We start from the raw sequence: 55,678 nt of genomic DNA, 5'->3' as shown, positions 1-55,678 counted from the left end.
GTGTGCAGTTTTTCACATCATTTTAAAGTACGTAATTTAACGTGGAAAAATACAAAATTAGAGTGAAATCGGTCAAATAGTTCCTGAGAAATAAATTTGAAAGAAGGCGTATATGAAAGAAATTTATTTCTCAGAAGCTATTCTACCATTTTTTTCTCAAATTTTGTATTTTGACATGTAATATTACGTACTTTAAAATGGTGTAAGAAATTTTAAGCATAACAATTAAAAATTTTTTTGACTATTATTAATTAAAATAGTAAAAAACAATAAGCATTAACTAAAAGTTATTTTTTGTTTGAGTTATCTTTGAATAAATAAATTTTATAGTTATGTGTACAAGCTTTTCAATTCGCTTAAAAGGTTCTCGGAATATGATAAAGAGCGCAAAAAGTGAAATTAACAAAAAAGGGTCCAAACTTTGGATCGCTCTTTTGACCATACTATGAAGCCATGTTTCACAGATTGCTGTTACCCCCTATATTTTAGGGTCAAAAATCATAATCCGTTGAAAGAAAGGTCTGTTTATTAAAAGAATGTACGCTTTACTGATTAAAAGAATGTACGCTTTACTGCCTCATTTTGTAACTTAAGATATAGCCTGCATTAATTAAGTCGCGTGTTTGAAGTCACCCTCTAGAACAGGGGTTTCCAACTGGCGGCCCGGGGTCCGCATCCGGCCCGCGAAACTTTTTTTTGTGGCCCGCGAACTGAAATATATTAGTTGTCATTTTTTTGCGGAAAATTTTCGTAAAAAATCTATATGGATTTAAAATAATTTCCTCGTTAATAGAAACCAAATTTCTTCGTTTCTGTGAAATTTAACATACCAACGGAGCAAAAAATTTATTTCTCTGGTTTTGCATCCAAGAAAATATTTATTCAAATACAAAAATAATCGTGTATGTTTCTTTTTTTCTTTATTTCATTTTTTTTTGTATTTTGTGAATATAATTCAGCATGTGTGTATCAGAAATTTTCAGATTTAACTTTTTGAAACCACTCATTTTGGACGAAAATATTCACACACGCACACATTTGTAACTTTTAAATTTAAAATGTAAATATATATTCTCTGGTAGTTGCAGCAGACAAACCTCAATTTTCTCATTAAACATTTTGTGTGGTTCTAAGTAAGTTTTAATACCAACCTTTTTTATATCTTATATCTTAACAATTAGATATCTGTTGCACATTAATTGTTTAATACATAGATGTATACAGTTGTTTAATACAGTTATTGTAGCCCGAATTTTTAATATTTATTTAATATTTTTAAAAATATTATTAATAACAATTAAGTATTTTTAAAAATCTAGTTCTTAATTTTATTTGTAATTCAGCACTTTTGCTTTGTACAACTTGGTAAAAATCTGACAGTAATATTTAATGGTCCTTCAAACATAAAAGAGTCCTACATTAAATTTTGATAAAGTGGCGGCCCGCCATTTGATTTGTGTTTTTAATTGTGGCCCCCGGCCTCATGTAAGTTGGAAACTCCTGCTCTAGAATCACTGAGAATAATACTTAGAACGTTAGAAGATGTTTTTTTTTTCGGTGCACTGTACAGTCTTTTTCTCCTAATGTATTTTGGCATCTCAATTTTTTTCACCTTTAATGACAGTTAAAAAGAAAGTCTCTTTTTTTTTCACTAAACTGATACAGCTACATGACATTATATCATCAAAAGTTCGTTACGAACAACAGAACATCAAGCAAACTTTGTTAGAACAATTTTGTATATTGCAACAAATTTAGGAAGTATCTAAACCAGAAAGAACTCCAACTATTATTAGCTACGTCCAACTAATTTATTTCGAAAGTGTATAAAATTTTCGATATAGCGCTAAACATTAAAAAAAATTGTTTCAGATGTTTTATGTAAATAAACTCTATGTCGGTTGAGGATATCCTCCGACATTGTTGCTCATCTTCATTGTTTTTCTCAATATCATCGGTAGCAGGCATTAAATCAGATTTCGGAGGAATTGGAAAGTTTTGGGATGTGTCTTGCTGTTTGATATACGCGTCATCAATTTCAGAGATGCAATTTTATTCCGAAGGGCCAATGTTCCCGTTAGATATTGCGAAGCAATTAAGAACAAGAAAGTTTATATAACCTATAAAAGTTTATATATATATATATATATATATATATACTATATATATATATATATATATATATATATATATATATATATATATATATATATATATATATATATATATATATATATATATATATATATATATATATATATATATATATATATATATATACTATATATATATATATATATATATATATATATATATATATATATATATATATATATATATATATATATATATATATACTATATATATATATATATATATATATATATATATATATATATATATATATATATATATATATATATATATATATATATATATATATATATATATATATATATATATATATATATATATATATATATATATATAATGCATTTGAGTCAATACTGTCCATTGCTGTGGAATCAAGAGAAAGAAATGGTTACCTAACCAATTGATTGAGTAACGCGCTTTAAATGATGAGATAATATTTTAGTTGCAAATTTTAAAATTAAAGCTCCATACTTTCTTACCCTTCTCACAGACATCAGAGCAATAAGATAGAAAAGAGAGAATTTCAGAAAAGTTACAAAAAGCTATTAAACAGGTCTTTTTTTTATTTTTTGAAAAGTGATGAAATTTTATTATATAAATCTCTTTCAAGATCAATTTTAATATATGCTTGTGAAGCCTGGACCATACATTGTAGGCTTTGTTGGGTACCTATGAGAGAAATGTCTTGAGAAGTATTATTGGAGGAATTTAAAAAAAAATAATTATGTGTGGCAAAGAGAAGAACAAATGTCGAGCTGTATCACTCATATAACGCATTTGGTAATACATTCTATAACAAAAAAATCGACGCACTAAGATGCGCAAAATCGAAGATCGATCAGGCTGGAATGATGCCGACTGGGGATGTATAGTCTTTAGCGACGAGTCCCGCTTCCAACTATGTTCAGACGATCATCGAAGACGTGTTTGGAGACGCACAGGGCAGAAGGGGGATCCTGTCTTCACTATTGCGCGCCACACCGGCCCTCAACAGGGCATTATGGTCTGGGGTGGCATTTCCTTTGACAGCCGGACCTCTTTGGTCGTCATTAGAGGTGCACTTTCTGCACAATGCCAGACCACATACGGCACGTGTTGCTATGAACTGTCTGCGAGCTTGTCAAACTCTTCCTTGGCCTGCCAGATCACCAGATATCTCTTCCATCGAGCATGTCTGGGATATGATGGGAAGGCGATTGCATCTGGCACGGAATGTTGATGACCTCGTTCGACAATTGAATTTGGCAGGAAATACCGCAAGAGACCACCCGGGAGCTTTATCGGTCTATGCCACGCCTTGTGGCAGCTTCTATCCAGGCTAGAGGCGGGTCAACACCTTATTGAACTTGTTACTGTAACTCTGCAATAAATTATTCAATTGTTCTGAAATTTTAATTATTTACTATTCTGTACATTGTCTTTCTATCCACCAATTTTCTTTTTAATCGGACAACTCCTTCTTGGTGCGTCGACTTTTTTGTTATAGAATGTATTAACTTCATTAGAAGACAAGGAATAAAATGGGCAGGTCACGCTATCAGAATGGACGAAGACCGTACCACAAAAAGAATTTTCAATGCCAGTCCATTTGGCACACGAAAAAGAGGCAGGCCGAATTTGAGATGGATAGATGGCCCAGAAAAAGACATTATGGTCTCAAAAACTACAAACTGGTAAACGCTAGCAGGAAAAAGGTTAGCCTGGAAAAACTTCTTGAGAAGGCCAAGGCCCACCCTATGCTGTCAAGCCACTGATGATGATGAAGAAGAAGAAAAATTGAAGAGAACTCAGGTAAAGATTCTGCGAGCTTTGTAGAGAAAAAAAAAATTTTTTATCTATCAGAAAAATGTCTAAGGCGGGATTTTCCTTAAAAGGGTAACGTAAAATCCGGGGCAATTTAACATTAAATGTATGAACAATTTTCAAAAACTAGCAGAGTATGACGTAGGAAGCAGAATGACGTACGAAACGGAGAACGTAAAACCCGGGTTCCACTTTATCTTTATTTGAAATAGTGTTTGGCCAGTATATTTTGAAAATAATTCTTAATTGTTTGTTCTGACATGTTTCCAATTTGTCTGTTCCAGTTTTGCTAAGTTTTCAACATTCAGCACCATAAAAAATTAATTAGCAAACAACAGCTTAAAAAAACATTTATTTTCATGTTACATTTTTAATACTAAATATTAATTTTGAACCGTGATGGCTCAGGGGACAGAGCGTTCGTCTTCCATTGAGGTGAACCAGGTTCGAATCCTAGGTATTGCTGGTCAATACAAGCACCGATCACACTGTTGACGTGAAATATCCTCAGGGGCAGACGGATCATGGGTTAGAGTCCTGTTGCCGTCTGGCTAATCGTGGGAGGTTCTCGTGGTGTTCCTTTCCATGTGATGGAAATGCGGGTTAGTTCCATCAAAAAGTCCTCCACGGAGGCATATTTCTCCCAATACTTGATCCAGGAGTCCCCTCGTCTTCTGGATTGGGTTAAAAATTGCAAGGCTACGGAGTTGGACATTAGTAGTCGTAAAACCGAAATTGCGTATGAATACTTGGATTAAACATACTGTGATGAGCGTCAACCAATTCTGACCAATCACGAGTTTAAACAAGAAGGGCATTTACGAGATCGATCAATAAGTTTGAATCAATCATAAAAGCAGAAATAAATTCTCAAATAGACATAAATTCGGATTGCTTGACAGAAAAATATGAGCAGATGCAAGAAGTTCAAACTTCTCATTAAAAAAACAACGCAAGTAGCTATGTGCACACTGCAAGATTATGTTACGGCATTAGAAGCGTCGAAAGATTATTGCGATTAGTATTCATCTTTAGAAATTAAAGACGTAAATTTCATATCGACGGAAAGTAAAACTGCAAAATATTTCAAGAAATCCTCTCTGCAATACTTAAAATAAAGCACTGTCCTCGAATAAGTTGCCCGAATATATTAAATTTGATGGAGGCCCGGGAAATTGGTTAGCTTTTTGGACACTATTTAGTAAAATAATCTATGCGCAAGTCAAAATTTTTGATGGTTTTCCATTGATGGACCAACATCTTGATGGTAACCATCAATAATTTCCATCATGAACCCTTATATTTTTTGATGGTAACCATCATCCGAATGTAGGATTTTGATCTGATTTATGATGGTTTAATCTAAGAATAGCAACTTATTTTGATGGTTTGCTCATGTCAAACACCAGAAATTTCCTTCACAGTCTCTTAGAAATTAAGTGTCGGAATGATCATGAGCTACCATCGTCTCAAGGAATAATTCGGACTGATTTATGATGGGTCAAGATAAAAAAAAATAAACAAATTGTTTTGATAGTATATTTGTTGCTGAACCAACAATAATTATTGTTAAACTATCATGAAAATACATTGTTGAACCATCTGAATGGACCATCACGAATTTTCATCATAGTATCTTAGAAATCAAATGTTTGAACGATCATGAGCAACCATCATTCCTATGTAGGAATTCAGATAGATTTATGATGGTCTAACATAAAACCAACTTGTTTGTCCTTACAGTATAGATTTCCAATTATCATAGCTAGTTTGAAGAACATGATTATTTAAAGTAAAACATCGATTATGAAACAATGTAGTTGCTGTTATTTCGTAACAGGAAGCTATTTTTTGACTCTTTGTTCTTTAACTTGCAGCTTTCTATTACGAGAGATTTTGCAAGTTTGTCTTCCATGTTTTTTTAGTGAATCATTATCATTTTAAACTAGTTACAAAATCTATATATATATTTCTCTCACGCAGCGACAAAAAAAAAAGCCTCATTACAACTCCCCGAATGGCAACGCTAGAAAATCGACCAATGATTGCAGCTAAAAATGTCATCTAGCTGAGGTGGCTCAACATATAGCGCTTTTAAAAGCGGAAACTGAAATAACCAGAGAGAGCATTCTCACCAAATGTGATCTCTTCCAAAATTCACCCTATCAGCTGCGGCAATCTCATACTATTAAGCTTGGCAGAAGTGAGTAGTCTTTGTCGATAGATTTCTATTTTAGTATTTTGTCGAATACGCATTTTTTCACGAATTTATATATTACGAATTTATTTGACGATTTTTGATTTATATCACGAATTTATTTGTTTTATTATTGTTATTAGTTATTCATTGAAAAATGAGTCTCAGTCGTGCTGTTACGCTTTAAGATTTTATACTATAGCACATTTCTAATAGGTTTAACGAATTACATGTCATTTATTTGAATTCAAATTTATTTTAATAACTTAGTATTTACTAAAAAGATGTAATTTTTTAAAAAGAAAAAGTTGTTATATGGATTTGAATGAGAGTTTTGAATTCTTAAAATTTTGTGCATTTGCAATGTAACCAAGTTAGTAGCGAGCGAAGCGATCTTGGTTTGCGAGGCAAACCATATAAGATTGCGTAGCAATTTTCGGGGGTGGCGAGCGCTAGCGAGCAGGGGGCGCAGCCCACTAGTAAGTGTCAAATACTTAACTTTAATTAAAATTATATAATGCGTGGGGAATTCAAAGTCCCATAGGGTTTTATGTTCATACAATCAACAAGTTGTATAGGCTATTTATGTGTTTTTGAATTTTAGTTATGTGTTTCTTTTTTCACTTCATGTAATTTTGCAGCTCTTATGAGGATATTTATGCATGATTTGCTTTTTCTGCAAAAAGTATAGTTTATATCTAAGATCACTTTTTTATTTGTTTTTACAGGAATTTTCAGGAGTGATTAAGCTCGAGAACTGAGCTTGACAGTTGCAGAAATAAAATTTATGTGGTCTGAAATTCCTTCAGATTCTGACAAACCAGAATGCTCAATATACAATTGCGAATACAAAATCTTTAAAACTGCATATGATAATAAATTTCTTTAATTATTCTCGTTATAAATGTGGCTTTATTAGGACATCTATGCATGATTTGTTTAATTTACCAAAAGTATAGTAGTATATTTCTTCTTATCTAACCTCATTATTTTATTTGTTTTTCACAGGTATGTTTAGTAGAAGAATAAGTTCGAGAACTGAGCGTGACAGTTGAAAATATTAAAGATATATGCGCTGAAATTCCATTAGATCCTGACAAATCTAAATGCAAAGTATACGAATGCGAGTACAAAATTTTTGAAACTGCGAATGATAATAAAGTTTTTTTTAATTAATTTCGTTATAAATGTTACTTTTACTTTAATTCTTATTGATATTTGAATTGTTAAAAAAATTGAGAAGTGCATGAATACCACATGTCTATCTCTAAAATAAGCTACCTTACAAGGAGAAAAAAATGCGATTTTCAAGTTAGAGTTTCAGGACCGATGAATTTTTCGAATCCTTTAAAAAGAAATTTGCGAAAGTTAGGAATGCATGCAGGAAAGTCCGAAGTGGTTCCAGCAACACTTGCAATTCGTAATAATGGAAAATATTCCACAATTCATAATTTTTTAATACCCATAAATACACTCAGGTCGGCCGGGATAGCCTGGTCGGTAGTGCGCTGGGCCCATGTTCATGCACGTTAAATCTGTTGAGTCGCAAAAGTCCTCCATGTTCCCATAACAAATCAATACCTCTGGGGGCAAGAAGGATTGGAGATCGATCGTTCTTAGATTAAGGTCAAAATTACGATTTGTGGATAGATGAATGGATGTAAGAATGGGTCCACCCTATAAATGGGTGCGACGTAAGGTGTGGCAGAAGTCATATTCTTGGCCATAGATGGCGCCACTGAAAAACAAGAAACGCTCACTCTGCTTTGTTTCACCAGGCTTGCCCGTGTGGCAATTGACATTCGAACCAACCACACTCGGGTAATAATAGGTAGCTCTGTCACTATATCTTTATTACGGGAGAATCCTTTCTATCCCAAAGTCACAGGAGCTCAAAGTTTTCCCCCTTCCCTTTACAATCACAGGTTTGGAGTTGACGCTAATCCATCGCACATGACATTATCTTTGTTTCCATAGGGGTTGATAGTCATGATGCTTTTATCTCTGATTGGCGCCATTTCGATTCGTTAATATTTATTATTTGCGAAATGTTATGATTTTACAACAAAAAAAAGAATAAAATTCTGAATTTTTTAAGACAGCCTTCTTTTTTCAGCGATTATTTTTAAAATTTATTGCAATTCGTTTAAAAATTTATTTATTGTTTTCGTTAACATTAAATATTTACAGAATGTTATGATTTTACAAAATAAGAAGTACAAAATTCAGAATTTTTAAAGACTGCTTTCTTTTCCACGTGGTTATTTTTAAAAATTTATTTATTGTAATTCGTTCAAAAATTTATTTATTGTTTTCATTAACAATTACAATTAGGCCTCAGAAGACCTTTATGTCTTTAAATGTCTCTGAAATGGAGTTTTTTTTTTTCTTTTTCTTTTCTCTCATTCATAGCATTGTGTTTTGAATACAATTTATATATATATAAAAGAAACTGACATTTCCTAAAAAATAAACATGAGATATCTACGGTACTCAGTAAATAATACGTAAGTCATTAATTCGGAAATTAAAATTTTCAACTACATATGTGTAGTTAATATATATATATATATATATATATATATATATATATATATATATATATATATATATATATATATATAAGTTCAAAATGAAGAATAAAACAAAGAACAATTAAAGACATATGAAAAAAAGGGGGGGGGGAATAATACTTTCTTCGTGTTTTCTTGTATTTACTTATTTACATATATATATATATATATATATATATATATATATATATATATATATATACATATATATATATATATATATATATATATATATATATATATATATATATATATATATATATATATATATATATATATATATATATATATAATACTCATAACAAACGATGCTCGAAATTCGTACTGAAATCGACTCATACGATTCTTGATTTCCAAAACTTGCACTCAAATCAATTCACAAATGAATAATTGTTGATGATACAGTGTGATTTTAATAGATGAAATAAAAAAAAAGAAGACAACTGTAACAAAGCCAGTGAATTTGTTTATAGATTTAAAGAATTTACAACGTTTAATGATTTTCATGTATTAACAAGCTGGTTAAGCGTATGCTTAGCTGGAACATCAACCGCTCAGTAAAACTGGTTTTGCTGACTGTTCAATCTGGATTGCGGATTCTGCAAAGGAATGCGTATTATTATATATTTTTCAATAATCTGGTATAAATAGCATGAATTTGATTAAATGAATGCGCTTAAAGTTAAGTAATGTAAAATTCCAACAAATAAGACTTTCAATTAGAAAAAAAAATTATATGAATGTTAAGAAAATGTTTACTTCACTTGCAAAAAAGTCAAAATTTTAAATTTTTATTGTTAAAATTTTCGATTATTTGACTGCTTTCAAATTCAGAAAACTTCCAAAGAACTTCAAACTGTTAAATGCTTGTCCAGTTTTTCCCTAATTACATCTAATTCATAACCGTCTCTCCCAAGTTTATCCTTAAATTCTAACACCCACATTTGCATGTCAAATTATTAATTCATAACCACCTGAATTCTAAAAATAAAAATGTTTGCTTATTTAGAGAAAGTTTTTAGTGCCGTTTTCTTTTGTAACTCACCCCTATGATTTAATTGCATTAAGAGATCATAACCTGCCATTTTTTTCATAGCAAGATTCTTTCCTTTTTGAGTGTTTACTTGTTTGCTTTGTCAGTTGTAAAAATTTTTTTTCAGAAAAGTAGTACGGTAGGGGAGAGTGGGGTCAATTGTAACATTTTTCTACTTAACTATTTTTAACTAAAAAAAAATCTAATATATTATTAGTATTAATTGACAGACGAGTAAAGTAGATTATCCTCTACTAGAAAAAAAAAACCTTATTTTAAATTTTATTATATTAGTTATTAACAATTTTTGACAGTCATGCACTTGTTACAATTGTCCCCACTTACACCAATTGTAACAGTTCATAAATTCAACTAAAACATAGTTAATTATACATATTATCATAGTTGTGATATATTTTTTCATTGATCAAAATAGTAGTGATATTTTAGGAGTAAAAATACTAACGAGCAGAGACCTAAAGGATTAAACTTTTAACTCTAAGGGGTTAAAAATTTTAATTTATGCTGTGAAAGGTGACAAATGAAATAATACACATGCAACATAATATAAAGGATATAGGAAAATATTGGTGGTTCTTAAGGAGTTAAGTAATGGTTTGTAAACATAAGATTATTTATTTTCAGCTGTTACAATCGTTCCTTTACTTATTGTTACAATCGTCCCCAAGACGCCATTTCAGCTTCATTAGTTAAAAACAATGCTAGTTAATTAACAAAACCAATCTTTTTTTTCGAAATGTTAATTAAGGTGTCCACTTACATATTCGGTTAATAATTTTTATTTGTTTAAAGAAAAAAAAAGTACTTGTACGTAGCGTGGAAATACCTTTTGTGATGTAACTCCTTCAAAAGTACATAAAAATGGTTGCCAGCAGGGGTGTACATGTAGATTTATTAAATACCCCTTGTGTGCCACTGAGGAACCAAATCTAGAACCCGACACTCGAAATTTTTGCTCTGTTACAATCGTACCCTGTTACAATTGACCCCACTCTCCCCTACAGTACGAGAGACAAAATAAGTCATTATCATCATTTTTGACTAAACAGTCCAGAGTGAGCCAGAGTCTTCCTCTGCATTCTGCTCCACTGCATTCCATTATTGACACTCGAGCGCCTGCTTCTTTCCTGGATAGCAAGGAAGTTATTGATTTCCATCTGATTGATCTCCATCCATCTGAATCTGGATCTTTTTCCTCTACTTATTAGCAGTTTACAAAAAAATGTTTTCTTACTCTGTAGAATCCCCCATCCTAAATATATGAACTGCTCAGCTTTTATGAGCTTTACAATATATGGCTCTCTACAGATTTTATATGACTTAAAGTTATGCCTCCTTCTCCAAACATTGTTGATTTCTATCCCACCAAGAAAGGCACTCAAAAGGGGCTTTTTTATTTTCTGCAGCTGTGGCCTGGTTCTAGGTTTCTGGGGCATGATAATATATAACACAGCAAAGAATTGTCGAGCGTGTTGAACTATAACATCGTTGAACTATAACCTTATTGTAATTTCACTTAAATTTTGGGCAATCGCTCAACTTAACCGTAAACATAGTTAACTTTTTTATATTATCATAGCTCCAGCATTTTACAAGGTAAAAATATTTGCTTCTACTGCTACTTGATTTTTATTGCAACGCTAAACTAAATGGATATTGCAAGTAAATTAAAGAATAACAATAATAATTAATAAAAATTATTTTCCTTGAAACAATTTAAATACATTGTAGTGCGTAAATTTTCCCGGTAAGAATAAATTTTTATGAAAGAGCAATGAATTTTCTTCCATTTTTTTTTTAGGAATTTCCCAACAGAGATTCAAATTTAAAGAAAGAATAATTATTATATCATTAAAATTTTCTAATAATTACCTCGTAGGAACTGCAAAAGCAGATTTTTCGATATCATAAATTTAATAAAGCCTGAGACTTTCGATGATCACGATATAGACCAATAGGCAAAACAATTTAAAAAAATAAATTTACACATTCTTTAAATTAAACTTATTGAACTAATTATTTTCCTTAATTTCGCCTTAAAGTTAGGGACTCGGACATGGTGACTGATATGACATTTTTCAATATGACATTTCTGAAACCTTTTTGTGTAATTTTTTTTCCCAACAAATTTTTCACAGTATTTTTTGACAATGAAGAACAGAATGAAATTCGAATTTTTGTTATGGGGCTGAATATTCCCTCACGCTGTAAAGATTGGTTACAGCGTGAACAGCTCCTGGCTTTTTTACAAGGAAAGACTGAATTAAGTTTGAATTTATGTTTAAGGGCCTTTCTGACAACATTCCATTTCAAAAAATGAATAATTGTGCGCAATTTTTTAAATTAAAAAACAAAAATAAGATTCCTTTGATTCGAAATGGAACGATTTCTTCCGCTCGTGGGTGATGCTCTATAATATTTACTATTATCCACTTTATTAGCCTAATTCCCCGTTTCTTAAATAAATCATTTTAAACAACTCATCAATTAGCGTTTTAAATATGCCTTAAAGGGAAAAAAATGCTGAACCTAATTAAAACGAATAAGTTTAATTTCTTGGTAAGTTGTCTTGATTTGCAACTAAATTCTTATTTTTTATTTATTAAAATAAAATATTATAGTAGTATTTAATTAGAGGAAAATAAAAATTCTATTTCATACCTTTAAGGTGATTTGTCTTGATATTGCATTATCATCCTCAGAGTTCTTCATGTTTTTGAATTGCTGTTCATAGTTTGAAATTCTTCCTTCTTCCAGTCTGAAAACATAATTAAGAAAAATTATTCAAAAAATATAGCATGTTAAATTTTTAAATTCCTTGCAGACTATTTATTCTTATCCTATAACTTTATTCTATTACAAACAAAGATAACAAAGCAAATAGTTTCGATAAAGGTGTATGAACACAAGTATTGTACTTTAGAAGCATTTTGTTACGTAAATTTTATTATTTAAGAATAGTAAAACTAATAAACCCCTATTGTAATTTAATAACTTAATTATTTGCTTTTTTATTTAAACAAATATAAGCCTATACAAAAAAGTTTTTACCTTAGACTTTATTAACATTTGAAGTAATTGATTACTCTAAAACTATATTACTTTATAAGACAACAATAGAAAACAAATCTGGAAAAAAAATTCACAGTATTTTCCCTGTACATATTATATACAATATATTCAGAGGAAAAACACAATCACTCTGCTCTTGTATGAGCTATATTGGGCTAACTATACTAGTTATAATTGCTGAAAAAAGCTTTAAGAGAAAAAAGGAACAGCTGAATATACTTAAAACAAATAATGCTATAGTGCATGAACTGGTTTAATATAGTTGTAATATCATCCTTAAATATTCCTTTGAGTGGTTACCATTTTTTAAAAGACGAAAATCGGAAACAAAATTCCCTGTATTTTCCCAATTTCTAAAGAAAAACTCAAAATTCCCAGCATTTTCCCTGTTATTTTAGGTATTTCCAGGTTTTTCCCTGTATTTTTCAGGCTCTCCCTGTGGAGTGGCAATGTGTAAAAACTGTGATACATGGGTTTGATTCCGGAGTTCATAAAAAAAAAACAGCATTTATACAAATTTATGAGAAACAACAACATCCGCAGTTTTCTACTATTTACCATGAAAAGGACGGTTTTTTGAAGAAACGCACTCCTCCTTTGAGGCGCTGGCAAGAACTACAGATTCGAGATGTAACAATTTCACTTATGTACTAACTAAATGTGTAGGGTAAATACTCTGAACAATTTCAATTGGGATTTGGCGAGAGAAGTATCAACCCCCCCCCCCTCTCTAAAATTTGCTCATTCTTTGCTTCTTTGGTAGCAGACAATCCATGAATTCTTTAGACAGACATCTTATAGTTATCTTATAGTTGACTTGGTGACGATCGCTTTGGAAACAGATTGTGCCACTAGACCCACTTTATTCCTCATAACCAATTCAATATTGCATTGTTTACTCATTTAGTGAAGATTGATACAAAAAAATATACTATTGTACGTTCAGTTTATACTACTATTACTTATGGTACTAAGTCTAGAGCTTGCACATATACACTATCCGGCCAAAATCATCCGGACACCCTGTAGTATGGACTTAGAGCGTCCTAAGGTACATATTAATGTGATGTTGGTCCACCTTTTGCATCGATGACAGTCTGCACACATCTTGGGAAAACTTTCCACCATTTACAAATAGGTGGATATAGGATAATGACTTCCGTCACATCTGAATTGAGTGCTTGCAGTAAGGAGGGTCGATTTGGCTGGCTAGGTAATCTGCGCTCCAATTCATCCAAAAATGTGTTCTATGAGATTTAGTTAGGGCTCTGAGAAGACCAGTCTAGTTATTGAACACCCATTTCGTCAAATCACGTCTGTGTATCACGTCACGTTCGCCTCGATGTGTGAATGACGCAGTGGTCCTGCTGGAAGAGAAATGGGCCTTCCAAGAAATATTGCCATAGAGTTGGAAGAACAGAATTCTTCAGAATATCCACATGCATCTCAGAGTTCATGTTACCAACCGCAGGGACTTTCCTTTTTTTCCTTCTTTCCTCCAAGCCCTGAACATGTACCTAGGTTATGAAAAACCCTTAACCATGTAGCCCAGGACTTGGCCACTAGTCCAGCTCCACTCTAGCCTAGGAACGGGTCCATTCAGCGGTATTAATTTTGAAAATATTTTACTTAGCATGATATTTAAAAGAAAAACATATTTTTAACTGAAAGTGTGGAATAGGAGATTATTGAAATTTTAATAAATAGTCATTATCTGCTAAAAAGTTCATTACTGTTATTAATCTTTTGGTTAAAGTATTGTTTATAATAAAATTTTTCTGCCAAATTTCTAAATTTGTTGGGCTACTAGGCTGACAACTATGCCAGGAGACAGTATAGGAACAGCTAGTGAGATAATGTCCAGGCGAACCTTGTTGGCCGCAGGTGAAAAGATCAACCGCAGGGACTGACGGACCCATAGATAGACCGCAGGGACTGACGGACCTATATCAACTCTATGGACGGACCCAGGCCAAACCATGAGAAACACCATCACACCACTATGCATCTATCACTATAGCAACCGGGTGTCCGGATAATTTTGGCCAGACAGTGTATACCTGCCTGTTTTCAAGTGAACCAAAGATTCAAGTGAAGCGTAATCTATTCTTTTTACGACGAATAGCTTTTTTTTATTTCATTTTTAGAATGATTGCGCCAATAATCGCATTGAGCTGAATCTAATGTAGTAATAATCGATTTAACGATTGTGACTAAATTTATCAAGTGAACTCTCTTCATAAATCCAAAGTTTTCTGTCACCTCAGAGCAGTGAAACAGAGATTACCAATAAATAAAAAATTCCCTTCAATCAAACATACGTGCGGCAAAATTTTCAAACGTAAGGTCCTTAAAAATACATAAAAGCTTTGGTATATTTAAATTTAAGTTGAAATTAAGTTTTTTAAATTTCATACAATGGTACTTAAAAAAAACGAAATAAAGTTTTGTCCACAATTAAGTTACAGAAATGGAAGAAAAAAATAACTTTCATTAGTTTGCCTCCTGTGGTGTTCTATCAATCAAAATTTTTAATTTCCATTAGAAGCAAGTGCTTCGAGATATTTTAAAGGGTTTTAGCAATTGTCCATTTGTTTGTTTGCTTTTTTTTTAATAAAAGAAAACTTCGCGGAAAATATTATCTGATATTCTGTTAAAATATACAGCGCCTGCAGTCATGCTTTGAGCATAGAATATTTATATTCGATTCGAACCAAATTCGTAAAAGGATAAGGAGGGACTAAAAGTATTCAGGGAATACCAAATATTCCTTAATACCTTTTATTTCATTTTCATTGAAAAAAAATTACGAGTGGATATTTGCTCAATGCAGCAGTATCTTTCGAAACAAGCAAAATGTAAGGTCGTCATCTGTGCACAAAGCGAGATATAAAGCATGTGATATTTTTAAGTTTTTTTTTCCAGATAAATTTATGCAAACACAAATCTGCGAACAGCATTTTTTTAAACGGAATTTTCAGTTTTATACATTATTCGGTTTTTTTTTTATATTTGATAAATATAGCTAAATTGATTTTCAAATTCTTCTAGTGTTATCTAAATCGGTTTTCGTTAGTTTTAAGCAGAAAAAAATTTAAGTTTTCCTTAAAAAAAATCCGGAAACAAACAAATGCATAGTTTAAGTTGCTTATTCAAAACAACAAATGGCATAATTTTATTGCTTTACATTTTGAAAAAAATAGTTAGTATAAGTTCTAAAAATGATTAAGCGTATAATTTAATAAGAAGACCATTGTATTTTCTATCTTTGAAGGATATAATGCAACTGAATGACACAAAAAGCTTGTTGACAAGTTTTAAGACACTTAATCATCAAAACTTAAGGAAAGAATAAATACTAATAAAACGAAAATAAGAAATAATAATAAAACGGAAATAACGGAGCTTAAGCTTCTATTTGATGAGGAAAAAAAATCTCTGAACGCTTTTCCTTTGATATGCTTACCTGGATAAAATTTCATCCAATTCACTCTCCCAATTACTTGACTCTTCAATGGAATCATCATCTGACTCATTTCTCTCACTCGTTTGTCTTTGGGAAGCATTGAGTTTAGTTTCATTAATAGTCTCCAATTTCACCTTCAAAATATAAAAAAAATTTCATTATAACTTTCATTTTTAAAGAGAATAATTCAGAAATAGTTTTCATATAATAAGCGTATTTTAAATTATTCAAACACTAAATTCTTATAAATATTCGAATTTTCCAGCCAAGTTTCAGGCTTTTGTTACCAAATTTCACAATCTGTGGCTAAGTTCGTCAACGGATTGCGCTGATGACTAATACAAATTTTTAAGTGCTGCATATGTTACGTATTTTGCAAAGTCACCGAAATCGACGATTTGTGAAAATAATAATTCACGAAAAACTAGATACAGAAATGCATTATCTTGAAAACGATAATTTATTCTCGCACAACTTAGAAATTTACAACTAACTCGTCAACAGATGGCGATATTGTAATGAAAAAACTAAAAAAATAATGTTTCCTATGCATGTTCGACCGTTCCAACTGAAATATTTAAAAAATTGTCTGCTAATTTTGCTATATGCTGTTGCGAATAGTGTTGAAAAGATTGTTTTCAGATGAAAGGCTTTAAAATATTACAAAAGTTATTTTCAGATAGCAGTGCCATCTGCTGACGAATTTAGGAAGGAAATTTAAAATTTCGCTACTGTTTTTCTATAATTTTTCCTTTTTTGAACCGCCAATTTGTTCCTAATATTTCTTTGTGTTCTATTATATTTCGTATCTGAAAAATTTTTTCGTAACAAATAATTTAAGAGTTGAATAACCTGCGCGCATTAAGTGTCATTTAACACATACGGAAACAAGACATAAAATTTTTCAACTAATCAAACATTATCGACAAGCTGTGCCATTTGATAAATTTTATTACTTTTTCATTTACTACAACATTTGTGATTATTTTTATCCTTTTGAGACTCAATGCTCAATATGTTCTATAACATTTGGTGCATATTTTGCTCACTTAAAAAAGTAAGATTTAATATTATAGCTATTGTCTAGTTGGATTTACTTTCATTGGTTGGAGATTTTCATTGCAATGATGAAATATCAAAAAAAAAAGGGAAAGAAATTCGATTCTAGAGGATTTTTTGTTCATGAATGAAAAGTTAAAAAATACATCTAGAAAATTGTTGTACAATATGCAAAAAACTCTAAAAATTAAAAAAAAAAAAGTTTATAGACAATTAAGAAGAGTAAAAAAAAATTTAGTAAACAATTGATTTTCAAAGAAAAACAATATTTTATACTATATGCTATCGCATTTATGCGTTTAATTTCCTCTAAGCTACATGTAAAAATAGCGTTTGCTGTATAATTTTAAATTGAGGTTTCAAGAAATTAAGCATTAATAAATAAAAGAGAAAATATTTCAACTTACTTGTTTTTCTGTCCTCTCAGCAGCTTTTGCCTCACCTTTTTCAGCTGAATTCCATGCAACTTCCGCCAGTCTTTGTTTCAACACTTCTTTCTCTCCAATTACCTAAAAAGTGAAAACATTATTCATCATAATACATGTAGACCATATGTATGTATTAGACCATATAGGCTACGTAAATAACTATTTCTCTATTTAATTAAGAAATAAAAAAATAGATCCTAAAGTGGAAAAATTAAAAACCAAAGAATGTAAAACTAAACTCGCTCGTACTGTGGGAGCGAAAAGCAAGACGTAGGAAGGCGCTATTAAAACAATTAGATTAGCATGCGCACATCATTCAAGCCTCTTCGCCGAAAGTATGCTGCTTACCATATAAAAAACCATTTATTAAGAAAAGTGCATAAGAAAAATCTGAGTATAGATTAGTGATATCTTAGAAATAAATGCATCTCATAAAATTTAGTCAAAATTCAAATATTTTCAAAATTGAGCTTATTCTGACCGCAAATATTTCGTTCCATGTGCTCGTACCGTAACATTTACTCCTAGACTACATTTCGTAATGTGGACAATTTATGTATTTGTATATCTTATGAGAAACAATTTTTTTATACCTTCTGATAATCAGTTTTAAAGGCTGCAAGGTCCTTTCTAAGATTCAGAAGTTCAAAATTCAAACTAGAATTTTTAAACTGCAATTCTTTTCTTGCTTCTTCTTTCTTTTTAAATCTAACAATAAAGAAAAGGAATTTTAGTTAGCAACAAAAATAATCTCTGAAATAAGAAATGAAAGATATTCTTAAAACATTTTACGTGAATTAATGCATAGTATAACTTTTACATTACTTATTACATTTACTCATTTTATTATTTCTTTTTAGGTTATACATAATATTAACTTTGTTCATAAGGGATATGAAATACTTTCACAACAGTAATTTCTTACTTTCAAATAAAAACTATTAATTCTTCTGATCCTTTATTGAATCAATGTGAAAACGGGAAAGCTTTTGCTCGAAGTTATATATTTATCATTTAACTCTTCTATCATTTGAAATTGTTCATTGTTTAAAAATACTTCGTGTTCCTTTTAGTATCCTCCTTGAATATATATTTTCAAATCCTGATGAAAAATTTTCTACTTAGAATTCTTATAGCATGCGTAAAAATTCGTCAGCTTTTCTTTTAGATATGCAATATTATAAGTCGTTAGGAAGGTTCTCGTATTATAAGACTTCCTTTGATTAGGGGTCTACAAAAAAACAAAAAGTTCTCTAACTGCTAAATTTAATAAAGATGAAGGTTGTTTCGAATTTAGTATTGTAAACTCTCGATTATCCGTGGAATTAAGTGGCCCATGAAGCACGGATAAGCAAATTCACGAATAAACTGCAAAACGGTTAAAAAAGACACACATCATAAATCTTTTTTTTAAATAAGAATAATGTAAATAAAAATAATTATAAATGATAAATTTTAATATCTATTAATAGTTTTCTTCACATTTTCTCGTTATACAATTTTCTTATTTCTGTAAAGAAAAATCTTTCTGCTTTTTTTTGTTTCCTGGTATTGGAAAGGCAGAAGGCTAAAGTAAAGCAGGCACAAGCAGACATTTAACTCGGGAGTTTATAGAATATTGAAAAAATTACGCATAAGGCATTGTTCGAAACTAATGGGTCTTTGGGCTGTATGAGTTAAAGAACTATATGTGTCGAGTAGTGACTTTGGAATCAATCTAGTATATCCTATTTTCAGCGGTTATACTTTTTTAAACTGCATTCCCATTATCAAGTAAACAATATAAGTTTTGACTTACATTATTGCTTATTTAACTATTGTTTTTAAGAATTTTAAAAAAGTACTCACTCTGTTATTATACTTCTCAACTCAAATTCTCTTTTATGAATCCGTCTTCGAAAATCTTCAATTTGAGATTTTTGCCTTTCATAACATTTCCAAGCGCAGTCTAATTCTTTTTTTTGTTCTGAAATCTTTTTCTCCCTTTGTTCTTTCCCCTGAAAATCGTAAATGTTCTTTATCGTAATTTATCTTCAAAGAAAAAAAAATGCAAAAAGTTATCATGAAAGAAAAATTCAAATATATAGAGCACAATAAAGACAAAAATGAAAAAGAAAGAAAGAAGAGAGATTAACGAAGAAAAGTTAAAAAAAAAACTAATATGTTTTATTTTCACTGTGCAGAACCTGGTACTCATAAAACACATAAAATAAATTAAAACATGGAGAAAACGTGAAAAAGAAATATATATATATATATATATATATATATATATATATATATATATATATATATATATATATATATATATATATATATATATATATATATATAATAAAAGATAAATAAAGACCAAGCAAAACATCTGGCGGCCAAGAACTAAAATTTTAAACTAAATTGAAATTTTTTCTCCATCTTATTAGTTACTTATTAACTCAAATATAAGCACAGGAAAAAAAATTTGCATTCCTTTCCTAACCCCTTTAAAAATTATTTCATTTTACTTGTTTTTCGCTTGTTAGCTCCAATTCCAAAACATAGGTTATCCATCTTTGTTTTACTGTCAGTCCACTCAGAAATTCTGATTTTTCAGCTTCTTTAGTAAAAACCTGAGAAAAAAAAAATGGAGCAAAAATATCGTTTTGTGCTTGTATGTCATAGTTACATGTTATCCATCATATTTTCAAAGAGGAAAAAATCAAAATAAGCTTAAGTAATTATTGTAGCAAAAATTGAAAAATTTAGTTTCAAGATTCAGGTGGGTTTTCTAATAGAAATGGAGCTTTTGAAATTATAAAATGAAAGAAAAAATGCCTGTTTATTACGTTTAGATTTCTTTTTTAATTATTCATCTGTAAATAACGTACTCTTGTTTTCAAATATTTTAGAATCTGTAGAACTAGTTTTCTTAATATTTTTATTATTACAAGTGTGTAATTATTAAACTGCAATTGCCCTAAAGTATCAAAAATTTTATCAAAAAGGGTTAATTCACATACAAAAATAATGAATTAATTGTTCAAAGCAATAAAATATTAATGAAGCATTGCAATAAAAAAATATTATTTTAAAAATTTGTTTTATGAGTTAGATATATTCTTGTATTTAATATAGGCAATAAAAATTTTAATTTTTTATGCTTTTTGCTATTGTTTTTTCATTTATATTTTTAAAATTTTATTAATTTTTATGCTTAATTTTTAATGTTAATACCGTTTTTCTTATCTACAAATGCTAAATCTAATTATATAAATGATAGATAGAAAAAAATTAAATTAGCACAGCCTTCAATAGCTATAACTCAAAAACTTGTGTTGATTATTCTAACAATAAAAGCAATGTGAAAAAAAAATGAATCTGGTTAGTTATATACCTTTTGATAAATACTTTTAAATGCTGCTAACAATTCTTGAAATTTGTTTATTTTGGAAAATAGGCCATCCTTGTCTAATTGCAACATGTCTTTTTCACATTCTCTTTTTAGCCTAAAGAGAGAAAATATGTTTCATGTATTATTAAAACATAAAGGAACTGTTTAAAAAATATGTTATGTAACACATTCTACATTATAAGTAAGTCGTAACTGATAACAACATCTCCATACCTTTCACAGAATTCTTCAATTATTGATTCTTGAGCAGAATCTATTTCGATCAAGGGAATCATTTGCTTAATCATCATTCTATCATTTTTTCGAGAAATAATTATCTCCTTTAAATGTAATAATTCTGCTTCCATCAGTTCCAATTCCTATAATAAACATTATTATTTATTACGCTGAATTTTCAAACAAATGGAGAAAAATCAGATAAATATAAGAAAACCGAAAATGTATTGAAAAGATTTTAAAATATTGAGATCAGAATGAGATAAACGTCTCAATAACTTTCTATTCGAATATAATTTTTTGCTTGAGGTTCGATATACAGAATTTTATGTATTCTTATACTGTAAGAAATTTGCGGATCAAATTATTGTTAAAAGTATCCGTCAGTACTTTTTACCATAAAATCTATTCTTACCATAACTTTTCATAAAACAAAAAAAAAATCTGATATACCTTAATATTTATATATAGTAATATTTACTGTAAAATAATTGAACCTGAAAATTGGGATGTAAAATTCAACGGGATAAAAATATTTTACCGTAAAATGGATCTTATGGTTTCTGCACTAAGAGTGCCAGTACTTTTGACAGTAATTTCATCCGGAATTTTTTGCAGAAAGAAAACAGCATTTTATTTGCATATTGAGCATTTCAAACTTAATTCCTCCTTTTTACACATTTTATAGTGAACAATAACTTGGTAATGGTACTAGTCCCTTAACTTACCAAGAATATTAAAATTTCCTGTAACTTTATGCATTTTACGTAAGTTTTACATTTCTACTATTTGCAAGATGTGTAAAATAAATAGCTATCAAATTACAAAGTAAATAAATTAATTGATAACTATTAAAATATCCGTTGTTGAAGCTTGGACAATGAGAAAACTAAAGAAAAATTGCATCACAATATTTGAGAGAAGGATTTTGCGGAGTATACTTGGTGGTGTAACTGAAAACAATAACTGGAGAAGGAGATTTAACTTCGAACTGTACAAGATTTATAAGCAACCCGATATTATTAAGTACATAAAAATAAATCGAAGGAATTGGACGGGCCACGTGATTCGAATGAGCGATGACAATACAATAAAAAAGATACTGCTTTTTAGACCCACTGGAACAAGCAAGCGGGGAAAGCCGGGGTGGAGATAGGCTGACTGGGTGGAGTCTGATTTTTCTTGCAATTAATGAAAAGTATTGAAGATCAAAGATAAATCGGAATTCATTATGGAGAAATCTTCAGAGGAAGGTATTAGCCCACTTTGGACTGTCTGGAAAACTGTTATGATGATGATGATGAACTTTTAAAATAAGGAACTAATAAGTTAATTAAGGAATTGAATAATTAATAACTTTTTTTATTTACATCTAGTGCATATGAATTTAAAATAAATTTTCTACTTTTCAAAATATTATAGGTAAATTTATATTTAAAGAATTATTTTTATAATAAACTTTTTTCGAGATTTAGCGACTTCGTTAAATAGAAGTCCGACTGTCTTATATAACTGGTGTTCCATAAAGATCATCCTTAATATACATTTTTAATTGCCAATAAAAAAATTATAAACTAACAAACGTATTTGAAGTTAATAAATTAATTATTAACGTAGAAGAGAAAGTAAATAAATAAAAGGGTAAAAAATCTGATAAATCTCAGCGGAGGGAAGTAGGCAGTCAAACAGGCTTTGATGTTCTCTGCACTATCTTGTGCAAATTGTAGCACAAATTACTCATTTTCTAAATATTTTAAAAACATGCATTACAATTATTCTTTATTTTTCACTTTGGCGCGAACCTCAACATCAACCAGACTTGAAATTTACTGCTTCAAATCCTACCACCTTCGATTTTTTGTTAAGGAACAGGGTGCGTGGTGTTTTTAAAAAGTGCTTAAAGGCGCTGTTTTTATTCAGGGTTTGTAAAAAGAACTTAATTTTCTATCTCTTAAAAAAAAACGATTTTTTCCTTGCCGTGTCGATTGTCGTTCTAAATTACAAAAAATGCATGATTTCCTTAATTTTCACTGCAATGTTTATCTATAAATATTTTAAAAAAGGGAGTTCTGAATAAAAATAAACTGAACACTTTAGAGCAAAAAAAGTTCTCAACTGATTTATATAAAAGAGGCACGTTTCATCACGTATTAATGATACTTATTTAAATATTCAAGCAAGCAATAATCCTTACAAAAATTCTATTACGATGGGGATTTTTTTTTATAGAAAACTTACTCAATTTAAGGGAATTTTCTAAAACAGACAACGTATCAGACGAGTTTTAATTAAACCAGTAGATCATGAGAAACTGGCAAAATCCAGTTGTCTACTGAAAAATCCGGTAAACTTAGCAGCTATGCATTCTGTATCTCAAAGAGCTATAATTTTAATAGGAAGACCTTATAAAATAAATTGGAATAATTCCTCTAACTCGTGTAGCAAAAAAAAGCTGCTGATTAATGTAAAATTAAAAAAAATTGATCAAATATCCACTTTGATACAGGATATAAGCATTGAAGACGAACCTGCGAAAAGTTTGGTCTTTTATATGAGTCACATTTAGTTGAAAACGTGGCGCAGTGACTGCTGCTTGAAACTTGGGTTCTTGAAAATCATGCTGATCCAAAGTCAGAAATACAAAAATTTTAATCTTTTCAAAATACATAATTGAACCATATACCTATGAAATATTAGATTTAATGATGGTGTCATTATTTCTTAATTAATACCGTTTTCAAATAAAAATCATTCTCGAACTTTCGAGCAACAAATTCTCAAATTTTATAATATTTGTTTCTGGATCTATAATATTATTTGCGCAACTCCAATGAAGAAAGTTAAGTACTGAATTTTTATCATAATATTAGGCATTTATTTTGGTTAATTTGCTATTTATTCATTTTTTATCCGTAACTGTTCAAATTTACTAAGTTGGAAGTTTGTACGATTTAGAAGGGAAAATGGTACAGATTAAGAAATTGATTTCGTGAAAAGCTCTTAATGTAGCTAATTAACTGGATTTCATCATTAAATTGTTTCCAGTGTAAGTCAGAGGTTTGTGACTGATGCATACTAATAATGAAATGTGGTGAAATTTACCGGCGTAATATCTTTTATTCATGAAAGGTGAAAAAAAATTTAAAAAACGAGTTTCGTCAACACTAAGAAATCGCCCACAAATGGCATATACTAGCTCAATTAAAACATTCAAAATGATTCCAAATTTTTTCCAAGGAATTCGCGTTTTATTTCATGACTTAATTTCTTTTAAATTTCAGTTACCTTTATTAAGCTTTTTTACTTTTAAAAAAAAAATTAAAATTATAATTTTAACGACTTTTAGAACCGTAAGCTAAAAGTAAAAAATTAGTGAAAAGCTACTTAAAATACTACCACAACTAATGAAATTAATACTTCTTTATACAGGGTCGGAAGTCCTTAATTTTATGCTGATTCTCCAATAGGAGGAATTTGTACAGTACCAATGTTCGCAAATATACAATTGGTAACAGTTTTTGCAGTTCTTGCAAAGTGACAAAAGAAACATTTTTATATAAAAAAAAAACTCAGATTTTTTTTTTCATTAAGCAAAAAAAAATTTTTTTTTTAACAATTAAAGAGGAAAAATAGTCTAAATGTGGAAAATCGTTAGTTAGTAGCAAAATACGAGGATTTTCTTGTGAAAAACTGTAGAGTACGATAAAGTGATAAGGAGGAAGTAGAGGAAAAAGAGCCTTTTGTATATTTCTCCCACATTGAATGCTTTTATGCCCCCAAATCAGGGGTAATAATCTTTAATACTGGAGGTAAGATTAATGTCGTACTTGACTCGCTATGAAGACTTTGTCACCCATTTTGTTATTTACTTTATTTCATAGCATATAACATAATTTTTGAATTCGAAATATCTTCAATTCTTTTTTAGATAAATAATATTTATTCTTCCTGTTAACTTCAACTAAAATTAGGAAAATCACAAAAATTTCAGGACATTTGTTGAAATGGTTAATATTAAAGGATAGTTATGAACAATTTCTTTTTTTCTTAAGGAATTTAAGTAGAGACAGTGTCCCTTAAAAGCAAAAGTATAAATACACTTACATTTTCCATTAAGTTACTGAATTCACACTCAGCCTCAGTTCTGCCATGTGTTTGCTTATGTTGGGCCGTCATAATTAATCTGAAAATAATATTGTTTTTGATCATTGTAATAATGTGATCAATTAATGAGTATCGTGTATTATAAATTCTAAGAAATAAAAATATCTAAGTAAAAATAAAATGATTAATGGGAGAAAAGTTTTAAACTTTAGGAAATACTATACATACTAATTTTTTCAATTAAATTTAACCAAAGTATCAATTTGTCTGTGTATATGTAAGACAAATTACAAAATTTATGATTTCTCTTTAGTTACAATTCTAAACTTTTCTAATAGTAAAAAACAGCATTTTTGTACACTTATCTTCGCTACTTATAGTAACATAAAAAATTGAATCAAAGCCAAAATGTTACTTTATTCCCCGTGGAGAAAAATTCTATTATTTAGACATATGTGGCAAAAACTTATGGAATTAATTTTCAAATAAATCTTTGAACTGCATATATTTCGAACATGGTTCGCGTTTTGGTTTTAAAAAAGAGAGAGAGAAAAAAAAAAGATGTTTCAAAACTTCAAAAATTCCAAAGATTAAAGTATTTTGTTGCTTAAAAATTAGATAAAAATCTTAACTGCAAAATTTCAAAATGCAAATATTGTAGTTATGTCTTTTGCTTTTTATTGTTTCGCTAACCGTAGATTGTGCTGACCCTTATTCACACAGTAAAACCCCGTTAAGACAACCATTAACACTAACCAGTTAAATTATCGTTAGATAAGCATAATAAATGGTAAAATAGGAATAAAAACGTCCAAAAGTTGAGATTGTCATACTTGCTCCTTTTCCTGTAATTTTTAACAGCCATTTTGGTTTAAAATACAAGTCTAAGGAAGAACGCTTATGCCTATATATTTTAGACTCTTCAATCACATTCAGAAATTACATTTTATCTTCTTTTTTTTTTCCTCCTAAGAGACGTATTGATTGTTAAGATGTTTTTCCAAAATGCAAATCGCAATAAATAGATAAATAAATGTTTAATAAGCGTTCAAGAGCCGCGATGGCTCAGGGGATAGAGCGTTTGCTTTCCATCGGGTTCGACTGTTTGACCGGGTTCGAATCCCAGCGGTGGCTGGTTGATACGAATCCGCATCTGGCTTGCACCAACCACAGTGCTAACGCGATGTTCTTGAAAACGTAGATCAATATCTGTTATAATTATGATTAGCATTGTAATCGAAAATTATGAATGCTTATTATAATGTAATAGTTTCCATTAATGAACTAATTTTTGACAAAATCTGACCTACTTCTATTCATCCAAAGAAATAATTTATGTTAGAAATTTTAATATATAATTAATTATCTTCATTAACAATTATAAAACCATCAGTACGCAGTGGTAAATTAATATGTCGGGGGACGTTAGCTCAAGGTGATATAAAAGGGAGGCATCTTCTTTCTTTTTTTAGTAATAATAGATGGAGGAGTAGACGTGGTGGCTCAGAGGATAGAACGCTCGCCTTCCAATGAGGTGAACTGGTTTCAAATCTCAGAGATGACTGGTAGATACAAATTCCGCACCAGGCTCGCACCGACCACAGTGCTGACATAAAATATCAATGGCTTTGAGTCCCCTTGACTTCAGGCAATTTTTTGGGAGGTTTTCGTTGTTTTCCTCTCCATGTAGCGCAAATGCGGGTTAGATTCACCAAGAAAAGTCTTCCACAAAGGCAAATTTCTCCTAATACCTAAAACAGGGGGGTTCTCTTGCCTTTGGTGTTTAGTTCAAAATTACAAGGTTACGGAGTTGTACATTAGTAGACGAAAATCAAAAAATTGGTTCGACTGTTCAACGACGGTTATAAAATAAAATATGTGTTCAAATCATATCTCTTTACCGAATGTTGATTTGAACAATTAGTTTCTGAAAATGAGATAATAAGATAAGATGATTGCGGTCATAGTGCGATCAACAATAGGCGCAGCCTTTTGAAACGTGTGAGTGGAATCTTAAGTAAATTACTCAAGTTCAAAAAATTTTCCAACTCTCTTAAATTAGCAAATAAGCGAAAAAAATTATAAAAAGTAAGGCTATACAATAATTGACTATTTCTAAATTGCATGAATTAACTATTAAAATAAAGTATTATTAATGAAAAACTAAAAAGACACCTATTGTAGCTAACATACAAAATATTATCATATTCAACCTCATAATTTTATAATGCAAAGTAGTTATAATTTAATTACATTAATTAAAAATTAAAATGCTAAGAGCCTAAAAATGCTATACCTAATGAAAATTCGCTAAATGAAAAGTTCAATAACAATCTCAAAAATATCTTAAAATTAAAAGCAAATAAATTCGTACAAAATTTAGATTTACAAAACAAATCAGTTATCATTAAATTATATCATGTAGCTATTAGATAATTGAACTGAATAAATTTTAATATTTAATATTTAGGATGACTTCTACAGTCTCATCATTTTCGCCTTTTGTGGTATAATTTGTGTACTTAATTTACCTACTACATAACTACTTAATTAATTACTGCATAAATTTTTACACTTAAAGATTAGGATAACTTCTACAGTCTCATCATTTTCTCACTTTGTGGTTCTTTTAGCGCAGCTCGCAATTCGAAAATTCTAAATAAATTTATCAGATATCATGGATTGTAAGAAATTATATGCAAATTGCTACAAAAGGCATCTAATATTCAACACATGAGAAATTTCAATTATTTTTATATTATTATAATTTAAAGGGGTTCATGAAATCATGAAATACATTGCATTAATGAGTTATCGAAAAAATGGGCAAAAAGGCTTGCGTATTTTTAAAATTTCCTTAAACAATATAATATTTAAATTTAAGTCATAAAAAATTAGTTTAAAATATATAATTTAAACAAAAAATTAAACATTTCTTAACAAAAAAAGAGAATGTTACTTAACAAAAATTTGCTATAGAAAAATAACAAACATTTTGTGAAATTTGCTATAGAGATTTTATCGAATTAATATCATTGAAAAATTTCTACATGAAAAAATATTGTTTATTCCGAATGCTTTCCAGCCGTTGTTGGCCCCAACACAAAATTCATTCCTCAGCCTCAAACTAATTACAATTTAGTTCTCATATTTTGTCAACTTTTCTAAAAATATTTTTAAAAGAATGGTTTTTACCATTGATTCTTGAATTATCAGTTTTCATAGATTAAGTTCTAATTTTCTTATATGCTTATTTCAATGAAAAATTTAAATGTTGTGTAGCATTACAAACATAAATAAATGCACATTAAAATTTTGATGCCATTAAAAAAATTAAGAAGCATTTCGCTGCGTGTAAGGACCTTCAACCAAGCCCTCAGCAATCTTGGTCCGTTTGCTGAGATGTGCGACAGATTCATGTGCTGACGTGTGCTCAGTGACACAGCGTAAGAAGACGCCATACCAGGGAAGAAAATTTTCCTCACAAATTCTCTTTCTCCTTCATTACTAATTTAATAATTTTAAGTGTATAAAAAGTGAGTTCAGACAAACCTAGAGTAAGCCGCGAAGTTTCAAATACCGAAAAGAAGATTTTAAAATATACAAATAAAAATAAATTGTGAGAAGATAACTTAGGATTACGCAGCGGTGATGATCTCTTCTAATAATTTTCTTACATTTTAATATTTTGGAGTATTTCTTTCAGTAACTGAAACATCATGACTTACTCTATGTATGCCTGAACTTACTTTTTCTTTATTTTAAATTAGTAATGAAGGAGAAAGAGAATTTGTGATGAAACTTTTCTTCCTCGGTATGGCGTCCTCTAAAGTTTTATTTCAAAATCACAGTGTGATTAATTTATTAAAAATTAATTATTATTAATTTATTATTATTTATGATTATTAATTTATTATTATTAATTTATTATTATTTGTTATTAATTATTATTAATTTATTAAAATTCTTAGAAACTAAAGGAAAAGATTCAAACATTGTTACCTTCAATATAGATATCCTTGTCCAAAATTCAAAAATCTTTGGGCACTGTTTAATTTTCTTGCACTTTTCCTTGCAAATTTATACTCTGCTATGAAGCTAGGTCAGCTCTCCATATGTGTATCTTATCTATACTCTTAATACTGACTTCTTAGTGGGTAGATTGTACGCACCTGCTATTTACGTCAAGAGGTTATGTCCATTGACTGTACGTGGCTTAAACAAGGTAGGTGGTCAGATGAAACATCAATTTTGATAACATAAAGGAAGAAATGGTAAATATAGTGAATAGTAAGTTCTTATTCACATCCAAGTTCTTTTTGACAAGTTTAGGTTTGATAAAGACTTGAACAATGCATTTTTCATGCTCAATAGGAAAGAAGGAGTTGAATTATGACAAGATCCGGTGAAATATTGAAAATGAATCACCAGAATATTGCTTTAACTGCCGTTACAAATGAATAGTTAAATATAGACTTGTCAATTTTGAATAAGATATAATGCCCAATGAATATGCCACACAAGATTCTACTTGTAAGAATGGGTATTATTACAAGGAAGGACTACTGATAATTAAGAAGAAATATTTCAGAATTAATTTATGTGTTAAAAAAATAAAAATTTAAATCCTTAATTAGTAAATAATGAATTTAACTACACGCCTAAGAACTAGAATTTAACTACACGCCTTTCCTCTTTATTTTTTTTAATTACTTTTGATATGTAAACAATTTTATTGCAATTTGTAATAAATTGAGAAACTTTGTTTATTTTTTACTTACCAAAAATATTGAGTCAAGCATTTTTTCCATACTTATGTTTAGTGTAATTTATTGACAGTATATATATATATATATATATAGCATAATAAGCAAATACAAAAAGACAAAACGAAGAAAATTAAGAAAAACAATAAGTTTTATTTACTGCTCATAAGCTGCAAGTAAATAGAACTACTCATAAAATAAGTTCAGAATGCAGAGAGAACATGGAAAAATTACAGAAAAATGAAAAAAGGGGAAAAAATTATGATAAAATTAATTAAAAAAATAAAAAATTAAAAAAAATGATTGAAAAAAATATTATTTTTTTATTAATAAAAATAATATAATATAATAAAAATATAATAAAATATTGTAGTAAAAAATAATTTAACACTATAATAATATAATAAAAAACAATATATAGAAATAATATAATTAAAAAAAATATTTTTTTTTTTATTATGCTGAAAAAACTCCCTATGCTAAAATTTAACTGTCCTTTCAGTCTTGAAAACAGCAAAATAATAAATAATGAAGCATATAATTCACTTCTTGTTTTGAATTCACCTATGTTTTTGAAGGAATAAATAACATAATAAAGCTTTCTTTGAAAGTCATATTTATCAGTATTCAATTAAAAATTCATTCCAATTGAAATTTTTTTCAAAGTTTCCATTTTTAAGCAATAATTTTAAGTTTTACATGCATTTAATTGTATCATCTATACAATAGAAAAAAATAAATGTAAGAGAAAAAAAAGCCCTTATTATTAAATATTAGAGTTTTTTTCTTACATTATTTGAATTTTCTTTCATCTTTACTATGATTAAAAACGAGGAAAATTCGGGTTGTTATAGTTATTATGGTAACAGTTATCGGGTTGTTGATATAGTTTTATTAATAGCGTTTTTTTAATAGAATTTTTTTTATTTACTTTTTTATTACGAATTTTCACCAGAATTTTTTTTTAAATTTTATTTGCGCTAAGTAACTTTCAATTCGATATAAATAAGCTAGAAATATTTTTTTTCTAAAACTGAAAATTTTCAGTCTTTATTTTTTTGCCATGTCAAATTTATATTTTGATCATCATAATCATTTAAAGGACTGTATTTATTTGTATAGTAACGAAAATAAAAGAATTAGCTATTTGTTGTTAATGCTAAAACTTTTATAATTTATTCTCTTTTCTTAGAAATCTTTTACTGCTTATAAATCTGTTCCAGCCATTCAAGTGATTTTATTTGATTTGCTAGCAAATAACATGGAACTGAGCATTTGATAGTGAAAAAATACTAATAAAATTATACTAATACTGAAAATTTTATGTTCAGTACTAGCATTTAATAACATTTATTGCACTTTATTTGTTATATGCATGGATATTTTCAAATGCGCATGGTAAAAACTCATTACATTGTACATTATTTCTTGCATTTATTCTTTCTTTCAACCATGCTTGCCTTGATTTTATTAAATTATGTTTTTTTTTTTTCAATTAGGTTGGAAAGAGGGAAGCTACTGTGGAAATCGTTTTGCAAATTAGTCAAAAAGTCATAATTAATATATATTTTAACTCAAGTGTTCTTTTAATAATGATTCGAACGCTTACCTACATTTTTGTTTATACCTTTTTTCATTATAATTTCTTATGAACTATTTCATACAGTAATTTCATATAATGATATAATTTTTTCATTATAATTGTTTTTTATTTTTATTTTATATTATTATTTTTTTATTTTTAATTATAGTTTTTTTTTTTTTAAATTTGTCTTGGCCCGGTTATAGGTCATGTTTTTAACTACTTAGTCCTTTGTATTAGTGTATGTTGTTATTATGTTTCTTTTTAACTTTGGGACCTTTTTTATCGTTCCTTCTTGAGATTTTAAATTTTTTGTATTGTATTCTTTTGATTTTTTTAATTGCGTAAGGGATCGTATTGGATTTTAATCTATTTATTTATTTATTTTTTTATAATGGCTCAGTTTTTGCAGATGTCATTGAGGTTATTCCTTTTTTTGTGTTGTTACTTGTAATGCTGTATTTTTTTCTGTCGGGCTGTTGCCACTGACATCTGTGATTTCAAGTTTCTGTGATTTTGTATAATTTCTGATGTTTTATGTGTGTATAATATATGTTTTATGAATCTACACTCGTATGCCCTTAAATAGGGCAGGTCGAGTTATGAATAAATTATAATTGTTTTTGTACGCACTAACAGAGCTATTGTGGACAAACTTGATAACTTATTAAGTAGTCGCTTATTACAACTCAAAAAGGTGTGTCTAAAGCCAAAATGAAATTAATTACATTCTAAGTTTTATTGGAGAGTAAATATTGCCATACTTTACTCAAAATATTCGTAATTGGGCATTTCACTATGCTAAGGAAAATTCTCTCAAATAAAAATCAATGCAATTGAAAACCGTTTTTCAAATTTATTTATTCGAATGCACAGAACGAATTTTAAGTTTAAGAAATTTTAATGATCATAGTTTTTATTTGATGATAAAAATCTCGGAATGAATAAATAAAGCAATGAATAAAACTCTCAAAAGAGAAGACGGGACAGTTTGCGGGTGTCCTGTTTTAGCTTAATGTGTGACAAAAAATAAATATATAAATTAAAAGCTTTGTTTTCCTTTTTAATTCATTTGTATTGAATTATATTCTTTTAGCAAATTCTTTAATAAAGCATCTCCTTTAAGTTTTCTTAAAACCATTAAAAATTAGACTAATATAAAGGTTTCGTGATAAATTTATTACTTGATATTGAAACCATTTTTTGAATGGAACGTCATTCGAATTTTGAAAATAAATTACTTCCATTTACTTTGCAAATGCCACACACCTTTAAGACCAATTGCACATATGCCATTAGTGCACGTGGGCTCTCCAGTATTTTTTAATGATACAATTAAAATTCAGTAGTGCAAATGTCTCGTTTAAATGTTTAGAAGTCACAGGAAGACTGGAGTCACAAGCAGGCCCGTTCCTAACTGATTCGAGAGGGGGGGTGTTGAAGTTAATTTTGCCGACTGCCATGTACGTGTCATACGTATATATATATATATATATATATATATATATATATATATATATATATATATATATATATATATATATATATATATATATATATATATATATATATATATATATATATATATATATATATATATATATATATATATATATATATATTATACACACAATTTGTATATGGCTAAAGCTTGATAATCAAAGGTAAAACAAATCAAATAAAAGAGTTCAAATGCGCCACAAAACTTGAGCTTCCAAAGTTTATTTTGAAATCATTTCGACTAGTTATAAACATAATGCTATTCATCGAAATAATTTTTACATCACTTAAAAATACAACCGCCATGGGTGAAAAATGTGGTATTATTGATAACTAAATGGTACCAGCAATTATTCAAAATAATGCAAATAAAATAAACTTTTTACATTTCTATTAATTTTAATTATTAAAATGGTAACAAAATATTAAAGAAAAAAAACTATTTTTAAATAAACTGAAACTTATTCAATTAAAATAAGTTTTCAGTAATATTAAGACCTAACTTTTAGAGAATCTGAGCTTTTGATAAAAAGGCTGAAATTCGAGAGACAAAAGCGAAAAAAATCTCATCCCTGTATAAAGGTCAATCAGTTTTATCAAAAGGAAATGATTTTTAGAGAAACTTCAGAGGGAGGAATGAGGACTTCAATAATTTCGCTCAGCGGAAAATTAAATTCCTCATAAAATATTTTAACTGGTGCAAAAAAAAATTTCAGCTGAAATTAGCGGAAAAAACTGAGAAAAAGCGGAAATCTGCGGAAGAATCTCATTCCTGAACTTATCACGCTTAATATTGTCAACAATATCTTTTTCTGCTTTGAGTAAAAGCAGTGAATTTAGGCGTTCAGTGGTCATTGTTGTTCGAAGATAGTTTTTAATCAATTTCATCCTGCTGAAAATTCTTTCATTTGTCGCAACTGTCATTGGTGCAGTTAACGCTAATAGATTTAACAATAAAAACTTATGAAAGCATTTATGCTAAAATGTATGATTCTGCATTTTTAATACAAACCGTGAATAGAATTTTTACATAATTACAAAATTATTAAGTTTTTTTTTACTAATAATTAACTTAAATGAAAAACTGTTAACTTTAGTCAAAAAGATAATATAGAAACATTAAATAATTAAGTACATAAGAAATACGTCAACCCCGCTCAAAGGAATACCATCGGTTCCAGCCAAATCTATGCAATTAAGCGGGTTATTCGATCAAAAGGGGAGTTGCAATATTCAATCCAAAATTCTGAATTTTTACGAAATTTTACTTTTTAATGGTATTTAATGCATAGTATAGCATTTTGATTAAATAAGCTCAGTTTCATGATCAATAAACAATTATAATTAAAACTGTATGCGTTAGTATCATAAAATACAAATGTCATTTAAAATTACATAAAAATAAATCAATATTAGTAAAAACTATAATGTAGGTAAATACTTTTAATAATATTTTTGTGCTCTTTAACGTTGTCTACCTTAGTTCGTATAATGTAGGTACTAAAATATTAATTGATCCCTTCCGAAAAAATCTATAATTGAAGACTGTTTTTTATACCCGTTGAATTCATCAAAATTAGATATTCCTTTTTAGTTTCTACGAAAAATTTCATGACTTGCGTGTATTCCTTTCAAACACATTTAGAATTTTTTTTACTTATTTATTTTTTTTAATCTTCGAAACTTGAGAAATTTTAATTAATGCTCTATTTAAATTAATGCGCTATTTTAGTTAAGGGTTTTCTGAAATTTATTACTTCTAAGATTCATTGTTTTGCTTTTTTCCGATTAATTTAAATCATTCCTTTTCGCTCTCAACTTGCACCCAACTCGAAGTCATTAACTGGGTTAAGCAATTATTCTATTTAAGAGAAAGACTCTCTGTACACTAGTGTGTTAGGATTTTGAAACTTTTTCTTATCAAAGATAGTGCATCAACAGAGGATCACAAGACAAATCACTCTATCCCTTTTTTACATTCTAAATGATGTGAGTAATTGAAAGAGGGGTAAAAACCCCTTCGTTTACTTCAATGTATAAAAGTAGCAGCAAGATTTGATTAAATTTTCAACTTTACCTCAAACACCTACTGATGAATAAGAAATCCCGATTGAAGTGACCACCTATTGTATCTTTATCTTAACTGAAAAAGGGAAATTCCATTTTAGCTGGTGAAACATTTTTCAAAAATAAGCAATATTTTTTCATTTCAGTACCACTTCTTTATGCAATTAGGCGGGTGCGAAAAACAACAAATAACCGTTTAAACGGGGAAGTTTAACATTAGTTTCTTCTAAAATGATTTGGTTCCAATAAATTTTATTCGTATAAGCGGGTAATTCGATTATGCGATTAAGTGGGGTGGGGACGACAGTACAAAATAACTAAAAAGAATTATTTATCGAAAAAAAAACTGAATTTTCTATTTTTAAACACGTTACATTTTCACTAAAATTAGCATTAGTACATTTTCCTTCATAAAGGATTGCAGTTTGGACTTATAAAAACAAAGCCTACGAAGAAATATAGAATTTGAAATTTCAATTAAATAAGATCTATGAAAAATAATTTCAGCTGAAAAAATCTAAAGAAGGAAAAAAAAATACTATTTCAAGCACAAAATAAAACCTTAGTAAAAAGTAAAAAACGGAAAAAGAATTCCAATTTTCAGAATTCAAATGTGATTTATCTTTTTCTATCCCTAGCTCCTACTAATGAATATAAATAACATAGCATTTTTAATTGATCTTTTTTCTTTTTTTTTAATTATTTTACTGCACAAAAAAGATTAAAAAAATAATTTTATCTGCTTCATAAAAATCAATTTTTACCCGAAATAATTTAATTGGAAAGTAATAGCACATTTAATGCAGTTTAATTAAACTTAATATTTAAACAATAAGACTGCAAATAATAAATATGTATTCATAAAAAAATTCTGCTTACATTCAAAACTCAGACTGCGGTCGATAGGATGATCGTTGGCATGTGAGCGGATTTTCTATTTTATTCAATAATAATATAAATTTATAAAATACGCTTTGAGTAACTAAGTACCCGTACATGACAGTTAAAGACAGGTCAGTGAAGTAATTGGTACCACAGCTGCCTGTGCTTTGAGCCCCTTCCTTCCCCTTCTTAACCACATGGACAAAGATATTGTCTTTATTCTCAGAAAGAGTATGAGAAAATATAGCTTAGGGCATTTCTAGTTAACCACTTTTAAAAGACCCTCGATTTTTCAAGTTGACAGAAATATCCGGGGTTTTGTCTGCTTCTTCACAAGATCGAGTCGCAGCACCAGCGGCTTGATCAAACAGAATTGCCAATTCTCCGCGAATAATCGGAATTCTCTATTTTCACCATATTTTTATTGAAATAATTAATGAATCCAAAATTACAACATTTAACACTTTGAACTCGGCAAACATTCTCAAATTGTGTGAAATGATCGAAGTGTTGATTCGATTCAGTGTAACTCAATTTAATGTTTCAGAATTCTAAGGATTCTTGAAGAAAAAAAATATTAAAAGCAAAAAACAATATTTTATTTTCAAAACAGAAACTTCTATAAAGGTGAATTGAGGCTCACATATATGTTAACTATTTTCCATAGAGAATATCAAATTTTGTTGTCATGATTAATTGTTCTAAATATATGAATTAGTTCCTGAACACTTTATTTTAGGTTAAAAAATTTTGAACTCAAGTAATAATCCAATCATCATGGAATTTTAAAAGTTATGAACTGAATGGTAGTTAACAAATTAAATGTTTTTATTTCCTTTTTTGGAGTTAGGAGTCCTTTGAAGTTAGTAAAATTCTTCATAATAGAAAAATAGCGTTTACTAATTGAAAATATAAATTATTTAATAATTTATGCTATTTAAACAGAATTTAACAATTTAAATAAGATATTTTGAATAATAAGGTATCCTATTTAATAGGTACTCTTATTTGTAATTTTTTCCCTATATTTTGAAAGTAAAAAGAAAAAAAAATAGGTTGCATCACCGGTACGATTATTTCATATAAAATTTATAATTCTTTAAAAAAAATCATGTAAATTCATCACTTCCTTTAAAAAAATTACTTAAACCTCTAATAAAGATTTAGTATAATTCAGATAAATAATATCTGAATTTTATGATACATTATTAGGTAACTAAAAATTAAGGTCACTACAATTTTTTTTAAATTTAAGAATGTGTCGTTGAAATAATAATACAAGAGAAATGGTTTTCGAGATTTTGGCATGAAATCTCGGTCATCTGGCTTTGAATTATCATAAATGCTTACTCTTGGAGGAGAAAAAAAAACTAAATTTAAAAGCACATTTCACAACAAGATTTGCCGAGTCGGGTCTGGGATCCCGAAGCGAAATTCAGATAACATTGAAATATGTTTAAATCTCATCACCGATAAAATGTCCGATAATGAAAGAATTTCGGCAAAGTCGGGATTTTGGCCTGAATTATCGATCATCTTGCTTTGAATTATCATAAATGGTTACTCTTGGAGGAGAAAAAAAAAACTAAATTTAAAAACACATTTCACAACAAGATTTGCCGAGTCGGGTCTGGGATCCCGAAATGAAATTCAGATAACATTGAAATCCGTTTAAATCTCATCACCGATGAAATATCCGATAATGAAAGAATTTCGGCAAAGTCGGGATTTTGGCCTGAATTATCGATCATCTTGCTTTGAATTATCATAAATGGTTACTCTTGGAGGAGAAAAAAAAAACTAAATTTAAAAACACATTTCACAACAAGATTTGCCGAGTCGGGTCTGGGATCCAGAAACGAAATTCAGATAACATTGAAATCCGTTTAAATCTCATCACCGATGAAATATCCGATAATGAAAGAATTTCGGCAAAGTCGGGATTTTGGCCTGAATTAAAGATCATCTTGCTTTGAATTATCATAAATGGTTACTCTTGGAGGGAAAAAAAAAAAACTAAATTTAAAAACACATTTCGCAACAAGATTTGCCGAGTCGGGTCTGGGATCCCGAAACGAAATTCAGATAACATTGAAATCCGTTTAAATCTCATCACCGATGAAATATCCAATAATGAAAGAATTTCGGCAAAGTCGGGATTTTGGCCAGAATTATCGATCATCTTGCTTTGAATTATCATAAATGGTTACTCTTGGAGGAGAAAAAAAAACTAAATTTAAAAACGCATTTCACAACAAGATTTGCCGAGTCGGGTCTGGGATCCCGAAACGAAATTCAGATAACATTGAAATCCGTTTAAATCTCATCACCGATGAAATATCCGACAATGAAAGAATTTCGGCAAAGTCGGGATTTTGGCCAGAATTATCGATCATCTTGCTTTGAATTATCATAAATGGTTACTCTTGGAGGAGAAAAAAAAACTAAATTTAAAAACACATTTCACAACAAGATTTGCCGAGTCGGGTCTGGGATCCCGAAACGAAATTCAGATAACATTGAAATTCGTTTAAATCTCATCACCGATGAAATATCCGACAATGAAAGAATTTCGGCAAAGTCGGGATTTTGGCTTGTAAAAAAAAAAAAAAAAAAAAAAAAAAAATGCCGACTCAACCTGAATTTGCCGACTGGATGATATTGCTGGGGGGGGGGGTGAGACACCCCTCTCACCCCCCCCGTTGGGGACGGGCCTGGTCACAAGGACAACATTAAGGATTGCCCAGCTCAGCTCTTGTCCTTAGATTCTTCTGATTTTTTTTTTTTTAACTTCAAGTTCTGCTTGAATGTCAAACTGGTTAAAGTCTCAAAGAATGAAAAGTAGGCAGCCCTTTAGGTCTTTGGATAACCAAAGCCAATTTACACAACAATATATTAATAAATCAATATCAAGATTGAACACACTCTGACGCCAGAATATGAGGCAAATGTGTAAAAAACAAAAAAAGGATTCTTTAAGGAACAGAATTTTGAAAAGTTTAGTATAAAGTTAACTTTTTATTCAATGAAAATAGAAGATAAACATTTAAATTGTGATTAAAAAAAAACTAAAGATGCGTTACAAATAATGTTTAGAGAATTCTTTAGAATAGATTTTATAGATCTTCACTCTTAACTGCTGTTTCCCTTGCGAAAATGATCCCTAAAATTTGTTTTCAAGATAAGTGAATGATAACTTTATAAAAAAAATGACTTTCAAAAGAGCTGATCACGTTAAAGTGGTTAGGTCTCTGTGACTGAGAAATATTCAGTTAACTGTAAGTTAACTTTGATCAGTGCTGGGTGGCGCAGTTGGTTTGTCGTCGGCCTTCTGAGCCCAAGTCTGCGAGTTCGATCCCCGGCCCAGACACCGGAATTTGAGATGCAGAAAATCCTCAGCGGCCATGTCGTATGATTATGCTGCTTGTAAAAGATCTCTGGAGTACCTTATTGGCTCTTGGCATTTCTGGCAAAATTAAATTCTTAGTGCACTTTAGCATCCAAATAGAGTCTCGGTGCTGCCATCTAGTGTGGCAGAAACTAGACGTCCAAATTAACATGACCAACGGTATCTCACCCATTGTGGTCCTGAAGGAGGGGATACCACCTCTGGAGAACGCAATAGGTCATCTTATCGGCAAGACCGATTGTGCAGCTCATTGGAAGTAAAAAAAAACTTTGTTCAATTGTAACTGTAAGTTAACTGTAAGTTCAGTTAACTTTCACTGTAAGAAGAGGCTTATTTTATAAGCGACACACTCCTTCAAAAGATATTTATCGATAACAGTCGTCTGATTGAATGAGATACATCATGTGTCTCTCGACCACTCTTACAAATTATAAAATGTTATGCTGGTTGTAACAGGGTCACAATTCTCAACTTTTTTTTTAAAGAAATTTAACTTCATGAAGAAAACAATTTAAAGCTCGCAAAGTAACACAAGAAAAGTAAACAAAAAGCTATCAGAACCTGACGAATCATTAACGAGAGTGATCAAGGTAAAATTATCAAGGCCTCTAAATTTGTCGGAGGAAACGGGAAAGAGTAAATAGGTCGTTTTTGTCACTTCCTCTTTTGAAGTAACAACCATACAGGTAGTTTTTTTTTAATCATTTCTTACACTGCATATTAAAAGTTGGGATTATGGTAAACAAATAAAAAAAAAAACAAATAAAATTTTATTAAAATTAATTTTAATTTTAATGAAATTTGAAGTGTCAAAAGTCATGAAAACTATTGCTATCTATTAAATTAAGTCAGATGAAAGCTGAACAAATTGTTGAGTCCATGAGTGAAAGTGAGTCTTCTTCTAAAATTTCCTTGAAGCAATTCAAGCAATGTAATTTTATCCTTCATTCAAGATCAGAATTTAGTTTACGGAAAAAAATACTTAGAAATTTTTTAAAAACAACATAAAACTATAGATTTGTCAAAATATTGTTAAAAATCAAATTAAATTGGATGAAAGTTGAACAATTTTCGAGCTTATGGTTACTGTTTTAATAAAACACCTTCATGATTGAGAAAAATAGATCCTTCCATGATTTTATCAATGTAATATGCGTAATGCAGTACTCTCCCTTATTTGAAAATCATATTTTACTGTGTGAAATAAAAAATAATTTAAATCATATAAAAAAAATTTAAAAACAATAAATATAAATAAACGTAAATAATAATTTAAATCATATAAAAAATAAAAAATAATTTCATAAAATATCATAAAAAATAAAAAATAATTTAAATCATATAAAAAAAATTAAAAAACAATAAATATAAATAATAATTTAAATCATATAAAAAATAAAAAATAATTTCATAAAATATCATAAAAAATAAAAAATAATTTAAATCATATAAAAAAAATTAAAAAACAATAAACGTAAATAATAATTTAAATCATATAAAAAATAAAAAATAATTTCATAAAATATCATAAAAAATAAAAAATAATTTAAATCATATAAAAAAAATTAAAAAACAATGTAAATAAATGTAAATAATAATTTAAATCATATAAAAAATAAAAAATAATTTCATAAAATATCATAAAAAATAAAAAATAATTTAAATCATATAAAAAAAATTAAAAAACAATATAAATAAACGTAAATAATAATTTAAATCATATAAAAAATAAAAAATAATTTCATAAAATATCATAAAAAATAAAAAATAATTTAAATCATATAAAAAAAATTAAAAAACAATAAATATAAATAATAATTTAAATCATATAAAAAATAAAAAATAATTTCATAAAATATCATAAAAAATAAAAAATAATTTAAATCATATAAAAAAAATTAAAAAACAATGTAAATAAATGTAAATAATAATTTAAATCATATAAAAAATAAAAAATAATTTCATAAAATATCATAAAAAATAAAAAATAATTTAAATCATATAAAAAAAATTAAAAAACAATATAAATAAACGTAAATAATAATTTAAATCATATAAAAAATAAAAAATAATTTCATAAAATATCATAAAAAATAAAAAATAATTTAAATCATATAAAAAAATTAAAAAACAATAAATATAAATAAACGATTTGAAAATTTCACAAAGTTGTTCTTCTAAACTTAAAAAATTATGATTGCCGAAAGGCAATCACAGGTTACCCATTGGCAAAAAGGTTGTTGTCTAATTTTTTTTACCCTCTTTATTTGTGATATTCACCTGAATTAGTATTGAAATCGATCCAGTTTGAACTGTAGGTTAGAATCAATTGTTTACAGTTTGAAAATTTTTTATTTAAGAATAAAGAATTTCATCCTGATTTTCTGAGGTTCTTCCGAACAAACATTTAATTTAAAACTATAAATTGTACATGAGTTTGTAATTACACACTTTCAGTCATCATTAAATAAAAATTTCTGTAACTTGTAATGTTACAAAAATTGTTTTTGTCAGCCTAATTCTGCATTGTTTAAGGAATATAAAACTTTTTAAAACTCACACTAATAAAATGAAATCGACGAGTTTTAAATTTTCTGGATTTTCAATTAATTTCAAATTTTTATTTATTAAAACAAACTATTAAATTCAAGTTAGAGAATATAATAATCTTTAATTTTGATTTATTGATTCCTTTAAATTCATTGGTCTTGATATTCATTGGTCTTGATATATTCATTCCGATTCCTTTAAAGTCATTGGTCTTGATATTGCAAGATCATCATCAAAGCTCTCCAAATTTTTTTAATAATTTTTCATATATTGAAGTTTTTTTTTCTCCTTCTGATCTGAAAATATAATTAAAAAATATCAGGTTTTACTTTTGAATCTGATTGTAAGTTAAGTTTTGAAATTTCATTTGATAAACAAGATAATTCAGCAGATAGTTTTCACAGACATATGAAAGTATTTTATATAGCAGACGATATTTTGTAAATATCGTCTGCGAGTGTGGTTAATTTCAGATAATTTCATTTTCCAGTCTAAATATCTGTGCTTTTCTAAATATCGCCTGCTTATTAATTGCATTTTTCTGTCTTGTTTTTGGCAACTCTTGCAAAGTTATATTTACTTTTTATGGGTTTGTTCTATGTAGTACTTTTCTATGTGATGTTTTATTAGAGCGGACATTAAGAAGAATACAAGCACTGAGAAATTGCAGAAGAATTTACCAAAAAGATCCTCCGTTCAAAAGCAGCATTTTACGGTGGAAAAAGAATGTTCTAGAAACTGGAAGAATCGCAGATAAGAAACGTTCCAGACGTCCCTGCACAAGTGATTTTAACGTTGAGCGTGTCAGCCAGACATTTTTAGACAATCCTAGAAGATCTGTGAGATCAGCGGCAAGAGAATTGAATATGCCAATTTCAACGGTGTACAAAGTTATTAAGAAACAATTAAGACTGCATGCATACAAAGTTCAAATTGTTCAAGGTTTGGAACCGGGCGATAGGCGTAGGAGGATGGCGTTTGCAACAGATATGGTAGGAAGGATAGAAGATTATGTTGATTTTCTAAAGCGCATAATGTTCTCCGATGAAGCATCCTTTCATGTTTCTGACATTGTTAATCGCCATAATGTGCGCATATGGGGATCCGAAAAATCCCATGAATACCATGAGACACAAAGGGATTCCTCAAAGATTAATGTGAGGAGTGGACTAATGCACAACCGAGTCATTTGGGCCTTTCTTTTTTGCAAAGACGGTCTCATCAGTCGTGTACTTAGACATGTTGGAAAACTTCGTATTTCCACAACTAGAAGAGCTTCAGCCACACGTCTTTTTGAAACAAGATGGTGCACCACCTCATTGGGGTATCATCGTTCGTAGTTCTTTGAATGACCATTTTCCAGGAAGAGGGATTGGGTGAAGAGGTCCAATTCCTTGGCCACCCAAATCACCTGATATAACGCCGCGGGACTTTTTTCTTTGGGAATTTATAAAGGACAATGTTTACAGGAGGATCATGTCAAACATTGATGACCTAAAAGCCAGAATTACAACCGCAATAGCCTCTGTGGATGCCGACATGCTTGTTGCTACCTGGTGTGAAATTGACTATCGACTTGATATTCTCCGTGCGACACGTGGAAATTCATTGACAAGGGTCATGAAACTTTTTGAGTCTATCTAACCATTTATGTTATAAATTTTAATCTATCTTTATTATTTTACGAGTTACCCATATAGCACTCATCTTCCGAAACCTTTCCCTAGGACCTCCCAAATGCATCCCTTTCTTCCGAGGGAAGGCGCGGATAAATAGGGGAAAGCCGAGGGAAATTCCATTCTAACATTCCTACGGATAACGATACGTAGGAAGTCCTTCGGAAACATCGCCTACGGATATTCCTCCACCGGTCATCCGTTAGAAATCAATCCAATGGATTTTTCTCCCTGGTTATTCCGTAGGAGCATCATAATTACTTATGTCTGTGCGTGCAACCGGCTGAGCAATTGCGCATGCGCTAGATGTGCTTGACTAGAATTTAATTCTCACCAAACAATTTTTGAAAAGTAACACTGCTGAAGAAATTGCGCGGAGGTATACATAGTTTGTTGCTTTTCAGGTGTAATCAAGTGTAGCTATGTTGACTGTTGTAATTTTGAGCTCTTCATTTATGATTCAGTAAATAAAGTAAGTTAATCGTTTTGAATAATTTTTTTCAGTTTATAATATTGTATCTATGTATTTTAAACGTTTACCACATTTTATAATTCTAATTATCTGTGTTAAAGTAGTTAATGATTTCCACGTTACTGAATTGGGCCTAGTAACATACTTGTTCTCCAATTTTATCTTTGATATAATAAGAAATGTCTGTTAATAAAAAGAGTATTATTTTAAAGATACGATAGTTTATTATTTTGTATGTGTTTTGTTTGTATTTTGTTTATTATTTTGTTTGGCTCAGTGGGGCTTTAGTGAGGGAACTTGTTTATTATTTTGATATCAAGTCTTTCCTTCTATTGCCCCTTCTAAGCCGCATCGTTTGATTTCCACAAACAACTTGGAGTTATTGGAAATCTAATAATGTAGATGTATTAGTAAGTATAATTATATGTATTAGTAGCCTAAGGGAAAGCTATAAGATTCAAATCTACCTCAGCACTTCCTAAAGAGAGTAAACGAGGAAAGTATGCGACCTTGAAACTTCCTCAGTTCTTCCTTAGGAGACTGCCCGGGGAAAGCCATCGGAAAGTATGAGACCTTGAAACTTCCTCATCATTCTTCCTGGGCTCCTCCTATGGAGTGACTTTCGGGAAGCCCGCCGGAGGAACTGAGGAATTGAAAGGTGCGGACATTTTGCATTACTGAGGAGCTCCGGGGGAGGTTGAGCGATTCCTCCGTGGGAGCTACTACGGAAGAATTTTTGCTATATGGGTATTAAACATCAAAATGGGTCGGGGACATTATGAACACCCTGTATATAAATAGTTGGCAAAAAAAAAAGAATGAAAAATGTCAAGTGAAAAAATAATTACTGAAAAAAATAATCTTGGTTAAAGAAGTGCAACTGCAGTTAGAATTATGTTGGAAAGAATAATGGAATTGAGAAATAAAGTTCTTATTAGTTGTTGTACTCGATCAAATTATTATTAAATGTTGCATATAAAACTTTGATTAATATAGAAATAGAATCGAAATAAACTAGAACTGTAATTTATCCAAAACATATTTTTTTTTTAAATGGGACAGTTTCAACACGGATTTCAGGGGCGAATGTCTGTGTCTGTCATTCAAGTTTTTAAATATGTTAATTTATTAACAGGCCCTATTTCTGTTAAATAAGTAAACAGAACTGTATGACGATCTGAAAACAATAGAATTCACAAAGTATGATCCTTTTAATATTTAGGCTTTTTTAGCTCAGTTGTAACAATAAACGTAGAAATTCGAGCTACACAATGGCATGGATGACAAATGCCAGCGACTGCTGAATCACAGCTGTAAAGAGCCTTATTGAGCCTAAATTGTTCTAAGTACTATTTTCAATAAAAAAATAAAAACCAGAGTGTCTTTTTAATTTACAACTATATTCTTGTTTTTTATTTGTAACTATATACTGCTACTACAATGACTTTCTCAGCAAGATATGGTTATTCAGAGAGAGAATCCCTCTTGTTTAAAAAGGTAAAATTATTATTAAAACATCTCCAAACATTTTTTTAAAATTTTTTCGGATATAATTAACTTAACAATTATTTTTTTAAATAACTGTCGTTGAATAGCTGACCCAATTTCTTGGGTTTACTGCTCCCAATGTTCAACTTCGTATCCTTGTAATTTTGAACCCAATCTAGAAGACAAGGAATCTCCAGGATCAAGTATTCGGAGACAATTGCTTTCGTGGAGGACTTTTAGATTAAAGTAACCTGCCTTTGAGGTTACATGGAGAGAAAAGCCATTAAAACCTCACACGGTCAGCCTGATGGCAAAGGGACTCTAGCATATGATCCGTCTACCACTGAGGATATTTCACGTCAGCACTGCGTTCGGTGCAAGCCGGATGTGGAACTCGTATCGACCAGCAATTCTTGGGATTCGAACCCGGTTCACCTCATTGGAAGGCGACCGCTCTATCTCCTGAGCTATCACGGCTCAATTTGTAATTGTGAAGAAATAAATATTTAGGAAATAACTGAGGGTTATAGAAGCTGCTAGAAGTTCTTTCTAGACTATTTCTCTATATAAGTCAGCCTATTTCACATATTTATGTCATGACCACAGTGGGAGAAATGACCAAAAAAAAATGCCAAAATAATTACATTGGATGCATTGCTAATTGATATGCATAAGTAAAAAAAAATATTCACAATTTAGTTGCACCAAAACTTATTTGATATTTAAACAAATTAAGACTTATCACTCATCTTCAGATGTAAATCGAGACAGAAAATTATACTTTATAATAAAAAAATAAATCAATAATGATAGAATAAAAACTAATAATATCTTTGACATAATAAATAAAATCTAAAATTGATGATCCATACTCGTGTACTTACATAATAAATGTTGTGTACCTAAGGACACAGAAATTTGAATTTTTTGTATGGGAACTTAAATTTCAACCATCGTAAACTTTAATAATTCAAAAACGTAACTAAAATTTAAAAAAAAATCCTTTCAAGATCCTTTTTAATTTAAACCATTTGTAGAAGCAAAAATGCATAGTTTTACTGCAAGTGGTTTATTTTATATCCATCGAAAAATCCGAGAACCTAGAAGGGATGAAAAATAAAACTAATAATGAGCTATCTAAATTATACCAAAACTTCGAAATTTAAACAAAGAGAAACGGGTTCAGACATTAAGTAAAGTTTTTCAAGAAAATAATAACCCTGATAGAAGCTTCCAACGCAAAAAAACACGTCCCAAAACAATAACGATAATTGCAAATTAAAAAATGAATAAATAATTATAAATAACTAAAACAATATTAGAATTTTCTTTTTATATTAAATAACTGTGAAACGAATTCCGTATTAATATAATTTTCATATCAAAATGTCCTTTCTTCCCTTCAAATTGCGAAAATTTTCTTATTAATTTAATTTCTTTTACATTAGTTCGTGAATAAACGTTATCGTTATTCGATACGTCGATATCGACGTTGCGTTATTCGAACGTTACTTGTTACGTCAAACTTCCGAGAAGCCTATAGAAGTATTTCTCCTCTGCATTACCAATCACAAGGAGAAAGTAACATTACCTGCTATTCCTTTTGCGCGTTTCATTATTTGGTAGGGGGAAAAAAAGATATAATGCTTACGAAATATTGCTATACTTCTGATACACAAATATGTCACAGAAAATTACATTTAAATGCCTAAACTAAATTACTTACAGTACCTGGCAAAATTATAAGACGCAATATAAGATTCTATGTCAAATCTTAATTATTAGTTGATACTTTACAGCTTTATTGTTTTTATGCGACTGAAACCGGTTTGCACTTCTTTACGTTAGTGTATCAATTAGCCAAATTAGACGATATATAATATAAATTTGACGATACATCAAATCATTAGACGATTAGATCAAATTATTAGACGCATTATAGTATTTTAATAATCACATGACTTGCACGAGTTTATACGTAATACTTTTATATTTAAACATACATGTAATGGGTTTTCATTCAGGAGATTTTTTATGCACTTCCCATTTGTATTTATTTTTAACGTATTGCATTACAATGTTAACCCATTGATACAGGAGCGTGAACAAATGCAAACCGGTTTCATTCGAATGAAAATAATACAGCTGTATAGAGTATCACCTGATAATTATAATTTTACATAGAATCTTATAGTGCGTCTAATAATATGGCCCAGGGACTGTATTTAAGGTGCAGTAGGTTTTACAATTTAAATTTCTGGGCAGTATTATGGTTTAAAGAGGCCTTTTTCAGTTTCAGGATTAATTTTTGATTTGCCTTTTATTAATATTTTTTTGTTCTTTACAAACTTTTGATGCAGTCTTATTTGGCGGCACAATCTCCCTAAAAAATAAAAGGAAGAAAAAGTGAAAGTTAAGGGGTTGCTTTATTGAATATGAAAAATAGTGTTTGGTTATTTTCAGAGCTTGTTTAGATATTACCTCGATTAAAACTTTATAGCAATAAAAAATCATCTATTTGTTATTTTGAATCAGTCATTTAAAATGCACGTTTGTTAAATTTTTAAATTTTTTTCGAATATTCTTATTACGTAAATTATACAAATATAAAGATAGATGTCAAAATTTAAAACAAACAAATTTAACCCCCTTTCAAAAACTCGTGATTGCAGAAGTTTAATTTCATCAGAAAAAGTTCTCTTTCGAGAATCTAAATTACGCTTTGCATCCCCAATTATAAGGTGACAGCCTTGTATTTTACATGTATTGATAGATACTGTTGAATAATGAAAATATTTATCATGAGTTTATTTGTGAAAATTAAGTAAGAGGTGTAAATACGTGTTTAGAATTTTCCGTCTCCGTTGATTGTTTCAGAATTTATAACTTTAATTAACAAATCCGTATTGCCAATTTAAATTTAGCTGACAAGGATTGAAATAGATGAAACTAGTAGAGCATAACGGTGCCCCCCCCCATGCCACCCTAGTAGTTACGTCTCAACATGAACGAAAAGGCAAACATAACCATATTTTTTCACCCAATCTTTATGCATTTTTACTTCGTCTACTTTGAAAGCCAAAGGAAGCATAAAGTTGTCGATTATGGACTCTAAGACTAATTACATTGCTATTATTTTTGGTTTTGAGGATGTTTATGTAATTAGTCTTAGAGTCCATAATCGACAACTTTATCCTTCCTTTGGCTTTTAAAGTAGACGAAGTAAAAATGCATAAAGATTGGGCGAAAAAATATAGTGTTTGATAATATGGCTTGCATACAAAGAAGTGTTTAAATATAGCTTGAATTCGCATACTAAATATAGGTTTAACAATTTTATCACCCCCTTCTTATAAGGGAATAAAAAGTTAAATTATTTATTGTCTTAAAAAAAAGAAAGAAAAAAATGCGAAAGAAAGAGAATAAGACCGAGGAGATAAGAAGTGAGACAATAAGACTCGTATTTTATAGCAAATTTTTGAGAAATTTTTTTTCTCTTTTACATGTAGGATATATGTATCAATATCAAAATTAGGAAAAATATTTGAATGCTTCTACTTTTTGAATCACAGACGAAAAAAAATTAAAGCAAGGAAAATGCAATTATAGGCAACCTGCCCCCCCGCCCCCATATGTCCAAACATCAAAAGGGCAGAGGGGACAGGTCACCAAGTGTAAACATATTTCCCTAATTCGTCAACAGTTTTGTGGTTTGACTTAAATTATAAGTACATTGATCTGTTGGTGGATTTTGGTATTATAACTATAGTTGAAAATAAAGGCAGAATTTAGATATTTCTGTAAAGAAAGAGAACACAAAAAAGTTTAACATTGCAATTTGCTCTCCTTGTGCCCAAACTAAGTATTCTATAATTTTGCATTTACGTATATTAAAATAATAATTGTGAAAATTTTGAAAATTAAAATTTTACACAAATGCAAAGTACAGGTCGTTAGCAGAGCAAACACGAAATCTTCAGAAATTTTGATTAGTGTCCCTATTCAGAAATTGTCATATGTGAGTATTTTTAGAAAGTGGAATATTGAAAGTGATAATTTAAAATATCTTATTAAAATCATTAATTTTTCTAAAAATGGTTTTAATTCTGTAATAAAAAGTAGAAGAAAAGTTCGCGATTGATTAGAACTTTTATTTGCACTCGCTTTTGTAGTCCGCCATTGTTTTCGAACTCACAGTTATGGGATTAGCAGTTATCATATCACACTGTTTAAGGGGAATTACATATGCAGTGGGTTTACATTGGATGCAGCCTATTATGTTCCATTTTGTAGCCTTTAGTCCGTCTGTAAGTATGCAGCTTGATTTTGTAGTTTAGTATGTTATTGCATCAATATGTGATCAAGTTTCGAAGTAATAGGCTTCAAGGACAGTTTCTCTTCCCAAAATTGATTTAAGAGTTGTAGTACAAGATATTTCTGCTATTCTACATTAATATCATAATTATTTTTGTTTGGATCCAAATTTAGGTCCATTGGCTTTTAAATTCAAATTAGTTATTGGTTGAAATAAATGTCGCCATGATATGAGAAGAAAGATGTACTATCATTTTTTACTAATAAGGGATTGTAAATTAGATGTATGTCTTACTCTATTTGTAAATAAAATACACTTTGAACTTGCAAATATTATAATTTATTTGATAATCAATATACCGATGTTAAAGAATTACAGCAGTTTAAATATTTGCATATTAAATTTTCTTGATTAAAAGTTTTCAGACTTTGGAAAGGAGCAGTCATATAATTTTTTAGGTGTTACAGCAAAGTCTTCATTTATTTGCAGAAAAGGCGTGATTTACTAAGGCAAGTCGTGATTTACTTTAAAACAAATCTTTATTTACTTTCAGACCAGTCGTCATTTATTTTCGCTTGAACAACCTCCTGAACAATCGAGAGAAGAAATGAAAGCATCCTTTCTCATTTTGTTCCGATTGTTCATTGGTGGTCAGCTCAATATCACTTCTTTGCCAAAAATCAATTTCGTCTCTTAAAAAGGGACCATCATGACTTTTCAATCTAAAATTTAAAAGTAACACTCACATTATTAGAAAGTTCGATAACAGTTTTTCGTTTTGTTACAACAGCTTCATTTTGAATTATAAGATTTTTGTATAGAGTAAAAGGTATTTAGGTTGAGATAAATTTAATAAAGCACAAATTTCGGAAAACTTGATTTTTACTCTACAGTGTTGTTGTTGTTGTTGATTTACGTCGCACTAGAGCTGCACAATGGGCTATTGGCGACGGTCTGGGAAACATCCCAGAGGATGATCCGAAGACATGCCATCACAATTTTGATCCTCTGCGGAGGGGATGGCACCCCCGCTTCGGTAGCCCAACGACCTGCGCGCGAAGTCGAGAACTTTTACGGTAGCACAGTTTAACGAGGACTAATACCGCACAGCATCGGTCCCTACGCAGACTTATCCAAGTGGTCACCCACCCGCACACTGACCGTAGCCAGTGATGCTTGACTTCGGTGATCTGCTGGGAACCGTGTCTTATCGATCAGTCCACTGCGGGACTTACTCTACAGCGATCAAAATCGTTATATGATTTACGACAATGAGAAACAATTTCGTGATGGATTTATTAGGGAGATTTTATCTTTCAGATTTATTGACAATAGTTTTTGTGTAAAATTTTCCTGATTTAAAACTTTTACATAAATCAATTTAGCCTAATTGCTTAAAAGTAGTTAAAAATATTCGAATTGATTTTTCGGTCAATTTTTTTAAATCAATTTAGCCGAAGTAAAATACATTAATACAATAATGTGAAAAGTACTAAAAAAAAAAAAAAAAAAAAAAAAAAAAAAAAAAAAAAAAAAAAAAAAAGAGAGAGAGAGAGAGAAGAAACCTTTTTAAAAAAAATACGTCATCAAGCAAAAATTTCCCCCAAAATTAAGAAAAACGCAAAATAGAACAGAGATAGGAGCATAAAGCGATAAATGAGAACGCTCAACGGTCATCTCCTTATAAACATCTTGCAAAAATGATTTATACACATTTTCCTAACAAATTTGCCAGATTACAAAATATGAAATTAAAGCGTAAATAAATGGTAATCTGATATATTTTTAAGTTCTTACTGAAGTATTAAACCACATTTAATTTCTCGCTTACATTGGAATGGATCGAATACTAAACTTCCGTATGGTATTAATATATTATACTGGATAGTTCAAAATTGGGAAGAAATAAAAGGTCGAAATTCCAATAAAACATTTAAATTCGATGATTTTTTAGAGAAATTATTAATATTTGTTAAAAAATATTTCTTGAATATTGGAGAAGATTAATTTTTAGTTAAAAAAAATTCCTTAACCACAGATTTACCCGAAATAGATTTGTTCATGTTAGTTTTTTTTTTAAATTTATTTTTCATTCTCCATTGTCTCCTTATATATATATATATATATATATATATATATATATATATATATATATATATATATATATATATATATATATATATATATATATATATATATATATATATATTAATGAACATAAATGAAAATCATTACTTTACATATGTTCTAAGACAAAGTCGATGTTTAAAATGTTTCGAAAAAGCTTAAATACCTATCGTCCTCAATGCCAAATTCGATTGAGTCCTTATCGTGTTCTACATCCATCTTATAGAGTTTCGCTATCTTTACATCGCTGAATAGGAACAATTCCTCACTAAAAGTTAAAAAAAAGAAAAGAGAAAAAATGTATAACTTAAAATTCAATAAAGTTATTTTGCTCCATAAATTTTTCGTTAAAGATGAGATATATTTGTAAAGAGAGAGAATTTATTAACTTATCAACAATCATAGATGTTTTAAAAATGCTACGATGTGTAATTATTTATTTCATAATTTGCGTTAATTATTTATTAAAAAAGAAAATGGCCATTATTGATATTCGTAGGGGTGATTATTACAGTAGCATTTATAAGTAAATTTCAAAATCGTAGTTTACTATTTAAAAAAAATTTTCAGTGAAAAAATTTATGTTTACTATTTAGTTATTTACCTCATTCATCTTTTATTCAAAACTTATAAAACGGAGATTTCGTTTTTTATTCAATTTATATTGTTTTTTTTTTTCGAAAATCCGTTAAAAGACTTTGGAAAAATAACTCATGGTTAGAAAGAAAATATCATAAAAAATATAAAATAATGAAATAAAATCTGAAAGAAATATGCTCAGTTGTAATTTATTTTATTATTTTAGTTTTTCAAAATAAATGTTTTTTCTTGTATAAAATTGTTTAGATCGCTTACACTTTATACTACTGAATAAAAATGTACTTATTTACGAATTATTAAATCCTTTTTAGAAAATTAGTTTATTCGAGTAACATTGTCCTTCCTTCAGCGTTTGCATGTTCAATTATTTTATTTTATTAAGTAAACTCTTGTAAAGTTAATGCCCTTTGAAAAAAAAATTTTTTTTGTCAATGCAAAGACTTTAATCTTTTAAATAATTGCTCGCATTAATTCTGTTCATGCTCAGTAAATTCATTTTACATCATTTGTACCATTGATTCATAGGGATTAATAAAACTTAAAGACCGATGTGTAGTCGCTTACAATTTTATGGTAATATTTTATTTTAAAATAGTTATGAAAATGTCACCTGAAAAAGGATGAAAACTAACTCCAACACTGAAGATCATTTTAACTAAAATATTAAACTGCCATTAAGAAGCATTCTAATTAACATACCTAATCAGCTCCTCAACTCCATCTCCCTCATCATCATTAAACTCATCCTTAACCTCATAACCAATATCATCACCCTCATCATCATGATCCCCAACATCATCATCATTAACTTCATCATCATCAGATGATGGCAATTCAGCTCTTAACTCCACCATATACTCTTCATCACTAAAGTTACAAAAGGAATATATTCTTTCAAATCTGTCTGAAGGTAGTAGACTTTTATTTAAAAAATGCGTGATTTTTTTGTTCTTTGAAGGTGACTTCCGACCAGCGATTAATTCTCACTTGGGCCGGATCACGCTATTGGTCGAAAATGACATCACTGTTTGGGGGAAGGGAGATGGTGGCTGTTGGCTGGTGTTTGTATGAGTTTGGCGACAAATTTCGTATGCACACGTGCTCGCTCGGAATTTATTTATTCCTTGTAAATGTTTACGTAATATTATGTCGTCGTTAGGGTGGGGGAGATAGGTAAATGTCTACTTCAGCATTTCAGACAATATTTATGTTTTAATTGATTTAAATTCATCAAAGCTAAAAGTAATGAATGTTTTTTTTTCCGTAATACGTTTTTGTTTGTTTGTTTGTTTTTCCTTAAGAATTATCTTTTGCAGTTATGAAGTAACAAAAATTGAAATAAACATAAGCTCAAATTTACTCATACATCGTAATTTAGTTGTGTTATGAATAATTTTAAAAACTTCATAATCAAGCAACACGTAAATTTAGTTTAAAGTAATGACCAAAATTCTGGGCTAGCCCTCCCCCCCCCCCGTTATTCTAGAACAGCCCCAGTTGCCAATGACGTAAAAGCAGTATAGTTTAATTTCACTTACTTAGATTCTAATAAAAAATTACCACAAAACTGTGCAAAATGTGAATATTGTCTTTATTACTCAACATTAATACCACGTGTAAATAGAACTCATTTGAAAACTAAATATAAAATCTGTCGCCAAGTCAAGATCGGTCGCTAAAATACTATGCAATACACAGCAAGTCCCTTCCCCAAACAGTGATGTCATTTTCGACCAATAGCGTGATCCGGCCCAAGTGAGAATTAATCGCTCGTGACTTCCGGAGTTTCTTTAGGTTTAGAGTGTAGAAAATAAAACCGTGTATCTTAAGAAATTTTGATTTTAATATGTTTTCGATTGTTAGTTTATTATTGGGTGAGCATTATTGAAAAAGACTGTTCATTATTTTTATGTTTATATCATATCTTAGTCGATTTTTACCGGCAGTAGTGTTTTGTGACCAAAATAAACAGTAAGACCACTGTTTCAACCTTTTGCGATCGTATGTCTACTCTCAGCCACCAACGCTTTTTTACCATTTCACTCATATGTCTGAGCTCTGCCACCACAGCAAAGATGTCAGCCAATCGTAAAGGCAAACTACATATATTGTGGCACTTTGAAGATGTAAAGATTGTTCTGTATGTTCAAACAGAAAAATTATAGGCCGAAAACGCCAAACTAATCATTTTTGTGACGCCTGTTCTCGAAAACCTGGGTTTCATATTGAAGATTGCTTTGAAAGATACAACACGAGAACTATAAAATAAAATTTAATTAAAATTAAAACATATTATTGTGTTACATATAGCTAAAGATTAAAAAATAATAATAAATTTTACTTTTCCTTCATAAATTTGAGTATTATGTATTACTGTTAGTTCAACAAAAATTAATTCCGACCAGCATGACTCCCACGTATAAACTTAATACGGCCGCAAAGGGTTAAATGTTTCGTTGTTTCTAATTGCGTTTTTGCTTTCTGTGTAAATTTTTCAAGTACTCAAAAAGGTGCCTTTTTATTGAAAAGAAAGAAAGAAAATTATGATAAAAGGCATAAAACTTTAGGGATATAACTACTTACAAATCATTCTCATCAAAATCAATATCATCGAATTCATCTTCGAATTCGCTACCATCCTCATATGCTGAAATATTAATTAAAATTAAATTTGAAAATTTGAATAAAGACTAGTTTTAAAATAATCTCTAAAGTGTTCATTTTGTT

General features: G+C 29.4%; 2 protein-coding genes across 3 annotated transcripts; both read right to left on the bottom strand.

The window, feature by feature from the left end:
* Positions 1 to 9,180: 9,180 nt before the first annotated feature.
* Positions 9,181 to 29,661, bottom strand: LOC107453053 (uncharacterized). Of its 2 annotated transcripts, XM_043048466.3 has the most exons (11): positions 29,520 to 29,661; positions 25,518 to 25,596; positions 21,411 to 21,556; positions 21,180 to 21,291; positions 20,311 to 20,415; positions 19,655 to 19,803; positions 18,400 to 18,514; positions 17,786 to 17,887; positions 16,320 to 16,453; positions 12,443 to 12,539; positions 9,181 to 9,326 (listed from the first exon to the last, which is right to left on the bottom strand). In XM_043048466.3, exons 2-11 carry the CDS (start codon positions 25,587 to 25,589, stop codon positions 9,282 to 9,284), a joined length of 1,077 nt encoding a protein of 358 aa, XP_042904400.2. In that variant the 5' UTR covers positions 25,590 to 25,596; positions 29,520 to 29,661; the 3' UTR covers positions 9,181 to 9,281. The 2 variants fall into 2 exon arrangements, with proteins under 2 accessions (XP_042904400.2, XP_071037088.2); XM_071180987.2 differs by lacking the exon at positions 20,311 to 20,415 and having other exon boundaries at positions 29,520 to 29,659.
* Positions 29,662 to 50,567: 20,906 nt separating this feature from the next.
* On the bottom strand, positions 50,568 to 54,204 carry LOC107450615 (uncharacterized). Its single transcript, XM_016066449.4, has 3 exons — positions 53,651 to 54,204; positions 52,518 to 52,619; positions 50,568 to 50,946 (listed from the first exon to the last, which is right to left on the bottom strand). Exons 1-3 carry the CDS (start codon positions 53,803 to 53,805, stop codon positions 50,790 to 50,792), a joined length of 414 nt encoding a protein of 137 aa, XP_015921935.1. The 5' UTR covers positions 53,806 to 54,204; the 3' UTR covers positions 50,568 to 50,789.
* Between the last annotated feature and the right edge of the window lie 1,474 nt (positions 54,205 to 55,678).

This window comes from Parasteatoda tepidariorum, chromosome 8, assembly GCF_982258835.1.
Source record: "Parasteatoda tepidariorum strain Cologne lab strain chromosome 8, Ptep-v5.0, whole genome shotgun sequence".
NCBI lineage: Eukaryota > Metazoa > Arthropoda > Arachnida > Araneae > Theridiidae > Parasteatoda > Parasteatoda tepidariorum.
This window is presented reverse-complemented; position numbering and strand designations above follow the sequence as displayed.

Coding starts and splice junctions, on each gene's coding strand:
- LOC107453053 (XM_043048466.3), bottom strand. CDS start 25,589: ATGACGGCCCAACATAAGCAAACACATGGCAGAACTGAGGCTGAGTGT. Junction 16,454..17,785: donor CTGAGAGGACAGAAAAACAA/GTAAGTTGAAAT, acceptor TATATTTTGAAG/GTGAAATTGGAGACTATTAA. Junction 12,540..16,319: donor TTGGATGAAATTTTATCCAG/GTAAGCATATCA, acceptor TTATGTTTTCAG/ACTGGAAGAAGGAAGAATTT.
- LOC107450615 (XM_016066449.4), bottom strand. CDS start 53,805: ATGGTGGAGTTAAGAGCTGAATTGCCATCATCTGATGATGATGAAGTT. Junction 52,620..53,650: donor GGAGTTGAGGAGCTGATTAG/GTATGTTAATTA, acceptor TTTAACTTTTAG/TGAGGAATTGTTCCTATTCA. Junction 50,947..52,517: donor TTTGGCATTGAGGACGATAG/GTATTTAAGCTT, acceptor TTTAAATTTTAG/ATTGAAAAGTCATGATGGTC.